The 60948-nt window shown below is 40.0% G+C and overlaps 1 protein-coding gene across 1 annotated transcript; it reads right to left on the bottom strand.

Moving 5' to 3' along the window:
• Nucleotides 1–40526: 40526 nt before the first annotated feature.
• Nucleotides 40527–49499, bottom strand: TMEM212 (transmembrane protein 212). Its single transcript, XM_061193431.1, has 3 exons — nt 49341–49499; nt 41908–41967; nt 40527–40922 (listed from the first exon to the last, which is right to left on the bottom strand). The coding sequence occupies exons 1-3, from the start codon at nt 49497–49499 to the stop codon at nt 40527–40529; spliced, it is 615 nt and encodes a 204-aa protein (XP_061049414.1).
• Between the last annotated feature and the right edge of the window lie 11449 nt (nt 49500–60948).

Here is a 60948-nt window from a genome sequence, read left to right on the forward strand (position 1 = left end):
ATGAAGAGCGTAATTTTGATAGGAAAGAGTGTTCTCATTTGACTGTCAAATGATATAATTTTGTGACTATTTAAGGCAACTCATTTAACCTCTCTGAACCTTAATTCCCACATCTGTGAAATTGATGAGTACTTACATATTTCCCAGCCTTGCTGAGTAAAGCAATTATAAAACACTCAGCAATGTAAAAAATAATATACACAGGTTTGTTCATCAGTCTGTTCTCTGCACTTCAGACCTTTGCTGTAAAGAAAACTACCAATTCCTGCTTCGAGCATTATGCGTGCTGCAGACTGGGGGCTCCTAGGAAAGATCTCAATGCAGAACTAGCCCTGGAGAAGACACATTTTTGGAGACTCTGCTGGTCTCACGATAAGGGTGGCAGTCTACAAGAACCTGTTTCTTCCAAGAAAGAAAGAAAAGAAAAAGAGGGACTAAGAGCTGTGGCTTGGAGGAGCAGACCACCAAGAGGACAGAGTGGCAGCAGTTCTATTTAAAAACTGAGATCTGGGCTGGCCTCAGTGTGGGGAAGGAGAGCCTGGGACTTTGTGCTGAGACAAGAGCCTCAACAGGATCAAATGACTTGCAGTAACCTTAGAACACATTTCCTGTATGAGGAATATCCATGTAAGGTCAAATTCTTATAACTGGATAAGTCACCTAACCTCATAAGGCGAAATGAAAAAAGTTGAAATCAAAACTCTACATCGCGCTTCCCTGGTGGCGCAGTGGTTGAGAATCCGCCTGCCAATGCAGGGGACACGGGTTCGAGCCCTGGTCTGGGAAGATCCCACATGCCGCGGAGCAACTGGGCCCGTGAGCCACAACTACTGAGCCTGCGCGTCTGGAGCCTGTGCTCCGCAACAAGAGAGGCCGCGACAGTGAGAGGCCCGCGCACTGCGATGAAGAGTGGCCCCCGCTTGCCGCAACTAGAGAAAGCCCTCGCACAGAAACGAAGACCCAACACAGCCAAAAATAAATAAATAAATTAATTTAAAAAAAAACAAAACAAAACTGTACATCTGTGATCACAATTTCATGTATAGGGGATTTTTATTATTTTTATTATTTTTCCTATATTCCAAATTTTCTATAATTAGTATATTTAATTATATAATCAGGAAAAATGAGTTAAAATCATTTTATAATGGAAGCAATCTAATAGCCCCAAATATAGAAATGGTAATATAAGTATGGTACTTTAAGAAACATTTAAAAAGATTAAATAATGGATATAAAAACCAATAAGAAAACTTGACTATTCTATAACAAATATAACAAAAAACACGTACAGTATAATTAAAACTATATAAAAATATAAACACTAGAAGGGAATATACAAAAGTATGAAAGTTTTTAGTCATCAGCAAAGCCCATTAATAATTCCCAAGGTAAAAACAGAATGTGGGTAATAAAGTCTAACCTTTTTTCTTTTCCTCTATGCTTCGTCTAGTTTCACTTGCTCATAGGGTGTCACGCACAGACGCCTCACACTCGGCTCTTCAGACCAGAGTTCCTTGTGCAAAATGGCTGCAGCCGACACCTCAGCTGGCAGGGTGGAGGGGAAGCCGTGTGCAGAAGCGCTGAGCAGGACGCCTTAATCCAAGATGGTGGCGGCAGGCCGTGTGCAGAGATGCTGCACCACGATCCAGTGAACGGCAGGAGCAGCACGGCTGCGCCCCTCCCGCGAGAACTCCCCCGCCGCCAATGAGATCTCTCTAAAGCAGCCCCGCCCACTAGAGTGAGAGCTCCCACCTCTCCATTCTGGGATCAAAGAATAAAGCTTCCCTTTGCTTCTGAACCAAACGCGGTCTCATTCTATTGGCTCAAACAACACTGGGCAGAAGGACCCTTGTTGGGGACCCACTCAGTAGGGTTCAGTAATATTTTCTGAAGGTTTTTTTAAAGTATGAGCGATTTAAAATTTTTTTCTAAATTTTAAGCATTCTTCAAGGTTGTTTCATTACTTTAAAACTTAAATATAATACAAAGGAATACAAAAAAATACCTTTTTTTTTTTTTTCAGTATTCCTGGGCACTGAGGACAGCTATGAACAAAAGTGTAAATCCAGAGTACGAATCATTCATCCGGAATGCTGTGACGCAGGAGTGGTGGGAGCTAGAGGTGGTGTCGACCAAGAGGAGGGTGTCTGAGGCCGAGGATGGAGGGTGCAGGGGCTTCCTGCTTCTTTCTTGGGGCCCACAAGGATGAGATGGGCTGCGTGATCTAGGAGAGTGGGCTATATCCTATGAAGTTGGGGGGCTCATGTTGTTCTCCTAATGTATTTACTTTTTGTAATCCCCAAGACTTTAATAAGATCTGGTTCAAACACACTGGCCTCTTTCCGCTTGAGCAAAAAAGATCTCTGTGGCCATTCTTGGGGACAGCCGTGCCCCACGGGCTAGAATGTAATGCAAAGAGAAACTGCAAGAAGATGAATCTCCTGGAAGTGCAGCAAGTGGAGGCAGGAGCTCTTGACTCAGTCTTTCCTTTCTGAGTTGGGAAAGTGTCCCCCACCATGAGGATCTGGAAGCTTCAGTGCTTTAATTTTGCTCTGGTTGCAGGCATTTCCCATCAGCAGTCAGGCAGCTTGGAGGCGGGGTGGGAGGTGGGGGAAGAGTAGGAGGCCAAGAGCCCCAGGAGAGTGTACCTGTCGCTGTGGTCTGAAGTTGCTAACTGCAGCTGTTAAGTGACCAGTGTTCCATAGCAGGCTTCAGTTCTGACCACTTTCAAAATGACACCCAAACGGTTCAACTTCTTCTTCAAAGCCCCACTTCTTCAGGACAAGGTAGAAGAGGTCATATCTCAGTGGCATTCTCAGAGATGATTTTTTCACCTCCAGAACCAGTTGTTCACTAAATTGTTACTTCCTAACTAGCTCTTTCACCTACCCCCAAATCTCCATTCCTGCCACCACTGCCTGAGTTGCTCCATGATTTTATCTAGATTATTGCAATAGACTGGAAATTGGTTTCCCTGCCTCTGTTCTTAGGAAGCCTACCCCAAAACTACCAGGGTGTTTTTTTTAAACAGATTTGGCCATGTTACTCTCATATTTTAAAACTTTCATGGCTCTTCATTGATTACAAGACACAATCTAAATGTCTTGGTCTGAGATTTAAGACCCTCTAAAAGTTCTCCCCATCCACATTTCCCACTTCATCTTTTACCACTAGCCCCATGTTCTAGCTACACAAGATTACTTAAAGGTCCTTCTTTCCTTAGTTCTTTTTTTCTTTCCTTCCTTTCTTCTCTCTCTCTTCCTCCTCTTTATTTTCTTCTTCTTCTTCTCTTTTTAATTGAAGTACAGTTGATTCACAATATTAGTTTCAGGTGTACAGAATAGCGATTCAGTATTTTTACAGATTATACTTCATTAAAAGTTATTGCAAGATAGTGGTTATAATTCCCTGTGCTGTACAATATATCCCTGTTGCTTATCTATTTTATACACAGTAGCTTGTATCTCTTAATCCCGTAACCCTAATTTGCTCCTCTCCCCTTTGGTGACCACTAGCTTGTTTCTGTACCTGTCAGTCTGTTTCTGTTTTGCATATACATTCACATATACTTTCTCTTTTTTTTAATCTCTATTTCTTAAAACAACAAGAAGAACAACAAACCTCAAAAACATTGAAAATAAAAATGAAAGAAACAAAAAAATCTGCAATCTAACAACCCCAAAACATAATTAGTTTGTATCATTTGATAGTAAATTATTATTTCTTTATGTGCATACTAATTTTAAGGTATAGATGTTTTTATTACCCCCCTTTGAAGATGAAGAAGCAAAGGTTCAGAAAAATCATAACAAGTTTTCTTATTTTTTATGCTCCTTTCACAGATCTCATTTACAGTTGTTGTTGTTTTTTAAATTAATTAATTAATTTATTTATTTTTGGCTGTGTTGGGTCTTCGTTTCTGTGCGAGGGCTTTCTCTAGTTGCAGCAAGCGGGGGCCACTCTTCATCGCGGTGCGCGGGCCTCTCACTATCGCGGCCTCTCTTGTTGCGGAGCACAGGCTCCAGACGCACAGGCTCAGTAGTTGTGGCTCATGGGCCCAGTTGCTCTGCGGCACGTGGGATCTTCCCAGACCAGGGCTCGAACCTGTGTCCCCTGCATTAGCAGGCAGATTCTCAACCACTGCGCCACCAGGGAAGCCCTCATTTACAGTTTTAATCACAGGTTAGAAGGTATGAAATTTAGTCCTTAAATGCAGAAGACACATAACTTGCTTCACTTTTCTCTGACTCAATACATTAATTTCGGTTTCTAAGCCCATTCTTCTGGGTGCTATGGAAATATAACTTCAGTCAATTTGCTGTGTCTCTTCCCTTTTCCGTGGATCGTATGTATGTTCTAGGGGGCTTGCTACGAATCCTTAATGTCATCTAGCCACCTAGCATCTGCTGAGGTGTACATCACCTTGATTGTTCCTTGAGCAGCGTTTAATGCCAGCCACTGAAGAGACCTCCACTGTAACAACCCATGTGGACGTATCTGATTTCAGGGCTCCCTCTGTGCCATTTTTGGGTGTGGCAGATCATTGTTCAGCTCACGCTGTGGCAGGGGTGGGGAGCTCTGCAGGGCTCTCAGCCATTTACCGTGGCACCATTTCTTCTCTGGGGTCTTGCCTCCTTTCCAGAGCTCAGCCTGTGGAGTAAAGACACTCCCTAGCAGTGTCTCTGCTCTCTGCTTCTCCTCCCACTCTCCATTCCTAATCTTTTTCTAATCTGGGTCTTTTCTGTGCTCTGAAGGAACTAGAATCAGAAATCTGAAAAGACTCCTTTTCTCTGCCTGATGTTATCTCGACCTTTTCCTGAGATGAAGAAGGTCTCATCTGGTGTTTAAACAGAGGGAAGGCAGAAAAGGCAGAAAAGGAAATACTGGGGAAAATTGTTAATATTTCAAAAATACTCTTCTGACACAATAGCATAGATAAGATTTTGTTTTCTGCCTTTTAAATTGACCGTAAGCATACCAAATATTATCACTTAGTTTTTAAAATTATAACTTTTAATACTTGGGTAATAATATATTGCTTAAATTTCATGAGGGTGTGGGAATTTGTTGTGTTCTTTTGGTCATGAGGGACAGTTAAGTTAGCTATAATAGGGCAGGCTTCACAGAGAGGGTGACTGGAGAGAGGCTTTGTATCAAAAATGATTTTAGGACCCTCAGCAGATTCTTCCTGCTGCTAGCAATAAGACGTTAGAGATATGGACTTAAATTAGACACATTTTATTTGGGTTTCCATCCTTATTTATATTGAACAAAGAAGTTCTATAGTTGCAGGCTTCCCAAGAGCCTGACGCTTTGTGAAAGATTAATTTTGTACCCCATGTCTTAATGCAGTTTGCAGTTGCATAGACGGCATCAAAAAAAAAGCCTTTTGGATACACAGAGAACTGGAGAAAATAAGTAAAAATGTTCTGCTGTTTAAAAAAACATAGTTTTCTGGCTGCGATGCAATATCTAGTACACTAGACTTCAAATCCAATGGTTCACATTTAAATTTCCATGGCACTTTATTTTGTTTGCATGTTATAGGACATAATGCAAAGCAATGTTACTTCTAGAATTTCTATGTAGAATGACCTCAGATGTGGCAAACTGGTTGGAAGGGGGATGATGGGATTAAGCAAATTATCCTGAAGCAGGGCCTGCATAGCCAACACAAGATTTTTCTTTCTTTAGACTGTGTATTTGGGCTGATGAAGGTTGGGTGTGTGGGCCAGGACCAAAGTTCTACCCACTGCCACCTTAGGGCACAGCCACTGGTGTTAGGTACAGGCATGGAATGTACCATGGAATGTAAGCTGACAGACCTTACTTGCTACATGATCTTGAGCAATATACTTAACTTCTCTAAGTGTTTATTTTCTCATTTGAAATACTGATAACCATGCCTACCTATTGAGGTTGTCATAAGGATTACAAAGTACCTGGCACATAGTAGGCACCTCAGTAAAGGGTAGCTATTAATATTATTATTATAGCCTGTGAAAGGGTCTATGAGCATACACAGGATGATTACAGAGGAAAGATGAGGTTAAAAAAATTAACACCAGTAACAAATCACTTAGCCTGTGATGACTGTCCTTTGGGGAGTTTTAAAAGCTGATCATTGCTTGATTTCATGATATTACCCTTCCTCAGGCCCCACAAAGTATTATGTGACATGTTTATTAGTTTAAATGATTTAGCTTCTTGAGACTTTAGATTTTGTAACACCCTCTGTGCTACTGAAGGTTCTCTGGGGAGTTACAAAACCAGGATTGAGATTTCCTTTAAAATATTAACAGAAAAGTAAATAAATAAAGTATTTTTCTCTTCCTAACATAGGATCATTGTCTTCCTAACATAAGACACCATTTAATAAATGGCTGGCTTCATACCTAGGCTGACCACAGGATGCTGTTTTACCAACCTGCCCCTTCCTTCCATCATGCTTCCTCCCCTCCCTCCACAAAGAAGCACTGGAAAATAAAGGCTGCAATTCCACTTCAAAACAATGGTCCTCGTGCACAGATAGGACATTCCAAAGGGCAGAGCAGAGCATATGCTAGAAAAAAGAAAAGAAGGAAAACCAGAGAGCGGGGGCCAGTAACCATAGCATTTGAGGAGTAGCTCTGGGAGAAGAGACAGGAGGGAAACCCTGTTGTGGGTGTGGGAGGTGATGGGACACGACCAAGGGTAACTGAATATATTATTACCCAGCGCACCCTCCGGACACCCTTAGGGCAGTTGGCTTCACTCAGTCTCCTCCTCAAAACTTCTTCTCTCAAATAATCTCTCTAAAAACATAAATGCCAACTTCTATATAAATGCCAGTGATAAGCCTTGGTTGAGAATGTTCCCACTTACCCTTGGAAACCAGGATTTCTCAGGAAACCTGAGTGCTTGGCCCAGGTCTGCTATAAATGTTTTGGGAGAGCTCCAGGAAATGACCTCTTTGGACTTCAGCACCTTCATTTGTATTCTTTTGTTTAACAAATTTTTGTGTAGCATCTACCAGCCAGATATTGTGATAAATCCTGATGATAAAACAGAGAACACGAGAGACATGGTCTTTGACTTCATGATGATTGTTGTGTAGACCAAAACCAAACAAACAACTACAAATAATTACAAATGATAGTTGGTCCATCAAAGAGGTAAGGAGGGAGCATTCAGGCCAAAGCAGCGTGGAAGACAAAGACGCTGAGGCTGGTGAGATAGGTGCCCATGAGGACTGATTGCAGAGCTGGTGCTGGGGAGAGCCAGGGAGGTGAGGATGGAGAGGCTGCCCTGTGGGACAATGCTGCAGGGACACGTCGGCATGGGAGGGCCAGGCCATGGGTTTCACTTGAAGAGCAGTGGGAGGCCCCTGATGATTTTAAGCAGAGATGAGATGATCCATGTATGGTTTATGAATATTTCTATATTCCTGTCAGTTTGAAAATTGTACTTTCTGACTATCCCCTCCAAGTAGTTATGGCCCAAGTAGTCCCTTTAATATGAGAAAATTCTCCAACCTAAAGAATAGTCCTTGGATTAGAATATCCCTTTCTAGGTACCCGCTGAACTTTCCTCCCACTTCTCTTGCATTTGCCTGGAATGTTTACCCCTCTACCATTGTAACAGATCCCCATATCTGAAATTTCTCGGCATCTCCCTACAAATCCCATGTCAAGGAATATCACCTGTACCTTATTGACTTTTGATGAAGTACGTTCCAACTTGCCTTCAATTCCCTGTAACTCAAGACCGTCACCTGACTGAGGTCTCCAGCCTTAGAATTCTAAACCACAATCCGTCTTCTCTGTGAAATCGTTTACTTTCCCATACAATTTGCTTGAGAACTGTTTGATAAACTTCTTGTCAAGGAAGAGAGAAGGAAGCCAACAAATATTTGCATTGTGTCCTGTCTCCCACAGAGATAAAGATGTTCTCTCCAAATTATGGCCTCCAAAGACATCCTAAACCCTTTAGGCTTAAGTGTTTTAGGATATCCAGTGAGAACTCAGCAAACACCACATGGCGAGGAACCATAATCACAGTGTCTGCTTTTAAGCAATTTAACTCATGGGATCTGAGCAAAGAACTAGTCTTTCAAGACTCCATTTCTTACAGAAGTACATGTAATTTCTTCCTCATGCCTTAATTTAGTTTGGCAATATATTGCAGTTCTTGTGCAGCTTTTGTGTTTTACAGCTTGACATGGGAAAAGGAGAAGAGACGGCTCTAATGCCTTCGGATTTTGTATGGATTGTTGGTGCCCAAAGCCGAACTTTTCCAGCAGCTGGTAAACAGCTTTAAGATTCAGAATCTCTTCTCTTGGCTCTCATTTGCCTGGAGAGCTGTAAATGTCAGTTTTGTAACTTCCTCACAAACAAAGCCCGTTGGTAAGTCAGTGAAAGCAGGCGGGATGTGTGCTCATGACGAGCATGTTAAGACACTTCATTACCTTCTCTTCCTGACGGTGGTGCAAGAACAGAGCACGGAAAAGAGCCTGCGCAGCTTACAGATGAACTGTGTTTCTAAAGCTTAGTTGAAAGATATACTTAGCATTCAACTGAAACTTGCAAGTCAGATGAAAAGGCTATTTTCATCAGGTTTCCCTATAGGTTGAACAATTTGGAATAGTTGGATTGGACCATTTGGTCAGAAATGAGGGTAATTACAATACCTAGGCCATCTTCTAAGGATAGTTATACTTATTGAATAGGAATGAAAAAACAAAACGGCTTTTCTTACCTTTTACATTTATTCTCATCTTTTCTAAAAACTCCCACTCTGCCTTTTCCTGTCAAATTATGTCTAAGTTGAGGTTATTTTAAAATTTCAGTCTCTTCAGAATTATCTGTTAGTTTTTTGTGTTTTTTTTTTCTAGAATGTGAAGTCCTCCTGGCAAAGTCTTCCAATCTGTTTTCCTTGAACCTATAAGAACCTTGTTAACTATGTGATATGGAGTAAACCAAACGTTTGTGTAGTGTCTGTCTGCCTAGGAGATAAAGCTGTTCTTGCCATTAAAGTTCTGGAAGACATCAATAACCCCCTTTAGCTCTAGGCATTTTAGGAGTGTTGTATCACCAAAACAAAAAACAAAACAGAAAGAAAAAGAAAAGACTGTTTCACAAACTCTTTGGATGTATAGTGAGTCTCAATCTCTTGTAGTGAGATAATTAGTATACTCTTGGGCAAATAAGCGATATGAAGAAAAGATTGACACAGAAATGAACATGTTGACTATTTTTATTCTTCAGCAGTAACATAACAATAAAAATTCTTCAAAATAAGTTATTTTTGACCAGGTTTTTGAAATAAAAAGTGTTGCTTAATCTTGCTTGATCTAATGCAGCAATCTCTTGGTTTTTCTACTTTAGTGTCATGTGTTGAATTTTTCTAAAAGAATAAAAACTAATTCATTCCAGTAAATTAATAGTTAGAAAGAAATGTTAATTTATAATAATCTCCTTAGTTTTTGCCAAAGGCTATGGAAATGACCAGACCTACTTGTAGATTTTAATAGGCCATTTTTCCCAATGTCACAGATCCAAATGACCAAAATTCTATTTTAAAGGCTTCTATACATCACTGAGTTTGGTTCAAAACTTTTCTCGAGGGTTATGCCAGTTTGAAAATTGTCCTCAAAACCACAGTGACCTACTCTGAGGATTGAAATGCTTTGCTTAAGGAGCAAAGGATATATTTTGTGAAAAACCTCTTAGATTAAAGAACACCATTATTATAACAGAATGATTACAAAAAGTGACTTATCTATTGTTTGGTGAATTCTAGTTTTCTGTTATTCTAGGAATGAGTCTCAGTTTCTTCATTTTCTAAATTAGAATCTCCCATACTTATAATGTGTGGTGGTGATAGAGTTGGTGGTGGTGTGGTTTGTGTGTGTGTGTGTGTGTTTATCGGGGGAGATGGTTAGAGAGAATGTGATACGGTCAGTCAAGTTTATGCAATTTGTTTTTATTATTTGAAATGAAAAGAGCACACTACAACTCATGAGATAGTCAAAACTGGAAAAGCCAAACTACTACCCCTCTTACTTAAATGTCCAGCAAGTTGACTTGGCTGTTACAGGCATACCTTGGAGACATTGGGGGTTCAGTTCCAGACCTCCTCAATAAAGCAGATATCACAATAAAGCGAGTCACACGAATTTCTTGGTTTCCCAGTGCATATAAAAGTTATGTTTACACTATACTGTAGTCTATTAACTGTGCAATAGCATTATGTCTAAAAAAAAAATGTACGTAGCTTAATTTAAAAATTCTTTATTGCTAAAAATGCTAACCATCATCTGAGACTTCAGTATTGCTGGTAGAGGAGATTGCCTCTATGCTGATGGCTGCTGACTGATCAGGGTGAGGTTATTAATTGACCTAATTTAAATATTATTGTGTCTGCAGGGTATAGGGAGGCCCAAGGAGAGGGAGAGAGACAGGGGAACTCCTGGTGGGCGGAGCACTCAGAGCACACACATTTATGGATTAAGTTCACTGTCACATGAGTGCAGTTCCAAAACAATGACAATAGTAACATCAAAGATCACTGATCACAGATCACTGTAACACATATATAATAATAATGAGAAGGTTTGAAATATTGTGAGAATTACCAAAATGTGACCCAGACACAAAGTGAGCAAATGTTGTTGGAAAAATGGTGCCCATAGACTTGCTGGGCCCAGGGTTGCCACAAACCCTCAATTTGTATAAAACATTATATCTGCGCAGCACAGTTAAGCAAAGTGCAATAAAATGAAATATGCTTGTATTTGTAAGCATAAGATAGCATGAATCTAAAATAATGCATGTGGACTCTTTGGCACCTTAACTCACTTCTTGGGGGGTTTCCTAGGGGAGTCCTTGATTAAAGGCATTTCCCTCTTTCATTTTCCCCTCCCCTTCCTGTTCTTCTGTGATGGCCAATGGAGATGATGAGGAAGACAGTACAATGTGTGCAGCTAGTTTCTGCTGACCTGCAGCCTGCTCTTGAATATGAAATTAGATCTTCAAACTGGTGCTATCTGCATTTTACCAAAATACTTCACTGATGTGTAATAACTCATTTAATATAAACAATGAATGGCAAAAAAAAAAAAAAAAATCAATCACAATCAGAGAGGCTTAGATCCAATTTCCGAACAGAGTAAGTTGAAGGGTCCCCAGGTGTTTTCTCCTAACAACACCAAAGCCATACAGGAGTGGGCCAGAAAGTCATGCTAGTTGTTGTAAGGGTCCAGTGTTGGGATTGTGTCAGAGGGGTGTGAGCTCCTTTGTTGATAGGATTCTGTGGTTCTGAGACCCGGAAGCCTTGGAATTCCTCCGAAGCAGGCACAAGAATCTCTACATTTTTTCATAGTGTCCCAGGACAATTGAAAGGGACCAAGACTCCAATTCTTAAGGAGACATGGCTAAAGGAAAGAAGGAAGGAACAGAAGAAGAGAGAAAGAAAGGGGAGGGAGGAAGAGAAGAGGGAGGAAAAACAAGGACAACAGAAATTTGTTTAATATTTAAAGGCCAACAAATATGGTGTACTTACTTCTGAGCACTTTCTCCTGTTATATTTTATGTGCATGTGTGTGAGAGAGAGGAGAGGAGAGGAGAGGAAAGACGAAGAGAATGGGTACGATTGGCTTCTATTTTAATCTTCATTTCACCTACTTCACCAGCCATCTTTAAATTAGTTCTTCTCAACCCATCCCCAGCCCCTTACCCGTGTGCCAACCACCACCCGCGCCCACCCCCCCACCCCTGCCGCCTGCCCCAATACACTAAGATCCAGCACTCATCCTGCTTGTCCTCAGAAGCCTTCCCTGACCACCCAGCCCAGGGCAGTCTGCTCCCTTGGTCTCTCACTTACTATTTGAACTAGCCATTTGGCCCATATCAATGACAGGCTGGTGGTGCCACTTATCTCGATCCATGTGTATGTCTTATCTGTCCAATTAGATTCAGGGTTCTCAGGTGCAAGAGCTACTATCTTGTTTTTTTAATTGTATCATACCGGAGCTTAGCACAATGCTTTACACATTGTAGTAGGTGACCAACAAATATTTGTTGATTGAGCAATTAAACAGTTGAGAAAATAACATATTTTTCAAGACCACCTTGTTGGCTAAAAGAACAACAAAGGTTTAATAATCTTCATGAGCAGGAAATTTTTCTTTATGGAGAACTGAGCTCCTTCAAGTTTCAAGTTCAAGTGACTTCAGGTTGAGGCTAATTCCATTTCTGCTCTTGTAGTAATGCCTCACATTTAACAGACAAAATATCCACCCAGCTGTAGTATCCATTTCAAGTTATATATTTAAACAAAAGAGAAATTTTGAGGAGTTCTGTGTTGAACTGGTTAGAAGGAAAGAAAGGAATCAGTTGCTGGAGGAGCATTATTTGTGCTTTCACAACCCCCTCTCAATATATAAAAATTTCCTTCTTCATATTTCTCTCCAGAAGCACCATTTTTCATGGTGGCCAAAGACCTATGTAGGACTAATTTTCCTTCTTACTGTATTTTTGTCCAGATCAAACTGTTCAGCTTAGATTAGAAGTCAGGGGGGTATTTATTTATTTATTGTATCCTGGACAGGTCTGAAAATAGACTTTGTCACAACAAGCAGCAATTACAGAGCATTTAATATTTGTAAAGTGTTTTCCAATCTTTTACCAGTTTGCCTTTGAAATAGTATTGTTGATGTGGGCCACTTATCTTCTGAATTTCCAGATGGAGAAAGGGCAGAGAGGTTAAGTGGTTTGCCTGAAATTTAATAGTAAGTTAATAGTAGTGCTGCAGTATTAATGCTTCACAATTCCTGAGTGAAAAATGTTATCCACGTTTCCTTTCTAATTTTGAACGGAAATAGAACCCTAGAGCTATCCCTTAGACACTGATTTGTAGGATGGTAGAAGTATTTGTTTCCTGGTTTTTATTTGCTAAGAGATTAGAAGGAGCTTTAACAAAATAAGACTGATTAAAGAACTTTTAAGTAACTTAGTAATGAAGAAAATAATTTTGTGGTATAGAGGTGTATATAAAGCTATATAGGACTTTTTTTTTACTTTGGTAGCCAAATAGTTAAAAACTCAAGCTAAATGCTAACAGTAAAATTCTCCTTTACTAAACATTTAAAGTTTTCTTTCTATTTTATTTGAGATAATTTTATGCATTGAGAGAAGGAAGATGAGGTCAGACTGCTGTCATGGGGTGGAGGTAATTGTTGATGGTGGCTGGCTCTCCCTTGACATCAGTTTCCAGAGGCCTATACCAAGACCCCATCCTATTGACTTATCACTCCTGAATTCAGTGAGTGACCTGGAATGACCTGGTGCCTTAGATTTTTTTTCTTCTCTAGATCCATCTAGGTGAATCATAGACGCTTCTTTGCACACAACCAAAGAAAGCCATTTGGGGATGCTATTTTGTTCGGAGTAGGCCTCTTCGGTTGTGACTAGTTTTCCTCTTGGGAGATGGACTGCAAATGCAGAGGTGCAACTGTTAATAATATATATTTTTACCCAAGTTAATTGCTACGTCTGCTCATATATGCATGTTTTTCAGTTTGGTGCTCACCTGCATGTGGAGCAGGGCTATATGCTTCTAACTCAAACATCACTGATGAAGCAAAATATCAAACTTCTGTCAGTATTTAAGTACAGAGCTAAGGAATCCACCTCTTTTTAGGCCCACTAGCCAGGAATCACCTTGACCAGGCTTCGAAAGAATGCCCTCTTTGGTGGGGCTCTGGAAAATCTCAATGGAGAGTAACTCGTATCCTCCCTCTGCTTCTCTGTGTCTCAAGAAATGCTTTAGAAGGAAGAGAGATTTGCATACCTAGGAAGGTCTCCACAGCTCAGATATTCTTGGCCTCGTCTTTGAAACCGCTCATCAAATAGAGGTGAGGAACCCTGATATATTTGGAGAAAAAAAAGATCAAAGCAAGCAAACCACAAAGTCATTCAAAAGTTACTTCTAAGGAAGAGAAAAGTGTTCTTATTTGAAGTAGCCAATCTCCTTCATTCTCTAAGAGAAAACTTTTTGGCTACCTTAGTTCACAGTAATTCTTAGACTTTTCATGGAAGGAGAAGTAAAAAGAGTCAACTTCAGCCCCTCTGATAGCTACAATCGTCTTATGCCTACATAAAGCCAAGTCTTTAGAAATATGGCCTTCAGTCCCTGTTAATATATCAGTTAAAGTCTAAAAGTCTTTATAGTGTTAATATTGACTTATTTTTTGATGACCATAATTATTCTTTCCTCCCCCCCACCACCGCCCTACACATCATTAAGAGCAGGGCTTTCCTGCCCCAGGAGATTTAGAGTTAAATGAATAAGTCATTTTGGCAGTAAACACTCTGAAGCAATGTCACTATGATAATCCAAGGAGAATTTAACCATAGAATATATATCTTTTCCATTTCACTGCTGGCATGTTTATTACCAATTTATTTCATTCTATCTATCTCTGGAAAAAAGCTTGACATTAAAGACATTTTCCTTTTTTCAAAGTATGTCTTTGGACTGTGAGGAAGAAACATGGGAACTTATGGTGGAGTATTTGGGTATGTGTACCCTAATAAGAGTCAGCATTTTCACCTCCTTGTATCAGTTTTTTAAAACTCCCTTTTTATGGAGAACCCCTAGGACAAGCCTTAGTTGAGCTTCTGCATTAATAGCAGAAAATAATAATAGATGACATTTATTAGGTGCTATGTGAGAGGCAGTGAGACAACCACTTTGCATGTAACACTCTACACAACAATCCTATGATAATACTAATACAAAGCAATACTAGGGTATTATTATCCTGAGTGAGAAGATGGATGAGACTGAGCTTAGGATGGTTAAGGGAATTGCATGTGGTCACACCGCTCATGGGAAATAAAAATGGAACAAGAATCTGGGCAGTTTTATTCAGAGCCATGTCCTTGGCCCTTCCAAGAGCTACATCTAGCTGCTTTTTGTGGGTTGGCACCTGGAGAAGTAGAGGAACATCTTCCCGTAGCTAATAGGCTCTCTATTGCTCTATGTTGAGTACCAAAACGCATAAACTTAAGAAAGTATTATGTCCACACAATACTGTGGAAGGGAATGAAACTTAATTTATGATAAAGAATATGTGTATGCTGATGGGCTGAAAGGACCAAAAGAGAAGGACAGAGTTACTTTATTTTGGTGGACAAAAATTATTGTTATTTCCTCAAAGCCTTGAAATTGCTGGTTAGGGAGGAAGTGCCAGCCTGCCAATCTCTAGGATTAGTGATAAGGAAGTGTAATGGTCTCTCCCCACCCAGTACCAGTAAAATGATTTCAGGAAACCAGGAAGAGTTTTTAACAAAGGCTGCCATCTGATAGTCAGTGATTTAGGAACCTCAAGAGTAATATAATAATCTTAGGGAAGTTGGGATTGGAGAAATAATTAATGTGTTTAATGGATGAAATTACACTGAGAATCAATGGACATACATATATTGGATATATACGTGTGAAAAATGAATCTTAACCCCCTTACCTCACACCATACTAAAAAAGCAATTCCAGATGGATTATAGAACTAAATGTGAAAGGAAAAACAGTAAAGATTCTAGGAAATAACATAGGAAAATATCTTTGTGGCTTTGGAGTAGAAAAATATTTCTTTAACAAGACAGAAAATACTAACAATAAAAGAAAAGATTGGCATTTTGGACTTGGATAAAATTAAGAGCTTCTGTTATCAAAAGACACCATTAAGTGAACAAAAAGGCACACCACAAAATAGAAGAATATATTTGCAATGCATAGAACTCACAAATGACTCATAGCCAAAATATTTAAAGAACAACTATTAATCAATAAGAAATAAACCAGACAATCCAGTAGAAAAATGTGCAAAAGGCTGAAACAGAGATGTCACAAAAGAAGATACTCAAATGGCCTATAAATATTATTAACCTTCAGGGAACTACAAATGTAATTCCACTATGCCTTTACCAGAATGACTAAAATTAGAAGGACTGAAAATACTAAGAGCTGGCAAAGACATAGAGAAACACACACTGCTGGTAGGAAAGTAAGTTGGTACAATCACTCTAGACGACAGCTTGGCAGTATCTCCTAAAGTAGAAAGTATGTTTATCCTATGCCAAATTATTTCACTCCTAGGTACATACATAATATTGGGTGGGCTGAAAAGTTCGTTCGGGTTTTTCGGTACCATGTTACCAAAAAACCCAAATGAACATTTTGGCCAACCCAACAGAAATGCATTCATATATTTACACAAGACATGTTCATAGGCGCATTATTCATAATAGCCAAAAACCGAGAACAACCCAATTACTAAACAGCAAGAAACTGGAGAAATGAATTGTGTGTATATTCATATGACGGTATACTTGAGAGCAATGAAATGGAATGTACTGCCAACACATGCAGCAAAGTGGATGAATCTTGTAAATATAATGCTGATTACGAGAAACTAGACACAAAAGAATACATACAGTAAGCTTTTATTTATAAGAAGTTCAAAGACAGGCAAGACTTACTGATGGCAATGGTAATAGAACTCAAGGTAGTCATTATGCAGCATAATCTCATCTGCCCTGACTGATACACTACCTTCTCTCTGAAGCTTTACCCAATATTCTCCTTCTGCAATCCAAGAGAATATTGCTTGTGTTTCTATTTAGAATTTATATCATTCTGCCTTGCCTAATAATTAGCAATGTCTGTTTTCTTTTAATGTCTGTTTTCTTCTTCTCTCTATCACTAATCCCCATCCCATTGTATACATATATACTCACACACTACCTCATTTCAATAGGTATACTCAGATAGTGATAAAGAAGATAAGGTTGAGTTTCTTAAGGATACTCCTAATAAATTTTTTAAAATAATGTTTTTAATGAAGTATAACATACATGTAAAAAAGTGCACAAATCATAATTATAAATATCAATTAATTTTCACAGAGTGAACAATCCCATGTAATAAACACACAGATCAAGAAATAGCACTTTTTTAGCACCCCAGTTTTTACCTTTCCAAAGGTAACCAAACACCCAAATCACAGACCATTATGGCTATTTCTCAGAGGGAGGATGTACTCACACCCCACCCCCCAAATTTTATTCAGATGTCAAGATTAATAATGTTGCACATATACCAAGATGATATGAGAAAGTTTCTTACATACTGAGGCTTTCTGGGGAGAGTAGGGAACACCTCCCTAGTTGGTCTAAAACTGGCTTGAGTGATCAAGAAAAGGAGACTGGCCTGAAATTTTTATGGTAGTCAGAGGATGGGGCCAAAGAGAGTGTTCCTTCATGTGAGAAGGGGCCTGAATGGTTTGAACCTCCCACCAACGTCAAAGAAAGGAGCACACAAGGTTTTTTTTATCAGCTTGTACAGATGTGTGACAGAAGAGAAGCGGGCGGGGTGAGACTTAAAATATGTCAGTAGTCCAACATCAGAAAATGGAGTCAGGCTTTTTATTACATGAAGACAACCTACATTTATTTCTTGCTCATGCTGCTTGTCCATCATGGTTTGAGTAGGGCCTCTGGTTCATGACATGTTTACTCTAGACTGTCAGGGCAAAACTTGTCTGGAACATTGCTAATCACTTTAGTGGAAAGAAAAAAAAAAAAAGCCAATCTCACATTACTTTGTAAAGCTTCTGCTGGAAAGTGACATATGTCACTTGTACTTATATTTCATTGGTCAAAGCAAGTCATATGACTCTGCTGGATGCCAAGGGGTAAGAAGAGTGCAATCTACCATGTGTTTAACAGGAGGACAACCAGAAACACTTGATGAGCTACACTGTTGTCTGCCACAGGTGGTTCTTAAAGGATGAGTAGGGTATGGATAGGTGAAGAAAGAACAGTGTCAAAACTGAAGGAATAACATGAGCAGAGACGTGGAAGGGTGGATGGTGTGGCCCAACAAGAGAATGCCTAAAATGAACATGTGGGAGATGAGATTGGAAAGAAGTGTTCAGTTTAGTAATAGAAAGCCTTGGAAATGAAGTATTTTGGACTTTTAGCATTGGATGGAAGGAACAATTTTGAGAATATTGAACATGTATTTTCAGTAAGATAATTTACATAAATAAGAAGTCAGGAAGTTATTGTAATAGAGAAGAGTAGATCAAGGTCTGAACTAGGACAGCGGCAGTGGGGATAGAAAAGTGGAGTCTGGGGTCTTTGGAGGTCTACCTGGTTATGAGGTGAGAATAAATAGTGAAAATTATTCCATTTTCTTCTATCCTGGATGAATGGAAGAATGGTGGAGACATTTCTAGGGCACAAAGGACAACGTGGGGGTGAATTAATATACTTGCTTCTGAAAATGCCAAGTTTAATATGATGGAAGGACATTACTAGAGACTGTTTGTGTCCTCCCCCCAAAATTTATATGTTGAAATTCTAATGCCCAATGTGATAGTATTAAGAGGTGGGGCCTTTGGGAGGTGATTAGGTCATGAGGGTGGAGTCTTCATGAATGGGATTAGTACCTTTATAAAAGAGATCCCAGAGAGTTCCTTCACCCCTTCTGCCATGTGAGGACACAGAGAGAAGATGGCTGTTTATGAACCAGGAAGTGGGTCTCCACCAGACACAGAATCTGCCAGCGCCTTGATCTTGGACAGTCCATCGTCCAGAACTGTTGTTTCTAAGCCACCAAATCTATGGTATTCTGCTATAGTAGCCTGAATGGATTAAGACAGTCATCCAAATGTAGAGAAACACTCAAAAACTATTGTCTAGCACATGAAAAAAGAAAGAAGACTGGACTTATAGATTCTAAAGTCCACATCAGATAGGAGATGTTGAGGCCAGGGAACTGGATGAGGTTGCCCAAAGAGAGACTGTGAAGTTAGAAGAGAAGACTGAACTTTGGAGCACATCTACATTTAGGGAGTATGATGAATATAACAGACGTTAGTAAAGAAAGCCAAGAAGAACCTATCACACAAAGAAGAAGAGCAAGCTGCAGGAATAGAGAGAGCTGAGCAAAGGGGGAATGACTCACAGTGTCTGATGCTGCCGAGAGGACACACAGGAGGAGCACCAACAAAGATGCCATTGGATGTGGCTGTAGAGAGGTGATGAGTGACGCTGGGAAAGCCATTTTATAGAGAAGGGGCATTAGATGGCAGGAGGGTTAGGGCAAGAAGGGGGAATAAGCAAATATAGATTACACTTTGTGTAACTTTGGAATTGAAAAGAAGGTGAGTTATGTGTGGGAAAGCTTAGGAGAAAGGCAGAGTTTCTGGAAAGCTTAACTGTATATCTTGGCATGCCATCCTATATACTTTCTTTAGGGCAAAGGTTTCAGTTAAAAATAAGTTATGCTAAAAATCTAACTATAATTCTTGGTAAATTCTAAAATACATCATCAGTACTTTATAGGTGTGGCCAAGGAGAATTCCACAAGGGTGGGCATGTGACTCAAGAGGGACTAGACAGAATGAATCCAAGGACTGTGTCTGGAGTGATCCAGAAATTCTTCTGCTGGGTTTGGAAGCCGGCCGAATGTAAGCTGAGCACGGCCAACGGCCATCTTTTCCATTACATGGGTTGAGCCTGCCTGAGAAAGTGCCAACACTGAGGAAAACAGAGTGAGAGAGACAGAGAGACAGAGTCAGAGATAGAAGCCTGGCCCCGGTGTGCCCCCCTTTTAGCTGTGCCTGTTCTATGTCTGTACTTTTCTGGTATGTAAGCCACTCAACACCACTTTTTGTTAAAACTAATTTGTATCGGGTATTCTGCTGTTGCAACTGAGAAAGTCCTAATATAGTACAACATCACCAAAAGCTAGGTACACACACTCTCCACAGGTACCTTCCACATTACAGAAATTAACATCTGTTAAAATCTGTGCAGCTGTGATTATGAGAACTTCTGAATAGAACTGAATTTAACATTTGTCTTTCCTTAGATTGTTGATGAGTTTCACTGTAGGAATAGGAAGAATGTAACGAGATAAACATTAACTTTTGAGTCATCAGTGTACATAGTTTTCTTTGAGATATAGTTATGGAATGCATATGCATTAGATTACTAAGTTGTTGTTTTCCTCAAATGAAGTCTTTAAAAAAAAATGGCATTGCCAGTAACAAAAAGGTAATATCTTTGATCTTTTTTAAGGAAAAACTTTCCATCTCTATGATGCAATCTCAAGGTTCAAAAATCTAAAAAGACTCTTTCCCTACACACACTGCATGAGCTGGTCTTCCTTATTTGTTTTTGGATTAGTTCCCAAGTGACATCAGACACAGCTGCAAGACCCTTTTCTCTTTTGTGTGGCATCAGGCAGCATCAGTCTGTGAGTTGCAAATACCCAAACTCTCTCCTGAAGATTAGCCTAAACTAAATTGCCCCGGGGACAAGAGATGAGGAATTCCTCCTCCACCTGCAGAATTAAAAAAAAAAAAAAAACTAACTTTCAAAAGGAGCAGGAAGCAGCTTGTCCACAATAAATCACGAGCAAGAAAGTGTTCTGAGGAGGAAAACATTGATATTAATAGAGGCGGCATTTTTCTTTCAGCAGAAACGATCTTTCGGTGAATTTGGAACTGACAGCATTGAAGACCTAGTCACCTGAGATTTTGAATGCCATAAATTTAGGGAGAAATGTTATTGTGTTTTATATACTTGAACATGCTTCTTCCTCTAATTGGGAGGTAGTTGCATTCAAATGTCCGAATCATCTACAGCATTTGTAAGCTCCACACACTGAAGACCACAGTTTTCTTTTTGTTTATATGTCAAGGAGTTAGACTAATCCATTTCATTATCAGCGGGAATAAAGCATCAATGAGGATAAAACTATGGTATGACAAAGAGTGGTTCTTTGGACCCTGCATATAATTATACAGAAATTTTCTTAATGCATTATTATATATGAGAAAGAAAAAGGCAATGGCTGTGGGTCAGAAGACTGATTCCTAGGCCCTGCTTTACTGTTACCAATTTAGAACCATGGACAAATCCGTTAATCTCTCTGGATCTCAGTTTTCCCAGCTGTTAACAAGAGGTTATTGGGGAGGATTCTATTGAGACATTGGTTGATGTCTTAGTTACTATTGCTATGTAACAAATTATCCCAAATTGACTGGCCTAAATCAACAACCATTTTATTGTACAAACAGACTGTTTGGGTCAGATATTCAGGCAATGCTCAGGTGGGCAATTATTTTGCTTTTCAAGGCAATTACTGAGGTCACTCAAAGGTGCTAAGCTGGCAGATGAGAAAGTCTTGAAGGCTCAAGACAGCCTCACTCACATTTCTTGGTAGAGATGAACTCAATCTGTAGACTGGAACAGCTGCACATGGCTTGTCCAGCATGGTAACTTCTCTGGCCTGGTGGTCTCAGTGTGGTCAAACTTCTTACATGGTAGCTGGCTTCTCCCAGAATGAGCTTAATAAGAGAACCACGTAGTTCCAACTAGCCATGGAAATGACACACCATCATCTTCACTGCATCCTATTTGTCACAAGGCTGCCCAGATTTAAGAGCAAAGGATATAGATCCTACCTTTTGATGAGAGCAAGGTCAAAGAATTTGGCAGCTATATTTTAAAACCACCACACCTACTTATACAGTCCCAAATATTATTTTTCATTATTTTTCTCCAACAGTGTCTCCATTCCCATATTTTAAAAATTCATTCATCACATATATTAGTCCCTACTCTGGGTCAGACATATTGGGTAGCCTACAGTAAAATTGAAGAGTAAAACAGGAAGGTGATTCCTGTCCTTACAGAGCTTATAGTCCAATGAGGGGCACACACATTAATAGAAGGCAGGTAAGTATATAATTACAAACTCTGCTACGTGCTGCAAAGGTAAGATACAAGGATCTCTGTGGTTCCACAACAGAGAGACTGGTACAATCAAGGTGCTGGGAGGCTCCCCTGAGGAAAGAATGTTCACTTTGAGATCTAAAGAACGTGTTGGAGTTGGCTGTGTGACAGGTATAAATACGTCATCACACAAGACTTCCTCTTGTTGCCATGTTGCCCCTAAATCTTGGTCTCCTAACTCAGAAGACCCTTTCTTTCTACCTTACTTGATTGCTCCTTAGCAGTAGTTTATTTCTGAAGTTACATGTTTGAAATTGAATATGTACCCAACCTCTTATTTGTTCTTGTCCCCAGAAACTCTACTGGCTCCCTACTATTAGCTGGATAGAATTAGTAGATTTAATATGGCATTGGAGGCCCTCCATGTGCTGGCTCCAACCTAACTTCCTGGCCTCATCTCCCCCTGCCCTTTTTGTATCCTGTGCTGCAGCCATACCAGCCTACTTGCTATTCCCAGAGCATGCATTAATTTTCATGCCTCTGTGCTTTTGTTCTCACTGGTCTCTTTCTGAGGTGAACTTCCCCCCCTTGTCTCCACCATTAAAATACTATTCATCTTGCCAGGTCTTGCTCTAAGGCGATCTCCATTATGAAGACTTTCCTAATCTCTGGGCATAGTTACTCTATCCTCTAAGTGTTCTCTATAGCTCTTTACTGATACTTCTTTTCCATTCTGCTTTATTAGCTCTTTTCTGACTCCATTAAATTTTAAGATCCTTAAAGACAGGAACCATTCAGAAATCATGCCTCTGCCCTCCAAAGAGCCTATCACAGTACTTTCCCCAAGGCAAGCATTCAATAATTGCAGAATGAATGAATGAATATGCATCATTTTGTTCAGGTTATAGGGATACAATGTGCAGGGACCTTTGCTACCTTTTTGTATATTCAGCATTTAGCATAGAAGGTGGTACCCAATATTGATATTTCACTGTAGATAAGCTTAGAGCTTTCATATGTACATATTTTAAAAACCACTGAATCTATTAAAATGTTTTGCACACAAACCTGAATACATCTTTAAGCACTTAACACTAAATTATAAATTCTTTGAGACAGGAGTTGTGTCTTCTCTATATCTGTTATTTTATGCTCTAAGATATTGTTTTATATACAAATCACTGATATGAAATATAAGTGTTTATAAACCATTTCTTAAGTTCACAAGTTATTCAGATAGTTTCCATGTTTATTATATACACATCACTCTGCTAAGCAATGTGTGAATATGGGTGTATATATACATAGATATTAGAACTCTGGGTAAACACAGTTTGCCATGGATTTGGACATGCTATGAAGGAAGTAATCTATCCTGAAAAGTTATAACCACTTCTAGTAAGTCTTTGCTATAATAACACAATAATCCTTAACTAGGTCTCAACCTTGTCCTTCAGTATTGCCATTATACACGTTGCCACTGTACTTGCTCCCATATTGTTTTTCATTGTATTTGAAGAGGATGAAAATGATGACTATCTGTGTGGAGCTGTGAAGCCAAAAAAGCTGGAAGTAGAATTCATGGTCATAAAGTGACAGATGATTAGAGCTAGAAGGGGCTAGAAGACTAGTGAGTCCAGCTCCTTTATTCTACAGGAGAAGCAACTGAGGTTCAAGTTCACACTCTTGCCTTTGTATCCCACGATGCTCAACTTTGGGGAGTCAGAAGTTAAAGAAGGGGACTTCACAGATTAAAGGAAGCCAAAAGTTTATTGACTGTTTTTTCTCAATGGTCTCATCCAAACAGCACTGTTCCAGAACACACCTGTTGGATCCCAGTCAGAGCTTAATAAGCACACACTTATTTATACCACAAATGACATCATCCGTCCATCTTGGAAGCCATAGTGCTCACCCCCACGGCTTCTCAGCAGTTGCTAAGATGTCCCCTGATTTCATCGACCTCTGTGTGTCTCGGAGCCTTGACCTTTAAGCCTCCCTGGTGCCAGAATGTCTGCAGCTGTAGGATCAAAGACCCTCAAGGGAGAAATCCACTCTAACCGAGATGGAGATGGGATGAGTTATTAGGAAAACCAGCTATATACCCTGGAACCCTTGTTCATCTGGAAAATGCCTGAATTGTAACCCATATATAAACATCAAGCCCTAAGACCTAAACACAACACAAGCCAGAGACAGAGTCTCCTGCCTGCCAGGCCAGAGCCGCATTCCACCTGCCTCCAAAAGAACTTGATGTGCCCAGCACATAGTAAATGCTTAATAAATATCTAAAATAAATGAGTGAATGAATGAGGTGGCATGTAATGAAAGAAATGAATGTGGCAAAATTATGAACAAAAGATCAAGTGAGAAGTTAAAATTTTTTAAATAGGGGGTTAGATATTTACGTGTAAGTCCTGGAATTAAATCTAAATTTTGTTTCCAGTTTACTGACAATCAAGGCAAAATGGCAATGCAGTGGGCTTCACCTAGTTCTTATTGTGGAAAAGAATAAGTCATTCCAGAGCATCAAGTTTTCCTCACTTCTCTAACTCTTGGGAAAAATGTCGTGTGAGAAATCTTTCTACTGCACAGAAGTGTCATTTATGTCTTGAGGAAATGTGAAGATCCTTCTTTGGTTTGCAGCCAAAATGATTTTTTTTGGCAACAGTTTGGTAATCCTCCTCCCAAGTGGTGGTCATCCAAAGTCTCTGCTTAAAGAGAGTAACTCCATTTTGGTTACATCCCCTGGCTGCCTGTAACTGCTGGTTCTTCACAATCCTCAGCCAGGACCTACTGTTTGAAGCTGAACCTCAGAGCATTCTTAAAATACTTTCTAAGCCCTCTCTACTTACAGATGCCCTTCCTACACTAGTCTTGTGGACCTGGATGCTAGGGTATTTTCGCAGTACTATGCTTAGCACGGCTTATAATCCTTGACCATGTTATCTCAGGCGCCCCCTTAAGAATCCCTTAACAAATAAAGTAACCTGAGCAGAATAAAATCCTTGTTGATTGATTGATCTGAGACTTGCAGTGCACTCAGCCCAGTTTTGCTTTACAGCTCTCTGCTCCCTCCCACTCAGTCTGTCCATTCCACTTAGATATTTTCTCCTGTTTACAGCCAAGCTCCATATTTTGCCTCGTGTTGTTCACTATCTCCATAATAGCGTCCATCTCGCTATCTGCAGTCATAATTCACCTTTGAGCTTATCTTCTTTACGATATTTGCCAAACAAAGCATGTGAGGGTTTGCAACTTTAAATTCATTTTTAGCCCTGGCAGATATTTCTTTTAGTCCCAGAATTTAGGGGCTAAATGGACCTTACAATTAATTTTGCCTCCTTGGTCTTATAGATGAGAAAACTTAGGAGACCCCAAAAGATGAAGTGATTTTCTTTTCAGTCCTTAGCCTGGTAAGTATTGAACCCATTAAAACTTCTTTGTGGTGTTTATTTTCTGTATGCTCTCTGTTTTGTGGACTAGGAGATTTCATTTTCCAATTCTTTGCACCTTGTCCTCTGGCCAGTACCCTGCATATTCTTAATCGATAATAAATTCATGAACTAAGTGAAATGATATCATCATCATTTATTTATATTTTACTTCAACCTGAAAAGAATTAATGCATTAATAAATAAATTAGGGTCACTTTAAAGTAAAAATAAAATACGTAAAAACTTTGTCATTTGGTTATTTCAAGGCAGAACTGATAACAGGTGAGTTTTTTCACTGTTCTACATCAGTCTCATCATTATAGCATATTGATTACGAACACCTTTTTTCACCTATCAATTCTGACAACACTTTGTACTAAAAATATCTGTTTTAATACTATGAATTTAAAAAGCCATCATTATTAGGTAAACAACCTATCCGATGGGTAAATTCCCTTTTTGAGGATGCCAAATGGGCAATGAGGGTCTTGTTTATGATAAGTAGATTTAGAGAAAAGAAAAACAATTCAGCCTGTGCATAAGCTTCTACAAATAGGAGATGTGAGACGTGTTCAGAACAAAGAAGGGGTCATCCTTAAAAAACACAGGAAGCTTTGATCTTTTTCCCTGCCTAGAGCAAGGTGAAAGGGTAGAGTCTTAAACAAGTCTGATCTGTGTATTTAAGTTAAATGATAGTTTCAACATGTATGGGCAAGCAAGCAGAAGGGTTACTCAAATGGCAAAAAGTACCGGCTCTAGACCTGGTGACTATACAAATTCACCAAATGTAAAATAAATTCCTTTTTATTCCTCATAGGTTTACTACAGGAAATAGTGAGTCCTCAAAAGGGAGTGATTAGATAGTATAAGACTGCAAATTTGGCAGAGTAATAAAACCCCAGTAATTTCAGACATTTTACATTATTGCCCACGATTTAAAGTTCTGTACTTTTTTCTAGGCTTGTTATGCTTCCTAGGCTTGTGACCACTGATACTTTTGACAGACCTTGGAAACAGTGACTCATTTATGAAGACCCACACATTTGAGAGAACACCCACAGGATAATGAAAGAAAGGTGTGACAACTATGCTTGTTTTGACTCATCCTGGGGAAATGTATAAGCCCTTCAGATATTTGCACATTTTTCCAGAGATAGCATATTTGTCACTACAAGGTCCATCCAGTTACTATGTAATGACTTATAGATGTAAATGCTGTGTAAACTGTGTCTCAGAGCATCTCTGACATCTACCCACTCAACTGCTGTAGAGAGCTTAAATCTGTTTGGCAAACCCAGCATAATCCCTAGAAACATTGCTTCTAATGTAGAAATCCATCCTGCTTCTAGGACTTTTCGTTTCTGAGATGATAAGTGTTTGATTTTTGGGGAGTAGAAACTTGTCACTCCTGATCTCTCTCCCCCACTGACATACAAGTGAGTTAGTATAAATTCTGTTTTGAAATGGACAAAAGAAGCATCAGGAAGCTGTTTTTTTCTGTCATATCTGCAGTCTTGGCTTGGTAGATTCCACTACCTCCCAGGAGGATCCAGAAGGAAGATAAAGAGAAGAAAAATGACAGAAGATGATAAGGCTGGACCCCTCCCTTCGTTGTTTACGAGCACACCTGTGGTTTCCAGAAGGGGCATGGAAACGATAAGTTGAGGGAATAGACACTTGTTCCCAGGCAGTACTCACCAGCTACTCAGCCACTGGATCCCGTGTCCAAGGCAGAAACCCAATTATTGAACCAAGTCACAAGGCCACACATGGACAAGCAAGGGCGATTTGGTGTGGAGTCCCAGGGGGTTGGCCCCAGCTCTTACATAATTCTTGCCTCAGTCGTGTCCCTAAATTGGTCTGAAGGACTGGAGCAGGTCTGTCTGCATGTGGAGTCCAGAGCAGGGTCTACCATCTGGGGAACAGTAGGGCCACTATAGTTATGCGATTTGCGCACGAGAGCACCTGGCCAGGCTGAAACCTAGCCCAGAGCTCGCACTCGCCAAGCTAGGCGCCTCACACCCCCTGTGTTGGCATATTGGAGGCACCTGTTCATAAATCCCCAAAGGACTCCCTGTTGCTGAGGTGACCCAGCCAGGAGGCAGATTTGGCCCAGAACTCACAATTAGGCAGGTCCTCGAATTCGTACTTCTAGAGATATGCCCCAAGATGTTATGCCTACAGTTACAGAGACACCCAGGATTGAAAGGAGAAGACTGGTTCATCATTCACCTTCAAACTGTGTCCCATTGCAAGACCATCTGTCACTGGTTGTGAGACGTCTGTGTGAATCCGAAAAAGGCAGATCTAGTCCTGAACCAGCAACCATGGTTTGATAATCGGAGAGTGAGCTAGCTTTGAATCCCGCTCTGCCTTTGGCCAACCTGCACAATCACCCCTGGTGGCTCTGCCTATGTATCAGTTTTAAAAATAATCTGGGGGCTTCCCTGGTGGCGCAGTGGTTGAGAATCTGCCTGCCAATGCAGGGGACACGGGTTCGAGCCCTGGTCTGGGAAGATCCCACATGCCGCGGAGCAACTAGGCCCGTGAGCCACAACTACTGAGCCTGCGCGTCTGGAGCCTGTGCTCCGCAACAAGAGAGGCCGCGATAGTGAGAGGCCCGCGCGCTGCGTTGAAGAGTGGCCCCCCCTTGCCACAACTAGAGAAAGCCCTCGCACAGAAACGAAGACCCAACACAGCCATAAATAAAAATAAATAAATAAATAAATTTAAAGGAAGGGTGTTTTAAAAAAATAAAAAAATAATCTGGAAATCACTTTGCAAGTGGCAAAATTATATATATATTTTTTGTCTAAAGTACTAAATGCTCTAATAACTAAAAAATTCCACAATTTTTGTAACAATGTTTTAGCACATCTTTATCTTAAATATATCAGGACTGTCACTAAATAGAAGTGGACTGGGTCTCTTTCACTCTCTCTCACTGACCCCTGGGAAGCCCCAGCCAAGGAACAGCAGGGAGGGTGGCAGGAGCTGGAACGAGGCAGGCCTGACAACTTCCATGGCAAACGCTGCAGCTAACTATGGCAGTTTGTCAGCTCTAATCATTTTTCCTGCAGGAAATGTCATTGCTTCATTGCATTGCAAGAAAATGATGTCATAGCGTGGGGTCCTGATCCATTTCCTGACTTTTAACCTGAGTCTTATAACCTTTTTCAGCTGCACTATACCCAGAAAAAATGAAACACATTGAATGTAAAGGCCAGTGTGTCTCATTAAGGCCTCTGAGGCCCCAGGATGGGGGTATCTTCTGCATATATATTAATGATCAAAGTACAGTTTTGTTTGGGGGTCACGTCCTGGATATGGCACGGGCCCAGGACCCAGGAAAGTAAATAGTCTTCAGGATGTGTCTGTAATTTCTTGGCAGAAACCTTTCCTATATTGTGTTTAATTAGTGGGGACAATGTTAAATTTAATTAGGAAGGCTTGCTTAGTTTTTGCTTTGTGTTGGTGGTCTTTGCTGTTAAGCTCTGTGTGAAAATAAGTAATGGTCCCCGAACTGATATTTAAAATTTTACACTGCATTTGTGTCTCCATGTCTTAGGACTGGTTACAACCCCAGACTAAATGACATTATTAAGCTATTTCCTGGAATGTCAAGGGTTGAAATTGCCCTGTCAAGAACGACTCTGTTCTTTCAGGGTTTCAGAGAGCAAGGGCTCGGATTGCATTCTTGCTCTGTTATTATAAGTTTTTCCCTGGCAGGAAACCGCTGGATCTCAGAAAATTTGCATATATCCAACGAGAGTGATCCGCTGTATAGAGGTTTTCAAGATTCCATGACAACACTGTGGAAGAATCTCATATGGGGAAAGGGGATTTTTTTTTGCTTTCCCTAAGCCCCATTTTAAATAGTTTCCTTCCCACAAGCTGATGTGTCCACATTCAAAGAATTATAAGTAACCCAGCCTATTTTCCCGCCTTGGCATCTGTCATTAGCCCAGTAGTATCAACAGCCCCACAAAACTGAGAACAGGCTGTTTAAAGTAAAAGTGCCTTATTCCTTCCAGTCGGTAAATCGGACTTTTTCTGGGCGTGTGATGGTGAGCATTAACCATTTAGTTTCCCCAGGCAAGGGCATAGCAAAATGTCTGCCCATGTCTTTGTACATGCGAGACCAAGAAAGAACCACACATATTCCTTGATATCTGATTAACAATTTATACTAGGGATTCCAGTTAACCTAAAGCACTTGGTAGTGGTCTACTTCTCTTATGTATCCATTTGGGAATCCTCAGAATTGTGCACATTTTGCTGAGAGCCTCTTGCAAAAGTTCCAGGAAGCAACTATTGGAATTCACTGGTTTAACAGTTAGTGTTATAGTGGCTGGAACTCCAACCGTTGATAAAATGCCCAAGAGTCACCTTAAATCCTTTCGGAACAGAATAGGATATAAATAAGAAAGCAAAATGTAAGTAAATAAGTAACCATGGTGTCCAATTCTAGCTGGGAATGCTCAATTAATATTCAAATTAATTCAGACAGTATACTGATAAATTCGAAGTCCATACTTGTGTAATCACCAGGCCTGGGAATACATATCTTATTGCTGTATTAAGTGACAGATAAACATGTGTTGATTGAAGGGCTGAGCACTGGGAGGCACCTAAAGGGCTTCCATACACCAGCAATTGAGCTGTGTGTCCTTGAACATGTCACTTCGCCTCTCTGAATGTTATGCTTTCCATTTGTAAAATGAAGGTATTAAATACTATTATGTCTAAGGTGTCATGTCTAAAATTTTCTGTACTTCTCCATTTTCAAAAGAAAGGGCTTTATATAGACTCATATCAAAGGTATCTAATAAATGTGTTGAATGAACCAATATCACTAGACACTAATTTTGAGTGCTAAGGGTGTGTTAGACTTTCTGCTGTGTGCTTGACCCATATAGTATCTTTGAATTCTCTCAGCAACTCTGGGAATTAGCTATGACCATCAGCTCCATTTGATCAGAGAGGAAACGGAGGCTATTGCCTAAAATGACAGAGGGCCAGGATCTGAATCCAGGTATTTTTCATTCCAAAATTGCACCCACTTTCTGCTACACTACACCAGTGCGTCTGAATCCAGGTACTTTTCATTCCAAAGTTGCACCCACTTTGTGCTACGCTACACCAGTGCATCTCAAACTTTAGCCCTCACCTGGAGGAGGGTTTCCGAAAGCAGATTGGTGGACCCAACCCCAGAGTGTCTAGTTCTTACAAGTTCCCAGATGATACTGATGCTGCTGACCTTGGAACCACATTTGAGAACCACTGTACTGTACTCTCTGGGGCTACAGATGCAGGACCAAGACACAGAGACACAGAGGCTATAAGAAGCAGGTCTCTAGCCAAGACAAGAGAGACATTTTACATTTAGAACCACTCAACAGCTGACTGGAGTTGCCACTTAGGAATGGCTGAGCTGTCAGGGGCATATGAATCTTGGGACATTTGATGAAAAATTATTCTAAAGTGCCTCTAATAAGGTCTCTTCCAATTAATTAAGTAGTTTGTCTTAAGTGCCAAAGACAAGCTATAGAGAGGTCAGGAGGGAGGACCACAGTCCCACTGCAGGAGAGCCTTCTCATTATCCCCACAATTCAAAGTTTTAATTGTATTTTGAAGATTTAGAGTCACTTTGGTAATGGCAATGAAGAAAGGGTGTGAAAGCGTTTCCTTAATTTGGGTAATATGAAATTACAGTTCAATGAAACATCACACAGGGAACAAGAGGAATTTAAGGAAAACATTCATTCACTTCCAACTTATATTTCAGATTTTAAAATTCTATGACAACAATGACATAATTTCAATTTTTGTATCATAGCATGTAAATCAGAAAAAACAAGGTTAACCATCAAAAAGGGCTAAAGTGTACAACTACTTCAATTTTTTATTTTATAAGAACATAGAGGAAACATGTTTAAAGATCAAAATTATTTTAGAAATATTTCAAAATAATGATCACAAAGATGACAAATTTAAGAGGAACATTGCTTCAAATTTATTGTCCATTCTTTTGACCCTAGGAAGAAAAAAAATACAATAGTGTTTATTTCTACAATTTATCAAAGAAAATAGAGTGTCATTTCTGACATTTAATTTAGCCTTTTTTATGTCACAGGAGCCCAGTGAAGAATGACTCAAGTAACAGCATCATGGTACCTCTTAAGGATTTAAGAGGAATCACCAGAGAGAACAAAATTGGTGATACTGGTGGAGGGGGATGGCAGAGAGATATAAAAAAAGAAATATATGTGTAATAAGATATCTGGCATAAGCATGAAACGGTCCAGAAGAACCATTACTTTTGTGGACAGGGGCTGCCTAAAGAGTAGGGAGTCTCTCTGTTGACTATCTCTTTTGGTGGTTTGCTGTTTGTTTTGTCTGGTTTGGACTGGTTTGGGGTTTTTCAAAACTTACAGAAGGCTAAAGGGCACTTTCTGAAATCTTTGACTCAGTCAAGAATTTAAATTTGATTAGCAGTGAGGGGAAGATAGCAAACATTTCTTGAGGCCTATCAAGTACGATGCTCAGTGTAAAGGCTCTTAATAGTAATTATATCATTTCATTTTACAACATGTGAGGTAGGTGTTATCTCCATTTGACCAACAAGGACCTTAGGCTCAGAGAGATTCAGTATTCATTTGCTCAAGGCTACTCAGATAGTACGTGACAGAAGAAGCAATCACCCCTCAAACTGTCTGATTTCAAAAGTACCATATCAGGTTCTCTATGTTTCATAATGCTGAACGCAATTCTTCAATAAACCACTGCTCCTTGGTATGGAAATTCAAATCTACTTTTTCTTTTTTTTTTTTTTTTTTTTTCTACTTTTTCTATGTATTCCTTTCTGGAGATTCTTTTTGGATTCCATGACCATAGTAAATTTCCCCATGACATGTGAATTGCCTTTAAATTTAAAACATTCCTGATGTAGGTTTAGGTAAGATTTTAGCTATGGCTAGGAAGACATAAAAATGACATCCAGTATCGCAACCTGCTTCTCTTTTCCTCTTTTGACTCTCACACTCTCAGTCCCACCTTTCTTGCTCACCTTAGACAGTCCCTGTCCTCGAGGAACTCACGTGCTCAGAGAGGAGCTGAGTACACATGATGTCATGCAAAGGAGCTTGGCTGTATCCTGAGAGTGAAGGGGAGCCGCAGAAGGATTTAAAGCAGGGGAATGATAAGCACAGATTTGAACCTGAGAGCTCCTTCTAGAGCCTGTGTGGAGGATACTTTTTAAGAAAGACAGACTGGAAGCAAAGCAGTCTGAGTGAGAGAATATGGGAGCCAAACCAGGGTCGTCACCGTTGGTACAGAGAACGGAGGACACATTAGAGAAATACTTGAGAGGTACAGTTGTCAGGATACGGTGATGGACTCAGGTGTAAGGAGTCAAGGATGACTCCAGGTCTCAGGCTTGTCCTGAGTATCATGAGTGTTGGCAACTGAGCTGCAGATACAGGAAGAGGAGCAGGTGTTGAGGACGAAGAGATGATGCACTCCACGATGAACACCTGGAGTTTGATGTGTCTGAGGGACACCAAAAGAGTGTCTAGAAAACAGTCAGATGTAGAGCTCATTAGAGCAGGAGAGGGGACTGGGCTACAGATGTGGATGTGTGAGGCGCCAGCCCAAAAGTGGTGAGGGTACCAGTCTTTAAGTGGTGAGCAGAGCAGAGGACCTTTAGGAGGAGACTGAGGAGGAAAAGCCATGGAGAAGGAAGAGAACCAAAGAGAATGGTGCGTGGAAGTCAAGGGAGATAATTTCATGAAGAAAGCAGTCAAGGAAGATGTGGATTGAAAAGAGACCATTGGGCTTGGCTATCTATAGGTCATTCATGGCCAATCTTTGCCATGGGAGATTCAGTAGAAGAAAAGAAGAGATACATTGTTAAATTAATTCAGCCTACATTGAAACTGTCTTATAGCCCATGCCCTTCTGCACTAGGTTCATTATAAACTCAAAGCAAGGCATCATTGATTTTTGGTATGCAAACAACTTGATGGAGTGTCCAATGGCAAATTTTAGTACCTCATTGGCTAGAATCCCAGGTAGAAGTCATCTGATTTCTTCTATTAAGCTCTTACAATGATTTTTTTTTTAATGATGAGATGTGAAACTGAATATTTACCTTAAGTGACAAGAGTGGGACTCACACAGTAAATCCAATCACTCTGTCTTGCCTCTCATGGTCCAGAACCCCTTTGTATCTTCCTGGACTCCTCCTTTGTCCCACATGCTACCTCTTATGAAGTCCATTGATTCTACTTCCTAAGTATCTCTCAAATGTATCACCTCTTCTCATGCCCACTATCACTACCTAACTCAGGTCCTGTTATTCCTCATCTGGACTCTTGATCCTCCTGGCCCAAGTCTCATTTCCCCTCAGTCCTTACAAGTCAATGGAGCACCAGAATGTGTTTTGCTCATTTTTCTGTACTTTAGCATGATATCTGGCTCATAGTACATGCTCAATAAATGTTGAGGAGCAAGGATAAATAATGAATGTTATATTTAGGGCTTTAGGTTCATAATTCTTGATATGTGACAAGAGAGAAGTCATTTCTGGTGAACAGAAGATACTCCTCTTGTCAAATAGGTACTAATTACTGTCCAGAACCGAGTAATTCTATTGCTTTAACAAGGAACTTTCTGTTTCATCCAGGACTCTAGGTTAATTATATGATGTAAGAGAATAAATACATTTAAGAACAATCTTTTTGCAAATAAAATAAAGTGGAGTCATAAGCGTCTTACTTATTCAATTATATACTGCTAAGTTTGGGGGGTTTTTTTTTCTAATTTTTTAAATTGAAGTGTAGTTGACTTACAATATTGTGTTAGTTTTAGGTGTACAGAAAAGTGATTCAGTTATATATATATATATTTTTTCAGATTATTTTCCATTATAGGTTATTACAAGATATGCAATATTGTTCCCTGTGTTAGACAGTAAATCCTTGTTGCTTATCTATTTTATGTGTAGTAGTTTGTATCTATTAATCCCATACTCCTAATTTACCCCTCCCTCACCTTTCCTCTTTGGTAACCATAAGTTTGTTTTCTATGTCTGTGAGTCTGTTTCTGTTTTGTATATAGATTCATTTGTATTATTGTTTAGATCCCACATATAAGTGATCTCCTTTTCGTCTTTCTTTTTCTGACTTACTTCACTTAGTATGATAATCTCTAGGTCCATCCATGTTGCCGCAAATGGGAATATTTCATTCTTTTTTATGGCTGAGCAATATATAATGCTAAGTTTTTAAAAAGACAAGCAACAGGATAATTCTGGTTGGTTTGATATGACAGATTGAACATGGAGCAAAGAAAGGTGCTTTACTCAAGTGTTTACAGTGCGCTGTGGATCTGTGACAACTCTCAAGGCTCGCTCGAGCACCGTTGCTGGTGTCTATCACTTCTTGAGCTGGCATAGCAAGGCCATGTGGTGCACCCCAGTGACACATCAGTGTGGCTTAGGACAGCTAGAGAGCCACCCATTGCTGCTGATAGCCCTCCCTTCTGAATGGTAATCTTCTCAAATGAAATAAAGTTTTCTTTCAAAATCACAGACTGAGAAAGATCTGGCAAGGTCTTTGGAGGTTGGCTGCCAAGCCCTGTGGTCTCAGAGATGAGGAAGCTCAGGTGCACGACTACTGATGTGTGCAGGGTGCACTGCTGCCTCGTCCACCGTCCTCTCTGGTTCCTAGGCTCGGTCTGAGAGGGGAAGTGTCGTCGTGTCATTCCTCACCCCCCATGGCTCCCATTGTGTTTCACCCTCATTATTTCCTCTATTTCTCTCCCTTTTTTCATCTGAGGTGGGAACTCAGGCATCCAATAGTAGCTGTCACGTATTCTCCTCTTTAATTAATAAAATTTAAAGTATCCAACCAACATTGTTGCACTCCTAAATGGTTTTGTACTCACAGATTAGCACCATTACAGTCATTCTGAAATATTCACTAGTATAAATTCAGTTTTCTTTGTTGAAAACTGACTTTAACTGATTGTAGAGAATGGAGGCTTCTGATTTCTACTCAAATTTCTGCCCCGTTATGAAACAAAAATTTCTTCTTTCTTTTAAATCTATTTCTAATTTTTAAAAATATGACATTTAAAACATTTAAAATTTGTTAAAAATTATATTCATAGTAAGAACATTTTAGATTAAGAGTAAGGGGCGGGCTTCCCTGGTGGCACAGTGGTTAAGAATCTGCCTGCCCATGCAGGGGACACGGGTTCGACCCCTGGTCCGGGAAGATCCCACATGCTGCGGAGCAACTAAGCCCGTGAGCCACAACTACTGAGCCTGCGCTCTAGAGCCCTTGAGCCACAACTACTGAGCCCTCGAGCCACAACTACTGAAGCCCGCGCACCTAGAGCCCGTGCTCCACAATGAGAAGCCCGCGCACCGCAACGAAGAGTAGCCCCCACTCGCCGCAACTAGAGAAAGCCCGCGCGCAGCAACGAAGACCCAATGCAGCCAAAAATAAATAAATAAACTTATTAAAAAAAAAAAAAGAGTAAGGGGCAAGGAAAAAAGTCAACTAGGATATTTTATATTAAAAGATAATGTCAAAAGGAAAATATGTTGAGGCTCACAATAATTTATAAAGTAAAAATGGACAAAAAGCAGTTCTCTGGTTACTAACCCCTCCCCACCTATTGCTCCCTCTTTGACAAAATATCAAGCTTTCTTTAATACATTACAATGGACACTTTTCCTCTCTTAGTAACTTGCTATCACCCTTGGCATGGTCCCACTGATTTAATAGAATGAAAATATCCTGGAGAAAATAGCTTCCATTTCTAAAATATGAGTTAATTTTTGTCTGTGAGAAACATAAGAAAAATTGTCCATGAAAATCGTGACTATGCCAAGTCACCTGGAGTACGTAAGACTGGAGATGCACCACCTAAGAGGTGTGGTCCAGTAGCGAGGAGCCTGGTCTCTAGGCCCTTCAAGACCTGGGAGAGAACCCTGACCCTACATGGCCACCTTGACATCCTCATCTGTGAAATGGGGTCAGTGAGCTTTGGAGTGCTGTCAGGAATAAAGTAGGCAAATAGTAACTGTCCAATAAATAACACCTACAATTATTCTTCTATCACCCAGTTTTATGTCACCATTATTATTATTCCAGAGAAAATTATGAGATAGAAGGAATAGTAATGCCCTGAATTGCAACTATTTTTCTAGATTCTGATTTTTCGACTGACCACTTTGAGGTGACCACATAATAGAATTTGTGAGGAAGAAATACAGTGGATTCTTACAGTTGCATGGTACTGCTTGAGTTTTACTGGATCTACCCAAGGGGGTTATTTCCCAGAAGCACCAGAAACACCTTGCTATAGCCCAATGTGGGACCTCAGAACTTTAGGATAAGAGTCATGGAAGAATTTCTTTCAAAACACATTTCTATTGCTAATGATGCAGAGTACGTCTGCTGAAAGATTTGGAACCCGTATATTGCTGTTAATTTGCCTTTTGTTTGTCCTCCACTGATAAATAATCTGTCCCCATGTTTTAAACTGCATTTAGAGGGTTTACCTACATCTTTTATGGCAAATATTTCTCAGTTCATTGAAAAAAAAATAAAACCATTGTATCACATGAGAAGGAGAAAATATTTTCTTTCCCCCTTTCATTAAAAAAAAAACAACCCCAAACATAACAATGAATAATGAAAGGAAAACAAACGAAGCCATTCCATTCCATGGAGGAGGGGCAGAGTAGCTGCAGGGGACAGCTGCAGCGCGTCTGGCGTCCCAATTCTTTCCTTTCTCATCACTTTATTACTTACTGGACCAAGAATGTAGACAATTTCAGCTACGGTTGTTATGCATTTTAGTTTTTCAACTTAATTCTGTGTGGTGCTCATTTGCCCTCTGCACTGAGTCCTAAGCCTACAGCGTCACTTCAGGGTGTTGCAAGGAACCACACAAACAGGGGTCTCTTAGTCCTCTCCCAGCTCCACCCCTTCCCACGAGGCCCTTGAAATTTGGAAGGACTCACTGCCTTAGTCAGCCTGGGCTGCTATAACACACTACCATAGACTGGATGGCTTAAACAACAGACATTTCTCACAGTTCTGGAGGCTGGAAGTCCAAGATCAAGGTGTCAGAAGATTCAGTGTCTGGTGGGAGCCCACTTCCTAGTTTGTAAACAGTCCCCTTCTTGCTCTATACTATCACGGTGGAGAGAGACAGAGCACGCTGGTCTCTTCATTTTCTTATAAGGGCACTAACCCCATCAGGGGGGCTCTGCCCTCATGACCTCATCCAAATCTAATTACCACCATCACAGTGGGGGTTAGTGCTTCAATGTAGATTTTGGGGGTGACACAAACATTCAGTCTGTATCAGTCACACCATGCTTTTGTGAGTGTTTGTCAAAATCATCAAACCCTTCATGCCTCTTTCAAGCATTAGACCTCTGGTTTTAGTTGGGTACCAGTTGACTGCATGCTCATACACTGTCACTGTGTTACCTTCAATAAGATGCTATCAACTGTGTATGTCCCCTCCTAAATCCATATGTTGAAATCCCAATCCCCACTGTGATAGTATTTGGAAGTAAGTCATTTGGGAGGTAATTAAGTTTAGATGAGGTCATAAGTGTGGGGTCCCCATGATGAGATTAGTGTCTGTAAAAAATAGAGACAGAGAGATTGCTCCTCTCTCTAGGAGCAAGCCCAGGAAAGGCCTTGAGAGCACACAGTGAGAAGGCAGCCATCCACAAGCCAGGAAGAAAGGCCTCACCAAAAACCAACCATGTTGGCACTTTGATCTTGGACTTCAAGTCTCTGGAACTGTGAGAAATAAATGTGTGTTGATTGAGCCACCCAGTCTACGGCATTTTTTAATAGCAGCTTGAGCTGACTGGGACACAAGATGACTTCAATTCTACTAAACTGAAAAGGCACAGGAAGGAAGAAATAATGAATGTGGTGATTCCTAAAGGGACGCTTGATTCATTTTTGAAAACATGTTTTTAAACTTGCAGAAACAAACCCGTATGAGGGAATATTTTTCATCATAATATTGACTGTTACATATAGATCTGAAAAAAATTGATTTTGTTTTACAGTACAACCACAATTTCCCCCAACTCCTCCTTCAAACCATCACTTTTTTCTTTTTTACAAATTTTCATAGCTCTTGAGTTTCCTGCTATGTACTATATTTACATAAAAGAATTTTACTTTTCAGGCAGACACTTAAAAGTGGGCAGGTTTTAAAAGCACTTTCAGTGTTCTGTTTATATGAAAAATGTGTGAATCAGCAGCATATTTCACAGTGTTTATTAATAGTTTTAAATAAAAATTTAAAAATATTACTTATCCCTTTCAGCACTGTAGAGAATCTAACAACATAACTACACAGAGGTTCATTAAAAGTAGAATCACTACGTAGAATTCTGTATCCCAGCAAACGATCCACCTTTCTTTCTAAGAAAGTTATGTGTTTTCTAGAATTTTGATAAACAATGCATTTATTTCACTGCTAGAAATTGTGCCTAATGTAGCTGAGATTTCTGCATGGTAACAAAGGTTTGTTCAGGCTTCATGAGCTCCTTTTGGTCTCGGGGCAACAGTGGTGTATTTATTAATACAGGACATCATATCGCATTATGTCAGCCACTCATCCTCGCTAACGAAACGTGATCTGCCACCCCTATGGATTAAGTGGTGTCAAGTCATCCAAGAATGTTCACCAAAGACATGCTTATTAAATTTATCTAGAACTCTCACCCAAACTAGTGCTGTATTTTATGCAAATGGGAAAACTGAGATTCTGTCCAGAATTGATACTTAGTGCATTGTGTGCTAGGAAGAGAATTTTCATCAGGATCTCTTGGGGGCATGTGTTAAAAACGCACATTCCCTGCCTCCAACCCCAGAATTTCTGACATAGTGGGAATGGACCTGGAAGGGATGCAGAAATCTAGTTTCGTAAAAAACCTGGGTGCTTCTGATGTCATTGATTCCCTTTGAGGAACGTGTTGTAGTTGCATTGGGTCCTATACCTAGATCAGAAACCACACAGCAAGAAACTGTTCTGAGCAAGATGGGCAAAGGCAAAACCCTGAAGTCACAGAACTTTGCTCTGCTTTCAATTAATTTTCTCTCTCTCCAGGCACTTTAGGTGGTCTGACTGTTGGGTTTCCATGGTAAGGCGCTGTTGGCTTACCAAGCTCGGCATATATTTTTTCCATTCTTTTCTCCCTATCCTCCACCCTACATTAAACCTCAATGTTGTGAGGGTCATGCTTAAAATGACAGCCAGACGTCTGATTAGCTATGCATGCTAAGGGGTTATGACTGTCAACTTTTAATGTGTGGTTCTCCTACGCGTATGTTCCTTAGTAAATAGTCTAGAAAGTTCGGACATTGGTCACAAGGGAGAATTCTCAAATACTAAACTTCTACATGCCGTGGCAGTACAGTGGGGGTGGTGATTTTGGTCTGCTTGCCTTGTTTCTCGGCAAGTTCCTTGTAAAATCAACTCTGTTCCTAAGAATGTACAGGATTTCCTTTGCAGATTTATGAAGAAGTTGAAGAGGACAAGACTGACCACAAAAAGCATTGAGAGTGCCAAATTCTTGTCTTCCAGCTTTACTGGTTGGTGCTGATAGGATGAAACTGGAAAAAAATTGGCTAACATAACCCAAATTCACTTGACCCTGACATAATCCTAACTGGAATCATAAAGCCAGTATAAGAGTTTGCAGTGAGAAATACCTCTTTTCAGAGGGAGGTTGCTCAACCCACAAAGGAGGGACCCAGTATCAACTGTAGGAATTTGGAATCAGAAATCACTTGTGCTGTTTTCCCAGTGACCCCGCTCTAACCCTCCTGGAGGCCAGAGCCTTGCATCTTAATGGTCTGGCAGAGGAGCAGAGGAGGCAAGGAGGGGGATGAGGGAGCCCAGGACAAATCTGGCCTGATGAAGAGAAATAGCTCTGGGTTCTGAATCTGGTCCTACTCGTCATTAAGCTGTGTGACCTTGGGCAAGTTATACAAACTCTTTAGCCTCTGTTTACTATCTGTGAAATGGGAAGTACACCGACACATGCTAAATATTCAGTTCATAATTCTATTATTATCATATTAAAATTATTATCAGCCCTTTTGGAAAAAGTTAGAAAGCTAAATCTGATGTTGATGTACTATATATCAGCCTCTTAGCTGGAGTAGAAGTAGAAAGAGTGGGAGAATTTTGGTTATACAAGATACAGGGGTAAAAAAGAGAGACAGATTAAGTATTAATATACCAAACTTTCCATGTTAGCATTTAGGATGGAACAGGAACTGGTTGCCCCTTTCTGGAAACTTACATTTATGTGTCCATTCCGGATAAGTCTTGCAGAAAGTGTGATGAACGCTGTCAGGGACACACAGAGCATGGCAAAGCTCAGGCACAGGTCTAAAACTTGAAGTGTCAGGTGGTACTCTTCATAGTGTGGTGGGTCTACACAAACTGATGGGAATTTTGCATATGGAAAAGGAAAGGCAACTGCATAACCAAGGTAATTGGTCCCTGCAATCCCCCAAAACGAGTAGAAGCAATATGGGCCAAGGAGAGCAGATGCCAAGGCTACAGTAAAATGAAGCGGACATCCCAGGATGCTCAGAATCACAAAGGTGAAACTAGCTTCCCACTGAAAATAAAGCAGAAACAAATTGTTACTTTGAGAACTGGATTTTTCAGAAGCTTCTTAGCAATATGTGGAAAGAAAGAGATGCTGGCTATTAATCTTTCCTACTGGGAAATGAAGGAGAAATGGGTTACAACCATCTCTTTAGGCCCTTTTGCCTTCCTCTTGAACCTGCACTATGGGAGAATAACATATCAACCCACTGGAGCAAAAATGAAATCAACTCCACTCAACACATTTATTTACTTACCTCCTATCATGTGTTGAGAACCAGTCTGGGTGGGAAAACAAATATGAGTGAACAGAATCCCTGCCTTACCCTAGGACCTTGTTATTCAGAGTGTGGTCTATGGTCCAGGAGCACTAATATCCCCTGGGAACTTATTAGAGATGTAGAATCTCAGGCCTCACTCAGATCTACTGAATCAAAATCTGCATTTTAACCAGATCCCCAGGTGATTCACACGTATATTAAAGTTTGAGAAGCCCTGCTGTAGCCATGGGAAGAGGAGCTATAATCAAATCAAGGTAGTCTTTCTGTACCTTGGGATTTACTTGGCTCTATACTGTTGAAATGCAAGATATCACAGACTTTTCATCCTTTTTTAGGGGAAGAAGTAACAGGGAGATTGGAAGGAGATACCAAATTGAGGAATTGAGACTTGAAAATACATTATTAAAAACAGAGGATCCTATAGATCCACTTTTTCAGAATGAAATTCAGGAAGACTAACACTGATTCTGTCCTCCCCAAACTACACTACCTAAATACAATAATCACAGGAACTGGTAGAAAATGTTTGGAGCAGGTATCAGATAAAAATTATGCATTTAAAACATCATTTATTACTGAAATTCAACATAGTAAGGCATCTATTAGATAGGATTCAATTATAATCAGAAATCATTCTCTGTGTTCCATCCTGAACTAGTAGAGATTTGACCTTCAAACTTTCTCTGCCAACCTACTCGATGTCTATACATTTACCAGGTGTCTCTGAGTCCACTCTTTGTGAGCCAACAGTAGGAGTATACCAGTCATAATGGCCTGTGAAAGGAAAATGGAAAAACAACATCCCGTGAGAGAAGGTACCTCTGGAAAGAGTTCAGTTTGCTTCACGGTTTGACAACTTTATCATAAACCAGAAGGAATAGCAAATGGCTAAATGGATTTATGGCTCTGATCACCTCCTCATCCGTGATGACAATGAGGAAAAGAAGCCATCGGTGTCACAGAGACATGATTCACACAAGCTCATTTTTTTGATTTTCTATGTTACCGTTGCCATCACAATTATAACCTTTACTACTGTAAGATGTCACTGCAATGAAAGCTTGGCTTTAAAACCCTTGCCGTATGTTTTATTTTGATTAATTGTCTATTGTTCATCTTTTTCCAAATTGCTAAATTTACAAATGGGAGGAACTGAAAAGGAAACGTGTCACAGAACCGCACCCACCCCCCAAACCCTCCCGGCAGCGGTATATCTTTTACTCTTTGCTTTCTTTTGAGATTCTGCGGCCTCAGCCTGGGGGTGATCCCTGTCTCTCAAATAACAAAGATTATCATTAGAATGAATGCATGATGGGGCATTTATTGTTCTGGGGGCAGTGGTGTCCAGCTTTCCAAAAGAGAGTTCTTCATAGTTTCCGTTGAAGAAAAAGCCCCCAAATGCAGAATGAAAATAGTTCCACAAAGGAGGGAATGGTGTCACCAGAACTGAGCAATAGATAATGAAAAAAAAATTCTGGGCTCATCTTCGCTTCGGCACCGGGTCTGATGGAGACCTTTGTAATCAGAGTCTGGAAATTGCTTATTCCCAACCCATAAATCATTTGTTCCTGGTCAAGGAATGTTTAGAGGTTGGGAGAGAAAACCAGGAAGAGATGTGCCTGAAATAAGATATAGAATGAGGACAGGTTTAAAAAGAGTTACAATTTAGGGTTTTGACAGAGAAGTAAACATGACTGTATGTATAGTATCAACAGGGGAAAAAAATCAGAGCTTTTACCAATATGGTTTTGTGGGATGTTGCTTTTTGTAGCTCCAGGTCTGGCATATTTATTGTTTTGAGACCTAGCTTTTCATTTTCCTGGCATATTCTATTTTTAATATTGGATTTAGAGAATCTGAGAGTGAGGGAAAAAAGCACGCACATGTACACTCACACAAAACTTCTCATGTAGCTAAGCCTGACATTCCAGACTTTGGCATCGCCATACCATAAAACTCCCATGGATAAAAACAGAACCATCTGCGATCAAAAGAGGTTGGCTTGATTCTGCAAGAGGAAAGTTTCCAAGGGACCCTATGGAGGTTGAGCCAGCATAAACAGTACAACAAAACAGGAGAATTATTAAGAGCAACTGTAGCACTGATGCTAAGCCTGGGGCTAGTCTCTGCTTTCAGAGGCAAAGCGCTCAACTGACACGTCACTCCTCTGTGTGAGAGAAACACTGAAGCAAACGAGATAAAAAGCAAAGGAGATGTCTCTGCTGATTGAAGTCCAAGTAGATAGCTGACATTATCAGATGCTTAGATTCCAGGTTGCCTTAACTACTTTGGCACAAACTGTTTCTTTCCTTTCAAAAGTTGAAAAATCCTGCAGAATTGCAGTTGCCTGTTATTTCTGTTGTAGCTGCCAGCTTCAATTTTGCTTTGTTTACACAAAACTTTGAAAAAGATCTTTCATGGGGGAAGCTGGTGTATGAATGCCGTTCAGTAACTTGTTAAATCCACCCTGAGGACTGTGGCTCAGGAGCCAAGCACACCCATCTTTCCTGGTGCCCGGCCGTGTGTGGGAGATGGAGTGCGGGTATTCCCCCAAGAGTCACAGGCTTTCCTTTTTCTTCCTTTCATTTTTGTAAAAAATTTATTTTTAGACAGGGAAGGGGAATAGAATAAAAAAGGAAGAGATTTGGGACTTGTCTGGTGGTCCAGTGGTTAAGGCTCTACGCTTCCAGTGCAGGGGGCACGGGTTTGATCCCTGGTCGGGGAACTAAGATCCCACATGCTGTGCCACGCAGCCAAAAATTTTTTTAAAAAAGGAAGAGAGCTGAGGGAAGAGAAGTCAAGTGGGAAAAGGAAATGTGGGAGGGTCTGGGAGGTGAAGAGTTGGGTAGAGCGGGGCGGTCAGGTTGTGAGGAAGGGCGGAAAGGAAGCCATGTCTGGGGAGGGTGGGAGTGCAGCTGGAGGCCCAGCCCTGCACTCTCCACCCTCAGCTCTCCTTGACAGGCTGTGGACTTGCTCTGTGGGGACAGTTCCAAGGACATTACTTGGGTTTTGCAAAAGTTGCTGCTAACGTTTTGCATGCTAATTGTGACCCCTCCCACTAAATCTTTAAATGGCCCCAGTAAGGATGCAGTTCCCAGAAGCAGATGAATTGAAGGAAGCAGAGAGCTTCACAACAGAAATAGAAACTTTTAGAGGAATCATTATAACATGGGCTAATTTATTCACTTACGGACATCTATTTTGGGTCTACTGGGAACAAGGGATGTGACAGGCACTATGCCGATGGAATAATGATAATAACGTTTAACATTTATTGAGCACTTATTCTATGCCGGGCACTCTACCGAATGCTTTACATGTGTTAATTCATTTAATTTTCATAATGAATGACCCTAGGATGTAGATAGTCTCCTATTTTTAAAATGAGGCACAGAGAAGCTGAATATGATAAGCAAGCTCACCAAGCAATAATTATACAAATAATGGCTCCAACTCTCAACGGAATCTATAGTCCAGGTGTGAAAGGAATGAAGGCACTGTGGGGGAAATATGACTCAAAGCAGGTTTGAAGGATGGACTTGACGTCAGTGGGAGATGCAGAGGGAAGGGCAGTCCAGGCAGCCAGGGTAGCAGCTGGTGGGAGGGTCGGTTCCTGGCAGAGAGGAGTAGGAAATCAGGCTTGAAAGCCACGTGAGGTCAGGGCGTGGAGGGCCTCAAAATCCAGGCTAATATATCTGAACTTGGTTTGGACAATGAAGCAACACTAAAGATTTTCGAAGACAGGGCTAGACCAGCACAGCAGAGGTTTAGAAAGATGGGCCTGTCATTGCATGCTTGCTGCGTTGGCCTAGAGGTCTCTGTAGGACCTTGGTCTTCAAGCTTTTTTTTTTTTAACCTTTACCCATAGTAAGAAATATATTTTATAACATGGTCAAGTTACAAATATTTTTACATCTAACCAAAATAACAATAACTTTATTATGTGTGATACACTGTAGTATTCTCTATTATATTCCATTCCATTCTGTCCCATCCTATTCTATTCTATTCATATTCTATATGTTTAAATGCTAGCTACCCAACAGGTTAATTTTATAACCCATTAATGTATAGATTCCCACAGGTTGGTTATCAAAGTTTCAAGGCATAAAACCTGAGTGGGGCAGGAAGTGGTAAGGAGGTGGGCGGGGGGTGCATAGTGAGAACGAAGAAGAAAAAAATGCATAGGGATTTGCCTCATAGGAAAAATAAAAGTTGGCAATGGATTGGATGTGGTGGGGCGGGAGTGGGGCTGAAATGGGCTGGTTTTGGGCATTGCTGCCCTAAGCACTGTCCTAAGGACCAGTAGCATCTCCTCCCTTGGGAACCTGTCAGACATGCAGAATCTCAGCTTCACCCTAGACTCACTGAATCAGAGCCTGCATTTTAAGATCCCTAGGTGATTTATATGCACATTTCAGTTTGAGAAACACTAGTTTAGAGGAAAGGATTGAGTCAAAAGTCACTCCGGGGTTTGAAATTGTGTTCAAAGACTGGGAAGTCAGGAGAAGGCATAATTGCTTTCGGTGGTAAGATGATTACATTTTTGGACCAGTTAAGCTTCAAGAAGCTTAGGATATCTAAGTGGAAAATGGACCTTCAGCTGATTGGAAATCACAGGACTGTTGATGCTACAAGAGACTTGAGCATTGGTGCAATCAAGTCCCTTCTCTAATGAACGAGGAAACTGGAGCTTGCATGGGTGAGTCCAGCCCTACCTTTCTCCGAAGTTCCTGTCTCCAAGCAGGGTTCTGGGTGCAGCGCTGCTGCTCATGGTTGGCCAAGTCCCTGGACCCTACAGACTTTAGGTCCTGTTTTTAAACTCAGTGCACTTCAGTCTGTTCATCAGAGCTTGATCTACAGGCCAGGTTTTCCAGGATTAAAGTAGAGCTCAGTCCTTACGGCTCAATGATCTCCTTGCTACATACTTTCTAGCAGCTGATGACTTTCAATAACCTGGTTCAGAAATCCTAGGAAAACTGCTTATCGTGTGGCTGTCAGAATTGAGCTAGGAGAGTCTGAGGAGGAATATTTGTGAAGAATTTAGAAAAAGCTTTGAAAGAAAGGCACCGAACAAACACAAAGCATGGGTCACTTCTAAAATCTATCTCTTCCAATCTCAAAAGAGATATGGAGTCATTTTCAAAAGGAAATATGTTTGAAATGTACAAATTATCTTTCTACCAGAGGAAGATACACTTTGCAGGCAAGTTGAGAAGTGACTGGCAGGGAAGGTTGTGGGATGAGTCAGAGACCTTTGAAGTTGACCCTGATCAGACAGAGCTGTGGTTCACTACCAAACTCACTAGGAAAAAAATCATGTTGTTCCAAATTTAGACATTATTGAAAGAGTGAGCATTCTTATTGCTTTCCTTCTGGTGAGGATTTTTTCCTGCTTTAGTGTAAATACCAGCTTGACCTTTATTCTTTGCCACCTAATTAGAGCTCAACTGTATAAGGAATTCTGTACTGTCAGAATGGAGAGCATGGCATTCACCACTCATTCGACAATATGTATCAAGCAATATTTAGCATGAATACCTAGCATGTCACTTACTCCCTTTCAAGTGCTGGAGATATAGCAATGAACAAAATAGGAAAAAAAAAAAAAATCCTGCCTTTGTACGATGTACATTTGGGGGGAAAAGACAAACAAACAGACAATAAGTCAGTCAATCATGTTGTATATTAGATGGTGTTATGGGGGGAAAAGTAGAGCAGGGGATGAGAGATTGAGAATGCCATTTGTGGGGGAGGTCTGCAATTTTAAATAGGGTAATGAGGGAAGGCATCAGTGACAAAGTGACATTTGATCCAAGAATTGAAGAAAGTTAGGGAACAAGCTGTATGTGAGAAAAGGCTTCAGTCAGAGAACTGGCAGTGCAAAGGCCCTGAGACAGAAACATACCTTGCCATGTTTGAAAACAAGAAGCCAGTGTGATGGGAAAGAAAAGAGCTAAGGGAAGAGTGGTTGGAGATGAGGTCAGGAGGTAACATGATAGGGAACTCAGCAGGTCGTCAGGGAACAGAATGGGAGAGTGAGGCAGGTGGCAAGGGATTAGGAACAAAGAGTTTGGACAGAGAGTAGGGCATAAATGAAAGGCATCGTATTAACTAGCATTTGTGTAGGGCTTTAAAATTGGCAAAGCTCTTTATTATGCAGTCTCTGAGCAAATTGTGTTCATTCTCTTTGAGCCTCTTAGGTTAGACAGTTTCACATGGGCTCTCTTTATCTGTGAAATTCCCCATTCTACAGGTAAAGGCAATGAGGGACTGGTTGAATGAGGGCACTACTCTTGACTACATACCAAGAATGTTGAAGTCAGGATTTGAACAGAGGCCCACCTCCCCAAATCCTAACTCTCTGACTCTACTTCCCCATGCTGTCACTCTCAAAAAATCAAAAAGCCACCAATTAGCTATGTGCTAGAGATTTGTCATGTCATTTCTCTGGGTCTGATTGGTCAAACAGATGTTTGGTGTAGAATAAGCATATATTCAGTAATCTGTGAACTTAATCAAATCACCAATATCTGTTGACTATATTATGATAGACCCTGCAGGGATAGGCAAAGAATTATAAGAAAGAGACACAGGATTGAGCTATAACCATGGTTTTGTTAAATTTTGGGCCAGTTGTAAAGTCAGAATTTTTACAAAGTTAACTAGAATAGAAAGTATCAGAATTTACTTCACATAGAAGGTTAAGTATTGTTTTGTGAAACATTATGTTATATAAATCTAGTTATATGTATATTTCAGTATCTCTCTTTTTACCTTGAGAGAAATATATAGATGTATTTATGTACATTCTAGGTCCTGATGTAAAATATTTTTCTTACTCTGGGTCACCAACAAAAAAGTTTGGTAGTCATTTATATAAATGCCATCACTGCATTCTAGTAGATGTTTAATAAACATTTCCTTGAATGTGTGGTTTGGGGTAGTTGTTGGGGGAAAGAGGAAAAGTTCAAGACTTGGGTGGTGGTGTGAAAGAATACATAAATCAAAAAAAGAAAAATACCATCAAATCGTTTCCATGTTCATTTCCACGCTCTCACCATCCCTCTTTCCTCCATCTGCACACCATCAGTAAACCCCACTAGACCAGATTCCTTTAATATTGAGATCTTGTTTTATTCTCCATTGTAACTCAAGCATGTAGTAGGTTACCAATACATATTTATTTATTAAGTAAACTAAAATTATATTTCCTAGGGTCTTGCTTTTAGATGATATCTCTGTTAAGTTTGATTTTTTTAAAAACGTAAAATATTGCCCCTCCTGAGAGTGGCTACATTTTAAGAGAAAACTCCGTACGATCAAAAAGCTTCAAAATCAAATTGTCTAGTCTCCAATAGTGAATGTCAGGCATCCCAGGAAACAACGAGAGAAGGATTTGTTGGATGTTTGGGCCTTTGTAACCCCTCTTCGATCATGCCTCCATGGCAGCCACCTACTCCCAAGACTACATGTGTTGGTTTCTTTGACCCAGGGAGCTGAGGTTCCAGTGTCATCATTCACCTGTGTGACCATTCAACGGGCAGACATTGAGCAGTTACTTAGTACCCACGTGTATTTGACACATGCAAAGTTGGCAACATGTGAAGTTAGTAAAGCCCATCACTCAACTTCTTCAATTATTTTCAGTTTAGGCAGTTGTGTTCAAAGAAAAAGATGGGAGAACTAAGATTTGGGGCTTGTAAACCTTTCGGTCACATAAACACACCTCGGTGTTTCTAATAAGAGCATTAGTCTGAAAATTATTTTACTTTGTTCTTCATTTAAAAATTATTTTTCATGGTTCATATTTTTTTCTACATTCAAATTTTGAAAGATAGATTCCGATTTCTCAGAATGTCCAGGTAAAGAAGATAAAAATAAAATAATTTTTGAAGAATTTCTCAAACAGCATTTCACTATAGTATACCTGATATGCTGTAGATATGATTAAATGATATTAAGAAAACCTTACATTTAAAAGATAACTAATAGAAATCAATGTTCTAAGGTAAAATCTGATTTTCTGTAGAATTTTGATGTCTTCATATTGTTGGAAAACTTTAAAGGGACATGTTATTCTGGTCCCTCCTTCCCTCCTTCTTTCCTTTATTCTCTCAACATATGTAATAAAAATATTTTCTTACCAAAGCTCCATTCCAGATGGGACAAGCAATCCAGACACTCCATCCTGTGAACCAAAGCTTGTAGGAGAAGACTGGGAAGAAAGCAATAACTCCAGAGAATACACTGAGAGCCCCCAGAGTAATGAGAATCCGGCCAGCAGTCTTGTATAAGCCCTGCATTTTCCTCTGTGACTTGGGTCCTAGGTCTCAAAGATGTTTTGTTACCAAAACATGAGAGTATGTCAAGCCTCAATAAACAGAAGTTTCTTAGAGACAGTAGCCATGACACATGTGGACTGTTGATCTACTTGGAAACAAGATCATATTTGTTTTCAGTGAAATAATAATAAAATGTAGTGATATAATCCTTGACATAAATTTGACACAATAAATTCTAATACTAGTTTTTCTGAGAGAGAGAAATCATTCCTCGTGTTGGGCTACCGCCTTCATTCCCTTCATTCTGCTCTGTCTTGGGGAGTGACCACTTCCTGGCTTAATCAGATTCAAAGGCTTGCTGACTGAGCTAATTGTTTCTCAACTCAACCTGCCTGGTGGTTCCAGCATAAAGCCAACATCCTTTGTGCACAATAGACCCACATCCCCAGCACAATTTCCCACAAAACAAAGTAAAAATAAGCACTCTGATCACTTTTCATTACATTTAATTTCAATGATTTAAAGCAAAAACAAGATCTCTCCCCCGCTTCAGAGTTCATTTCTACTACAATTATTTTTTAATTTTTGATACAGATTTATCCCCAAATAGGCACAAGCTTCATTATGGACTTCTGCATTGTTTTCATTAAACCAGCTTCAGCTCAGTTAATTTGTTATTAATTCAATTATCGAGTAAAGGGCAAAGATGGAAATGTATGCAGTTGTAAAATAAACTTTGGGGAATAATTCATTAGTCGACTAAAATACTGATCTCCATTCTAGAATCGTAATTCAAAATTTAGATGCGGGCTCATGTACATTGAAGCAATCGCAAAAGTTCCTCTCTTAGTTTCTCACGCATTTGAGAAAGTGGTGTGTATTTGCTTTTGACTCAGAGGACATGTTTGACTGTCCTTCCAAGATAACATCTGGAAAACACAGACAACTTTCTGAAGCGATCTGATTAAATTTTCTATGCAATATTAATATCTTTTTTTCCCCTTAAATAAAATTAAGAAAAATAATTTTATGGATGGATAGGTAGTGGTTTAGAACATGGATTTTGGAGTCAGACACAGCTAGGATCCTGTTCTGGTTCCACTCTCTACCAGGTATGTGTCCTTGGGCAAAGGCAAGTTGCTTAGCTTTTCTAGGGCTGTTTCCTCATATGGGAAATGGGAATAAAGTTAGTGTTTATGTCACCAGGTGGTGATTGTTAGCATTGAATGAGCCAATACATGTAAAATCCTTAGCCCTGAGCTCCGAATAGCAAAGATGCTTGGGAAGCTACCTGTTATTTCGTTGGGACATTGCATCTTTGGAGTTCTTTCAGTATGGGACAAAGGCACAGTCTTCACTGTTTCTCTTATCTGTCGTCTTATAGACATTAGGTTTGACTCTTCTTGATCAGTCTGGTAAAAGCCCCCAAAGGACCCTCCCATGTACAGTGAGGAGTGAAGCTTCTCTCTGACTCTCTGCCATTTTCTCTCTGTCTTACTGTCTTTAATCACCGTTCCACAGTGTGACCCAGATTTTGAAGAAGTTGCATTCCTGGATATACAGAATTCAGGAAACCAGCTCAGGCTTTCTGCTATAGTTGTTATTTTCCATCTCCTCTTAACATTGTGGGAGTGTAGTCTCTGATATTTTTTTTTCCCCAATGCCACTAGGTAAGTTCCTCAAGAGTAGAGGGCTTGTACGTCTTATAAATCCCCTTGATGTACGACATCTCCAACACCTAGAAACATGTCTAGCCCAAAGTAGATACTTAGGACACACTTGTCAAATTAATTAATGAATACATTCGACTTCCCAGCTTCGCATTTGGGGCCCCATGGGTTAGCCATCTGGATCTGTGTGTGGGCACCACGGTCAGTGTGTACTAATGTCAGTGTGTTCCCTTGTTACAGAGGCAAGCCTTCTGGACTGAAGAAAGATGTGTTTGTGTTAGTATTTGGTTTGAGCTGTTTTGACTTTTTCCTTTACTTTTTATCTCAAGGTTATAGCTACATGGTATGTCAATATACTGCGGGTCAGATCACTCTCTCCCGTTTGCATGTTTGGAAAATAAAGACTGTTGAAATACTCATGTTAAACAGTACAAAGATGTCAAACAAAGGGAATATGTTTTGTTTTAATCTGGGGGGGCTTTTTCGGTGTTTGTAACACTGTAACACTAACCCTGACTCTGTCACGGTGACCTGTAAACCTGAATTTATTAGTGATTAGGAAAGTCGTCGCCACTTATTATAACAAAAGAAGGGACAGAGGGAGAACTAGAGATTTCTCTGTGTGTTTTCCCTGCTGTAGGAAATCTTTCCACACTGATTTCATTAACGCAAGAAGACTTTCAGGAAGGGCAGCTACCGGCAAAGAAGAGAAAATGTAATTCTGCTCCTGGCCCGGGCTTCCTCTCAGCTCGGCCACGTCTCCTGTTCCCAGTGTCTGGCAGCCAGGGAGGCTCACAGGGTCCCTGCCCCTCCAGGGCCCCTCCCTCCCATTTGGCACTAACTTACTGGAAGGCCGGTCTGTAATCCCCGGTGGAGGGGGTGTTTGTCAAGGTCTTTGCAGGCTGCTTTGCAGATCCTTCCTTCCCCCTCACCATCTTGGCACAGGGAAGAATGGTAGAAGTTCTACCAAACTCTTCAATCCAGCTTTGCCACTGGAAAAAAAAAAAAAGTCCCAAACAGACTGACATTTTGATTCCAACACTCACCCACCCACCCCCTGCAAAAAAAGAAAGAAAAGGAAATGTAACCTGGACCCCCAAAGAGGTGGGATAATGTCATGATGCTGGGAGGGAGAAGCTGTTTTGGACATTCTCCACCTCTCTAGATACACTCCTTCACATGTGAGCCCTAGAAATAACAGCTCTGTGTGTGCTCAAGTCTTAGGGTTTTTTTAAAGTAAGTTTCAAAGCCACAGAAGGGGTTCCATTTTGCCAAGATAAAAGAAAATGGAGCTCTAAACAAGAGATGGAAAGAAAACGCTTTATTTCCCCAGGAGCTTCAGGTGACTACCTTCATTTGTTTACACATTAGAGAGGTAGCTCCTCTAGCAGAAATAGCATGGGCTTTGGCATCAGAGAGACCTGGGTTCCAGCCTCTTACACTGCTGGTGGGAATGTAAACTGGTGCAGCCACTTTGGAAAACAGTGTGGAGGTTCCTCAAAAAACTAAAAATAGAGTTGCCATATGATCCAGCAATCCCACTCCTGGACATATACCCAGGCAAAACTATAATTCAAAAAGATACATGCACCCCTATGTTCATAGCAGCACTATTTACAATAGCCAAGACTTGGAAACAACCTAAGTGTCCATTGACAGAGGAATGGATAAAGAAGATGTGGTACATATATACAATGAAATATTACTCAACTATAAAAAAAAGAATAAAATAATGCCATTTGCAGCAACATAGATGGACCTAGAGATTATCATACTAAACGAAGTAAGCCAGAAAGAGAAAGACAAATACCATATGATATCACTTATATGTGGAATCTAAAATACAACACAAATGAACATATGGATGAAACAGAAACGGACACACAGACATAGAGAACAGACTTGTAGTTTCCAAGGGCGAGAGGAGGTGGGGGAGGGATGGATTGGGAGTTTGGGATTAGCAGATGCAAACTGTTATATATAGGATGGATAAACAACAAGGTCCTACTATATAGCACAGGGAACTATATTCAGTATCCTGTGATAAACCATAATAGAAAAGAATATCTATCTATCTATCTATCTGAATCACTTTGCTGTACAGCAGAAATTAACACAACATTGTAAATCAACTATACTTCAATTAAAAAAAAAAAGACCTGGGTTCTGTACTGAGGATTCCATCTGATATATACAAAAAGGAATGAAAAAATTAGAAAATTAATACCCTGCTAACCTCAGTGCAGCAACTGATTCAAGCACAATGGATACCTTTACAATGGAAAATATCTTAACCAGGATAAAGGTTAAGTCACCATCTTAACCAAGTGATCAAACTTTAAATCACCAACACTAGGGCAAACCGACCTCACTGCCTCCTGATGTGATGCATTGCCTCCTGATATGATACCATTACCTGTGTAGCACTTTTGGTAAAAATGTATAGCTTGAATCTAATCACAAAGATACAGTCAAACTCAGATTACTGGGACATTTTACAAAGCACTAGCCTGGACTCTTCAAAATTGTCCATGTCATGAAAGATAATAAAAAGGTTACTGGGACAACTGGGGAAATATAAACCTGGAGTTTCTAGTAGATAACACTAGTGCATCAATATTAAGTGTCTTGGGAGTAAGACTGGCATTACAGTTACATAAGAGAATGTCCAATTGGTGACTAGGTACGTTAGTGTTCTTTATGCTTTCTTCCAGCTTTTCTGTAGGTTCGAAAATTTCAAATTAAAAGGTGGGAGAACAAAAGGGAAAAAAAAGAAGATCTATGGCTTTAGTAATGTGCAAAAAATGAAAGGCCTAACTTTTACTCAGACATCCAGCCATGCTGCTCAATAATCCTTGAGAATATTGACGAATGTAGATCACAGTGTAAGGAATGCCCCTTCAACACCAAGATGAACCTGTCTTCCTAGCATAGGAACGATGGACAGATGTGTTTGATTATACCATGAAGACACAGCACTCATGTAGACACACTAATGGGTATCTTTCATATACTTTTTTGTCTTTTCAAATATTCCAGGTTCTTAACTGGATTAAAAACATTTCCAATGCTCACTCATAATGTACACTTCCCTCTGCTTTTTACTAGCTGTTCGGCTTCAACTTTGAGTGAACCCTCCCTTCTCATAATGGCTTGGGGTTTAAGGAGAGCAAAGTTCAATTTTTATCATCCCTAACTGGGAATTGTCAAATTTAAAGGCTTTCAATCTGCAAGATGTTTGGACATAGAGATTTGTGCCTCAACGTGTTCTTACCTAATTCAGATTTTATCTGCCTTTTTGTATATCTGACCCTTAGATGTGTTTTGAAATCATCTGGAATTTATCAGAATTTTCTTCTGTTTTCGCAAAGAAAAACAACTCAAGCGTGTCACCGGCAAACTTGTGCAGCTTGCTGTCGGTTGGCTCTCCCAAGCCCTGCAGCTGGAAGGAAGTGGTCTTATTGGCAGACTTGACGGGCCAGGCAGCCTCCCACAGGCTACTGTGGAGATGTCTGTCTTTTAGAAAGGTCGCTCCTATCTTGTTTTATCATGGAGATAGAGGAGCCACAGATAGAATCGATTGTGACAGCGGCACTGATTGATTGGTGCTTTGGCCACCAAGGAGAGGGGAAGAAACTAAGAAAACAGGAAGACAGAACACAGTGGAGGTGTCTGGGGAAGAGAGGTGGGGAAAAGACGGAGAGGAGAGAAGGACAACAAGAAAGAAGTCAGAACACAGAGGAAAACATTCCCGAGGCCAAAACCAGCTTCTTGCGTCACTCTCAGTTCCAAAGCCTGGGTTTGGACAGAGTTGATTCCGGGACAGAGGAGTGATGGGAGCCATGGGCTGTCCGTGTACATTTTACAAAAGTTGTTTGTAGGGAGGACAAAAGGGAAATAAATAGAGGGAAAGGGCAAAAAAAGCAGAAGGAGAAAGAAGCTGCTCTAAGTATCCTGAAGTGTTCTCAGATTATGCTTGTTTTTAAAGTTGCTTTTAGGGACAAACTTTTAAGTCCTCTTAAATGGAAAATGTATATTCATTTAGATCCTTCTCTTGGCATTTTTGAAAGAGGAAAGGACCAAATTGTTCAGTGAGAAGCGAAACACACTTTTTGATACAATTATACCCACGTGAAAGGCAAAAGGGAGGGAGGAACAGTGAGGATGTGTTCACTAAAGCCCTCTATGGTTGTCTTCATTATTCCCATTTTACAGATGGCAAAACTGAGGTTCTTGGGTGTTAAACAACAAAAGTGACCCAGCTAATTAGTGTCAAATCCTGGTTTGGAACTTAGGAATACTTGACTCTGACGTTTGTAATTTTTGTTTTTCTCTAGTAGATCAGTATACAGGTGTACTACATCTTTTAAAGCACATATGTAGAACTGAAAATGGAACCATGAAGTACCAAAGCATATAGGGCTGTACTCAAGCCAAGGACATAATAGGAATGGAGATGATGCTGCATATGCACAAAGGAGACATTATTAGAACTGCTGATTCTACTCGCAGTTACAAAAAACTGAACAAAGAGACTCCTTGCTATTTCTTTTTTAAAAATTAGAACAAAGAGGGAACTAAAACCAAAGTTTCATTTCTGTGTATTGATGTAAAAATCCCAGAATTCCTATCTAGAGCATTGCTGTGGCTAGTTTTCCATTCTGCAGTGCTTCATGTCAGGGCTCTTGCCCTTGATGTGGAGATGGACTGGGATGGTTGCTGTATGGAATGTTCCTGAACATCTGCTTGAGGGGGTGGGGGCTAAAACAAATGAATATGATGAGGAGCAGCCTGGTGTAGTAGACAGAGACCAGGGCTGTGTGACCTTCAGTAAATCAAAACCTCATAATCTTGGTGTCCTTCTCAGTAACATGTGGAGCTTAGACTAGATAATTTCTAAGACTCCTTCCATAGCCAAGATTCCATGGCTTAAAATAAATCCCAAAGAAGCAAAAGTACCTAAGTGGCCAAAATGCCTGTCCTTAAGAAGTCTGTATCACTAAGAATGTTATCTCCTTGAGGACTGGGAACTTCCAACTAGGTCCCCCTCTATCTGGTACAAACAATGGGCATGTAATAAACACTGCATGCTGTGTACTGGCTAATTGGATTCTTGCTGGACAGATTTCCCCCAGAATTCCTCCAAGGAGGCCTCACTTTGACCCTCGTGGCACACAAATAACCAGTAACTGGGAGCCAACATCCACCAGCTGGATAATTAAAAGACTCCAAGTAACAAACTGGTGATCTCAGCCCAGCTCTGGTGACTGTGTCATAAAATAACGAAAACTTGTCAACAAACACAGCAGAGGCTAAGGAGGGCAAGGATTGAAGGAACATAAAACCTAATCACTCTTCTTTCCCAGCTTCTTGAAAAGGGATGAAAAGCTGGGAGGGAACTGGTAACAAACATCTCAGGCATGGAGTTCCTGGTGGAAGAGATGAGAATTTAACGAGGATCTGGATGTGGCAGAAAACTCAAAGGCAAATCCCCATTCACTGGCCAAGAGTGACTAGATAGGGTGAGCCTCTCTCAACTAGTTTCTGATTGGTCAGGAAACAAAGTCCCTACACTGTTTTCCAAGCAACAGTTAAAATATCAGGAGCCTCAATTTTCTAGATATTTTAAAATATAGGAAAGCAACATGAGCTAAGCATGGTACAAACAACTGATTCACTCCTTCACTTCATCAAGGTCTCTGCTCAAAGGGCCCCTCATCACAGACCATCCCTCACCAATCTGTTTCTCCATCTCTTTTCTGAGCTTACTTATGACTACCTGATTTAGTCTCCCTAGCTTCCTGGCTGACTTGTTTACTGTGTATCTTCCCAACTAGAATGAAAGCTCCATGAAGCCAGTACTTTGTTTTGTTCACTGCTACATCCCAGAGCCAAGAGCAATGCCTGGCCCACAGTAGGTGTTTAGAAAGTATTGATGAATGAATGAATGAATGAATTTATGAAGTCACTGCTTATCACAATCGCTAGTTTATCCAGACCATTTTGCTGTGAAAGCTAGCTCCTGAGGCCTTCACTTAAAAAGATTTAATTTCTTGGTACCTTCAATCTCTCCACCTGCTCTCCATGAAAATCCACACAGAAACACAAGGAAAATCTTCTGGGTTAGCTCACCCAGCTGTGAGACTGCACTGTGACACTTCTGCATTGTATGTAGGTATATGGGAGAGGCACCCTGAAGTCACCCACCCTGGGATTCTTTTGGCCTGGCTGAACCAGCACATGACATACTGCCCATGACCCTGTGTTAAACAGAGGAAGACACAAGGTCACAGACTAACGGCCTGAGTCCAGAAAGAACTTCCGCCTCTGAGAGAAAGCTCTCGTGTGTACTTTTTTAATCCACTGATGATGCCAACTTTTAAATTGGTTCATGTTCATGGCGATCTATCTAACCTAATGGTTTTTATGGATCTCTGCATATTCAAAGGCTTTATCTATTTCTTTATCTGACCACTTTCCATAGATAAAAAGTATTTTCTCCTAATCTGTAGAAAAATGAAATAACAAAGACATATAAAACTTTCACTTGGGAGAATTTGGCTACGCAAACTTATGCTTCTATTGTATTTTCATACAGATGATATTGTGATCTTTTCTGAGATAGGATAACTAATAAACTAAGTGCATCCTTATGACATAAGGAGTTGCGTCGTATAGTAGAAACATCACCTACTATTAGCAGATGATGGTATCATTTTTGTATACAAAGGCCCACACTTTCCTTTTTCAACAATGCAGGTATCCTGCCCTAGTTTTTTATTTATTTATTTTTTAAAGAGGAGAAAGGCAATTTCTTGGAACTTCCGCATAATATTGTCCCAGTACATAAACCCTTCTAGTTCTTCCTCACTATCCACAGAAAGCTAATAGACATAAAAGATAAAAGCTAGGCTTAAGCAAGGCTCCTTTATCTAATGGACAAGTTCACTAAGAAGAATGTGGGGCAATGAGAATGAAAAGTACATGGTAATAACCCAACTGGAGGATCACAGAGTCTAAAAGAACCTTAGAGATCCGTTGGTCCATGCCTGTCATTTCACAGAATAATTCCATGGTTAAAATAGCAAGAAAAAGAGCCATCCAAATGCAACATTAACCTTAAATTTAATAAGCCAGTTGTGACCGATGATCTTTCTGCTATATCTGCGTTTAGCACTAGGTGTTGCTCTACTGCTATTTATAGATCAGCTTTTCTTTGATATGCAGCAGGAATTGAACCTCCTAATTTGAGTTCCATTCTGCAAATGCTGTTTCTAAGATTATACTCTGCTACTATATGTTATGTTGAACAAGCTTCATTTAAATGACGTAGGTATAGCATACTGAATCTACTGAAACAGCCACTCTCGAAAAAAGTGATCAATACATGCCAGGGAAAGGCTATTCCAAAGCTAACTTTTTCAAATTGTCCTAATTCAAATATTTACTTAAACTCTGTTTTTATATTGTGTGCAATACAAGGGGAATGACATTGTTAGCTGTGTGTTTCCTGGAACTGACCATCTGCTACAAGGCCACAGATAAAGTTTGTTTATAGAAAAACAAAATATGAAAAAAAAAGTTTAGCACTGTTCTATTTGAGGTTTAATACTCCCACACATACTAAGTGGGAGAAAGGACAACTTTCTAGAATATTTCTTTCTCCGTGACAACAGAGGACAGAAATACTTTAACCCCCTCTAGTGACAGATGAATCATTACATAGATTAGTTCAGTTGTTGAGCTTTGAATGATAATACCACAAGGAGAGACAGGTCATGCTTCAAGACGTTTATAGTTTAGGAGGAGGGCAAATTTTCAATTCACCTGTAAGTTTTAAAAGGTATAAAATTCAGCTGTTAAGTGTGACTCTTCAACATCATTACTTAGTTCTTTCAACTTGGGTCAGTTTGGTATAAACCTCAGCATAAATGTTCCAAGTTCTACAAGTTACATATGTTATACTTATCTAATCTGAATTTTAAATCTTCGGGATATATGTAACAAAACAATGTCTAGTATATTGTTGCTAAATGTTATTTCTCAGTTTTGATATTTACCAATAACTATTTGTAAGACCAATAATCAGGCAACGATGCTAATAACAGCCCTAGGTTTTTATCTCAAAGGAAAGTGGCAGCCTGAAGCCCAGAGTGGGAGAATCGTAATCACGTTACAGAGCTTAGAGCAAAGGGAGAGAAACAGTTCATGCAAAGCTAGCTGCTGGGATCCATAATATAAATCCTTCAATCTAGTCCTAAAGAGAGGATTTCTTCTAATTTTTATAGTTTGGGCTTCAGGCTGAAAAAACTGAGTCCTTGGGTGAAATTTGACTTTCTTACAAAATATACTTTTCAGCTCTCTCCCTAGCACAAACGCAGCTCTTCTTTTCTGAGGATTCTATTTTCTTTACATCCTTTGAGCATAAAACTATACTTTGTGGTTTTTATACCATATTCACTTAGGATATTTAAAAACAGAGTAAACTGCTTTTTCTCCCAATTCTCTCTTCACAGAGGTTCTCCTTTCCCCACTCCTTACAGCCTCAGTGATAATGTAAAATAGTTTCCACTATTATTTTTGCACTTCTTTTGTCAGCCTCCATATTAAAGATGGGCAATTTTTCAAAAGTGATAGGTCAAACTCCTGATCCATGTTCTTGTAAACCTGGGGTAAGAAGATGTTTACGTGTTAAGAGAATTGTCTATTTTCTCCAAAGGGGAGAGGGGGAAGAATGTTTGAAAGAATCCATTGTGGAAATCAATGTTTAGTGAATGGCAGGACGGAGAGGCCAGTAGGTGCCGAGGAAGTTTCTGCCATCTCTAGTCAGACCCACGTCTATATGGACCATTTATAGGTAAGTCTATGGGTGTGTGTGTAGTGGATAAGAACAGTAAGAGCTATGAAAATAGGCTTACCATTTACACACACACACAAATTACAAAGTGCTTACCCTTCATTTTTCTTAAGGCTAAATTAACCAAAGCTTAAAAAAAAAATTCTGCTGTATGAGCTCTTCTAACGTCACCTACTAATCTCTTCCATCCCTTTCAATCCTCCAAGCAGGTTCCATCTGCATGATTCCAAAGAGGTGAACATGGGTCCTGTTCTTGCTTAAAAATTGTTTCCAGCCTAGCTTAACCACCTCTAATGTTCAAGTTCATTCCAAGATTGAGACAAAATCTCTCTATCTAAAGCAAAATACAAGCTAAATTCCTACCTTTTTGCCTCATTTCATGTTTTATTATTCTATGTTTCCTAATAATACCTTTTGTAAATATTGAAATGGGCACACATTCTGTGTACCAGAGGCAAGGCTATGCACAGTTAATGCAAGTTGCAATTCTCAGAAGAGGTCCATTTCAGGCCATATGCAATTTACATTTTTTCCTCCTTTCTTAATATAGGGAAAAGAAAAAAAATCTAGAAAACATTATAGAATCCAACCATATGCATTTTTAGGCCAATGATAAAGCATAGGCTTTTAATGCTCACAGTAGGGACAGAGCTGGCCTGAGCTGCAGCCTGGGGATGTGTAAGCTGACGTACAGCTGTGATATTCACAAATCAGAAAATGTGGGCAGACCACATTATTACAAGGTGCTACTAAAAAGCTTATTAAAGTCTAGCATTATTAAAGTTTAGAGATGTTTGCTTAATGCCAGCTAGGCTCACACACACTGTGAAGAATTCATTTTATGTGTTTTAATAATAATAATAGAAATAAAAATTTCCCCCCCCCAATCTGCTTACTTTTTTCTTGTTAATTCTTGGTTAGAGAAGACAGTAATTATAAGAAA

This window comes from Eubalaena glacialis, chromosome 6 (genome assembly GCF_028564815.1).
Source record: "Eubalaena glacialis isolate mEubGla1 chromosome 6, mEubGla1.1.hap2.+ XY, whole genome shotgun sequence".
In the NCBI taxonomy this organism is placed as follows: Eukaryota; Metazoa; Chordata; class Mammalia; order Artiodactyla; family Balaenidae; genus Eubalaena; species Eubalaena glacialis.

Excerpts from the sequence above, each read along its gene's own strand:
- TMEM212 (XM_061193431.1), bottom strand. The coding sequence starts at position 49,499 with ATGCAGGGCTTATACAAGACTGCTGGCCGGATTCTCATTACTCTGGGG. Across the intron at positions 41,968-49,340 it reads CCATCTGGAATGGAGCTTTG|GCCATTATGACTGGTATACT; the intron begins GTAAGAAAATAT and ends TTCCTTTCACAG. Across the intron at positions 40,923-41,907 it reads AGTGGACTCAGAGACACCTG|TGGGAAGCTAGTTTCACCTT; the intron begins GTAAATGTATAG and ends CTTTATTTTCAG.